The sequence below is a fragment of the Electrophorus electricus genome, chromosome 7, assembly GCF_041902795.1.
Source record: "Electrophorus electricus isolate QZ-2024a chromosome 7, ASM4190279v1, whole genome shotgun sequence".
NCBI lineage: Eukaryota > Metazoa > Chordata > Actinopteri > Gymnotiformes > Gymnotidae > Electrophorus > Electrophorus electricus.
Genome location: NC_137503.1, coordinates 21,180,764 through 21,241,711, shown reverse-complemented (window position 1 = coordinate 21,241,711; position 60,948 = coordinate 21,180,764). Strand labels below are relative to the sequence as shown.

Here is a 60,948-nt window from a genome sequence, read left to right as displayed (position 1 = left end):
AATGCCTCTAACCCAGTCCCAAATTAAACAGCCTATTATGCAAAATTCTGTGAGATACAAGTGAGGACCAATCATGGTGAATGATTTTGTGTCAAGCAGTCTGACTATCATGGCAGAGAAGAAAAAAAAAAACAATTTAAAAAATAAATATATAAAAAAAAAAAAAAAATATATATATATATATATATATATATATATATATATATATATATATATATATATATATATATATATATATATATGAATTGCACTTCTTAACTAATCTGTTATTAGTTGTTAATGATTATTGCTCAAGTATTGAAGTAGGAAAGTACTGCAATGAAAACAACAGGTCACAATATTCGAGTCTGTCCCAAATGCACATTTTGGAACTGAGCACTCATGCGGACTTGCACACCATAGGTCTGCACGTGATTGACATCACCATCTATGGACTTTGAGGAAGATGGCAGGACTTAGGGGATTAACTGGAACCAGGTTTCTCTCTGCTACTGAGTGTCACTGTGCTCCTGAATAGCCCACTCCCAAATGCAGGCCAGTGCTACTGTAGTATAGAATTCGGTTTGTGAGGTTGAGTAAAAATACATAAAGGAGTGACTGTTGGGCATAAACAAACAAACAAACAAACAAACAAACAAGCAAAAAGGCTGGTTAGCTGGCTAGTGTAACTATGAGAGCAATCCTTGGCAAATATTAAGATTAGAGTTATCAAATAAGGTAAATATTTAGTAGCTGATTTGCATTATAGGCACAGCAAAATAATGGGGGGTTGCAATTCATTCAGAAGAGAAATTCAGTGTGAAAACAGGGAGCATCCTGCTCAATAGTAAAATACTCTCTGAGAATATTAACAGGCAGCCAGTAATGAAACTGGATTTACTGGATTTGACTGGAAACCAGTTTACACTACTGTAAATCAGAAATTAATCCAAACAGACCATGTAAGAGCAGCAGTGGGAAGATTCACTAAAAAAAGGAGAGCAAAAAAAGGAGTTTCTACCTCTGTTAGAAGATTATGCCAGTGCTAGCTATATGGTTAGTCGAACTATGATATAGCTGGGAAATATTCTGGACCTTTCAAATGGATGAATGAGGAATAACAATTCCTTTATAGGCATGGCAGCAGTCCAGTGATAGAGTGGGAATATTGAAAATGGAAATACCAGTGCTGTATGACCAATCCACAACATGGAGTTTAATATTTACCCTCCAATCCATCTGGCAATAATCAAACACAATGTTTAACTTATCTGATATCAGCTATATTAAGCAGCTTACTTTCAGTGATTCTGCCTAATATATTATTCATGGATCAGCTGGCATTTCTGGTATGGTGTTCATTTAAAAAGGCACAAAGCCCCCAGTACACAAGTGAAACATTTAGCAGATAAACCACACTACTAGTTTGTTTTCAGTACACTAAGTCTCTTGGCTACATTATAGTCCACTATAGACTTCATGTAGAGCATTTTGCTAAATCAGCTAACATTTCAGTTTCACTCTCCACCATATGCATGTTAAAATGAATATTGATTTACTAAAAATAAATCTATAGTCTCATGAAGAGGAAAATACTGTAAAGTGAAAAGACTTCCAATAGAATTCCTTTTTCATGGAGGAATGAGCAGTAATTAAATGGGTACAGGTGAGAAAGAGAACAAGTGTGATTCCAGCAGGCATAAAGAATGAAGCCTTGCAGTGTTACTGGCAGCTCTTCAGTGGTCCTGAATAGCAAAGCAACCCTCGCTCTGCCACCTGCCCCAAAAGACGCCACAGAAGCCAACTGTTACTCTACACAGCTGGAAGTCTGGGTGATGATTTTCTCATTGAATTATTACTGCATATTCATCTTGAAAAATGCCTTTACTTTCATGTGAAAATGTCTCTGTATCGTACACTGTCTGGGAGGTTTAAAGCTGCAGTGTAAATGATAGATTAGATAGATAGATAGATAGATAGATAGATAGATAGATAGATAGATAGATAGATAGATAGATAGATAGATAGATAGATAGATAGATAGATAGATAGATAGATAGATAGATAGATAGATAGATAGATAGATAGATAGATAGATAGATAGATAGATAGATAGATAACATTTTCTTGCAATTACATATAAACTGTGGCAAAACTGCAGTACTTCATCCCAGCCTGGAGAGATATGAGTTTTGGAGAGTGAATCAATAGGACAGGAAGCACCCAAGTGAGGCATCAATAGAAACATTTCTTTTTCCAGTGTTGCTCTCTAATTTGTTAATGCCCTAGCAGCTCTTCTCATGTGTGTTTGTGTTTGCTGTGTACAGCTGGATGCTGTGAGGTTATAAATATATGGCTATAGCTCTGACCACAAGCAAGAGCGGAGATTTAGAATCTCATTTGAGGGAAGAGAAGCAGCAGTGGCCTTAGTGCTGTAACTAGTGTATGATTACAGCAGCTAGGCTGTGCCCCTGTTATTCCTTTGTTATACTGCCAGAGAGAAACTTGATTTCATACAATGACTGTAGATTTGATACATCTGGTTTCTACACTATGTGCTGTTTTGGGATGTATAAATTAGCATGGATTATACATAATCTGTATCACTGTGTCACAGTGTCACTTCTTTTTAGTGCTTGTTCAACAGTAGCAGTCAGATGAGAAATCAGGGACCCATTTCCCAAAATCATTGTAATCATCTTAATATAGATCATCTTAAATGAAAGAGTATTCAGTGTATAATACTTATATATATATATATATACACACACACACACACACACCATTACTATTCCATTACATGTTCTGTTTGAGATCACCATGCCATAAGAAATGGTAATCAGAAAAAAAGTATGATGAAATGAAATGAAAATTGACCTGACAAATTGAACATAAAGTAAAACTGAAATTGAAATTTAAATAGAAATAAGTATATATAAAACATAAGTCAGTTCCTACTGTTTAATGGCACAGTAAATGCTAAAAATGAAACCAAAACTTTCAACAATTTCTCAGAATTCCTGTCTATTCATGCCCACTGTATCTTCTGTTTCCTGCCCATGAACTTTACATGCACACAAACTGGTGTCAAAAAGCAACAAGTCTGGGATTAGAAAAATGAAAGGAGTTTAAGACAGGCTGTTATTGGTTAAGGTGAGTCTCTCTCTCAAACACATGCACACACAAACCAAAGTGCTTACACAAGTGGACAGAATATACTCCTGGTACTTTAGAATCAGATTAGACAGTGTCACAAAGTGATAAGGTATTGTCTGTTATGTGACTGTAAAGGCGAGAGAAATACGTTTTTATTCCGATATTATCTGAACTATAGGGAGAGAGAAAGAAAGAGTAGGAGAGGGAGAGAGAAAAGATAGTCACCAAGTTCAGGAGGTTCAAAGTAAGAACCTTTGAGCAAAATTAATTAGTTAAATCATTTAGTCATTGCACATACATAATTTGAATTCTGTAGACATGCCAAGTGAGGCTTCCAATAAATATTTTAGATTTATTAATGTACAGGCTTTATTCTAAAAACCTGAAATGCCTGTATGGGTAATAATTTCTAGTGCAGTCTTTCCTAGTCTCCTTGTCCTGAGGAGACAGGGATTAAACCATTCCTGAGGGGACCCATCACCCAGCTACAGAAACAACTACACACACACACACACACACACACACACACACACACACACACACACACACACACACACACACACACAGTCAGATATATGCAAAGCAGTAGAAAACACATTCATGTCCCACTTTTCCTGTTTACCTGAATCTGGCCTTAATCCCCTACCCTCTAGCCCTGCTGTATTCACAATACAAATAAGATTATTTTTTTTCAGTTCACATTGGCACAGGAACACAATGTTTGTTTAGTACATGTAATGAATGTATCAGTGTAAGTTTGTAGTTTTTCTAGGTCTTCATTTCCTCCAGGCACAAAATTATATTGATTCTGAGATAAGATCTTCTGAGTGATTGTGTTGAGGTTTCTGTAACTACTGTGGTGTAATCAGCAGAAATAAAGAAATTTGGGCACTTGTGCTAAACCCAAAGTGAAAGTAGGGAATAGAGCTACATTAAAATTTTTTCACTTACAGATTTTTCAGTGTAAACTCTGTGTAAACACTGTCTAAACGTGATTTCTTTGACTCTCAAAATTAAATTAAAATGAAATGCTATGTAGGTGCATTTCTGCAATGTGCCCTCAAAAGAGTTTAAAAAATCTAAAAACAGTGAAGCAAAGTGACATGTTTAATACTATTTTGGACTACATGGATGTTAGTTATTGTCTTTGAAAACCATCTGAAATCACCTGGATATGACTTCTAAATAGGAATTTGTGTGGCCAAGCTGTAAAAAATCTTTGTACATTGAGGTACTCATCTGTTGTGCAAAAAGACCCCACTCAGAGGTTATGCTGGAGTCAGAATATAGTCTAATGTTAAACTTCAATGACAAGCAGATTCTGAGAATGATATGGGATTGTTGTACTTGTTTTCTAAATGACACCTCACCATCCTTGCTCAGGGTTGGACACATTCATTTATCGTGCCAATAATAGGCTTTGAAGGCATTTCATGCCTGGACTGAATTCTAATTTCTAATTTCTAATTTGATTTGTACTGAATTCTAACTTGTACTGCAAAATACATAACATTAAATTATGAAATGAGGATGGATTAACCCCTTCATGTCATGAGGATGCACTGTTCAAGTTGGGGTTACATATTAAGCAACAGCACCACCGTCTATGACTCCCAGCAACAAGCACAGGAAGTCTATAACGCTCAAATCAGGACTCACCTTTTGAAGCCTCAGTCAGAGCATCAATGGCTATTATAAAGGTTGCTTCATAAATGTTTTTTTCTGGTGTTTCTCAAAATAAATACAGTAAAATGCAAAATTTTCACTGAACTGTTTCATCTCAAGAGACTTTAGGAAGGCCAGTATTAATCCAGTATTGATCTTGTTGCACAAGGCTTCTCCTATTTAGCGCTTAAAAATAACTTAAACGGGAAACCATTACAGTGCTACTGGCATGAGGAGAGTTTCCTGCTCACTGATGGAATTCTCACTCCACACAAGTCATAAAAATAAAGCTTGAACTGGGGAACCCAGTCACAAATGATGTTGGGAAAGTCACCAATTGTTTTATATGTGAATGCCCTCCAATGGTGCAAAAGTGTAAAATTATTTTTGGAGTTTAGTGATAAAATCTATTTGAGCAGCACTTATTAGACCCTGCTAAAGAAAAGGCTACTGCACACCTGAGGTAAACCAGTTCTTTTACTGTATCAAAAGAAGAGTGTTAACATTCACCCAGGTTAATTTCCATGGACCTGATCTGACAAGGACACCGACAAAGACGATGGGAATTACAACTAGGTTATTAGGACTTAGAGAACACAACCACCACACAAAATGCACAATGCCCATATTTGCATGCCTACCTCATAAAACATTCTCTGGCTCTTTGGCCTTGTATAAATGGGTGCTTTCTCCCTGAACTATTAACCTGCACTGTGAATGACATTAAAATGAATGAATATAGTTAACTAAGACCCAGGACCAGTTTTAGAACATAAATCCAACATTAATATTTAAGGCACATGAAATAGCATAAACAGTGTGGAAATTGACGGTAAAACATAAGAAAGTATGGTGATAATATAGAACATATCTTGCTGCATGATCACATATTTCCACCAACCTGAAGAAGCAGATAAGTGCGCACAATCCGCAGTGCAGTGAGCACAATCACTGACCCACCCACAAAAGGCAAAACAGTCAGCAATTGGCATGCTTTAATACTACACTAAATCTCATGTCAATTCATTTGCACACTCACTTCATACTTGAAAGCTATGGTCTACATGTAGTCTACATTCTCATCTAAAATCTGTTAGTGTTTTTGTATCAACATGGGCTAACAATATCCCGGCTCTATTTTCACAAATACTATTCTACCTATTTACTCATCCCTGCGACCATCAGCCCATCAGAATGGACAAATTTAATTATTTTAAGTCATAGTATACTTCATCACAATAAAGGTTTAAACATTAAAAACAAATGTCTTTACCAATGTAGTTTAGAAGATAATTACGTAAAAAAAAAAAAGAGGAGCTGATTTTTATCTTATTAATGCCCCAGAAATGCAAATGTCACATTAAACAAGTCACACTGTCTCTACATTTAGAAGGGAGCAAAGATTCCCTCTAGAAAAAGCCCCTACCATCACTCAATGTTAAGTGTTCATATTCTAGCAGTTAACATCCTTAGAGTGGATGTACAGTACCACTATAGCATTTACTACACATATGATATGCATGTACAATCTGACAACGTGAGTGTGCCCAAATGACATCAATCTGATTAATTATTTTCAGCATTATTAAGTGTCCAGTTTCAATCGACACAAAATATTAAAATACACAAAAAGCTTTCTGGAGTTTCACACGAGCAAAAAAGGTTTTCTTGGCAAAGCACATTTTTTCAAGGCAAGGCAGCCCTCTTTTGGCAGAAAGGCTGATATACATCATTAGCAACACAGCATTCAAAGAGCATTCAGTGTCAGCAACACTCTGAGACTGCCAGTGAGGTACAGCATGAGAGAGAATCCTGTTAGACAGCAGCCTCTCACACAAACAGCAAAAGCCCACACATACCTAGAAGAGACAGTAGAGTCTCAAACACAATACTGCTATCTCTGAGGGAAAGGAGATTTTTTTAAAAAGTGTGCAAAGCAGTCAGCTGCGCAGTGGGAAAAGCAAATGGTCTTCTAATTCAGCTGCTTCAAGGCCATCTGAGAACAGAGAAAAACATAAAAGAAGACTTCTAGTTCAACATATATAGTATATCTACTACAACATTATAGTATAGTACATAATATATCTAGCACAACAATAATAGTATAGTATATCTATAGAACAACTAGTACAAGAATAATAAATAGTAATATACATAAATCAGGAACTGAGATTCAGGCACTTTTAAGAAACTGTTAAAAGTGAAATTTGGTATTCAATTAATCACTTTATTTCTACAAGCTCCAGAGAAAAAATACAATAAAGGCTAATCTATTATCTGAAATAAATGACCACACATGCATTGATGATGAATTGGCATGTGAATGGGTGTGGGATGATATTTCCTTACTTTGTGGGCAGCGTCACTAAGTTGTTTGGTTCTAGGAAGTATGCGGGCAGGCCTGTCTTCAGTGCGCTCACTCAGCACCTGGCTTGCCCTCCGAACAACATGGCCCACGTGCCTTGGTGCTGGAGGAGAGGGACTAGGCTTGGACACTTTAGCAGTTGAGTCTGCAATCATAACAAGAAGCAGAACAACAAAAAACAGCTATGATTGTTATGACTGTTAATACTAGACACGTGCAAATAATAAAGCTAAATAATGAAATAAATTTGACCACAGAGGCAGAAAAAAGCAGATTGGTCCAGTACACTGACATTTAGCTCTAGTTGTTTTTGTTCACTCTTTAGTCCATAACTACTCTCAGATAAGTGGAAGCACTTGAAAGGCCAAACTCGGTTCAATTTCTTTTTCATATTTTTGGTCATACAGTTTAGATTTGTTCAGATTAAACTATAACTTGAAACAGAACACTGATATAAGGCTTGTCCATGTGCACCCTGGCACTTCTCCTATTCATTACATTTCACAGCCCAGCAGCATGTCGTGAAGCTTGGTGCCAGTTCACCCCTTTAACCCCGCCTCACATGCCAGCCTTTGTGTCTCCACTCGCCCTGCTAAACAAAGTGGCTTCTGAAGCCCCGTAATGGAGCCATTCTCCAACCCTGCCAGGAGATCCAACAGCTGTCAGAGAGTTCCACATAGCCACCCACGGCAGAGGAGCCTCCCTGCATCTCAGCTGACAAAGGCCCACACACGCGCACACACACGCGCGCACACATGCACGCACACGCACACACACACGCACACACACACGCACACACACACGCACACACACACACACACACACACACACACACACCACACTTAGCTGTCACATACCACTGTGCCCTCAAACAGACAACCCCTTTTCTGTTAAGGACAGTACACAGAAAATTAAAATGGAGATAGACAATTAGTGCTCCAAACAGATGCACACAGAGCTTGAACAAACAATTCAAGAGTTTAGCAAGCTCTCTTGTCTACCTTTTTGGCTGCTGTTTTGGGGCTGGCCATGGGTCAAAATCAATGTGTTTTTCATTCGATTCAGGAAGATCTTACAGCGGTAGATAACCATGTTAAAAGAGCAGGCATCTACAACAGTAAACAAACAAATAAATGATAAGTACATTGTATTCTACATTAAATATTCAACACCTGTAGATCCCCTGTAATGCTAATTTGCTCTTAGTCATAACAGAATTTTGTCATGAAGGATCTCTTTAGGAAGGGTGCTCTGCACCAACTCTCACCTCCCAACAGTTTGGACTGACAGTTGATGAACTCAGTTGGTCGTGAAGCAACAAGGCTCTTCTTGCTCTCTGCTGCTAGAATCATGGGTTGGTCTCCAGAGGTCCCAGAGGCCTTCTGATCTCCAGGGGCAGTCACACTGCCCTGGCACAGCTTGGCCTCCCAGTAGTTCTGACAGGCATGGTAGAGGATTTGCACAAACATGCACTTCTCTGCGACAGAGCTTGCGACCCACTGGTCAGAGTTGTGATCAAAAATCAGGTTAAACTCTGGACTGTCCTGAAAATGATTGGTCAGAGCCAACTGGTTAGCGCTAATTGGTCAGAGGAAAAGGGTAAAAGGGATCAAATCAAAGGCTGACATGGAAACGCAATGTGAATGTTGTGAGTGTGAAATGAGGAAACCTTGTTGGGGTTGATGCCATCAACCTGACGAAGCTTCTCTACTGACCACTGGGATCGCCTGGCAAAACGAGGGGAACCCCTGTACTGCTTCACCTTGGTGATGAACACCTGAGTGGGCCTCTTATTTGTAACTGAGGAAGTTGAAAGGATGATGTTGATGATATTCAGTCTGATGTTAATTATATTAGACAAAACATGGCTATGAACCCACATAAAACAGATAGGCGACTCAAATATACTATATATGATTAAACACAACCAAATCTTTGCAAATAAACAAGCAGCAGTTTACCTGACAAGCAGAGGAAGGTCACATAGTCACGCTTGCGGCCAGCTGTAAGGAAGGGCAGTCTCCTTTTCCTCCTCTTCCTCACCTCGATCACCACCAGTAACTTCTCATTTCGTGGGGTAAAGATCTCCCTGCTGATGGCTGACTGGATATTCATGATCTGAGTGCAGAAGACTTCTGCAACTACATGGTTCAATATTTCATGCCAGTTTCTAAAAACATGATCTTCTGCAGACTCCTGACTAACCCAAAACAGCAGTTAGAATATTAAGGTAAAAAAGATTCTTATTTGTGTTCTGAAAAAATAAATTATACCATGACAAAATTAATTCTACTTCTCTAGCTTTTTGTTTTGCATGTATCCATCAAACACTACAATTACTAATCTTGTTATTTCTATCAAACTGTGAAGCTCAGTGAGTTTGTTGCCCCAGAAACAATTATTCAAACCCTGAAACAAATGTTGTAGTTTGTAAGTATCAGATAATACACAAGATTACTATAGCATAAGCAAAAAACTGGGAGAGTACCAACACAATATATGAAGAAAAAGGAAGAAATACAAACAAGAATAAAAAGGAAACCTGAAATCTGGCAAACATAAATATAAGAAATACACTGTATGGTACAAAACACACATACTTGTGTAAGAAATATACAGTATTGTACAAAACACCAAACAGGATACTGCATGCATGCTTGGCTGTAAAACTGGTTAAGGTTAAGACAACATGGAAGATAGCATGTTTATATTATTAAGTCGACAGACAACATCAGGCAACACTTTAACGGTCAAAATATTGGGAAGCATATTTTTTTCTCCAGTGTATACCACGAAACGCTTCCTAAAGGTTAACAAATGTGCCTTTTAATTTTAGCAATTTTTGTTCTCATTTAATCTAAATACAAATTATATATATTAATTTAATAAGGAATATTAGCTACCCACACTGCAACAACAGCACCTACTTTTAACAAAATGCTTGCGGGCGAAAATTTGGGCATCACATCAAAACCGTTCAGATTTTCCCATCTATACAGCAAAATACACGTTACCTGTTGGTTGTTCTTGTCTTCAAACTGTTTGATATAAAGATCGTTTGTTAATAAGCAGTCAAGTCATTTTCCCGTGAAATCGACTACTGTACAGAGCTGATTCTGAAGTTATATTCCGCCAAGTCACGCGCAGTTGGGACCCCCACTCCGGTTCGCAGATCACGTGAAGTAAAATGTATGCTGCATCCAGTCTTATATATTTAAAAGCAATATTCACAATATGATAGCAAAATTATTCCAGTATAACACGTCTGTATGTTTGTGGACTGCTTTTATTGTCCGTGAGGACAAATTACACTGCCTAAATCACTTGACAGATATTTGTAACCCACTGACGGTTAGATGACAGACTAATTTTATTGTAATGCAGGGTTCCGAAATTGGAAAGTGGAATTAAAATAGGTTAATTCATACACAACACTAGAAATAATAGATATTTTAGTCTATGTATGACAACACAAAGATAGTTCAGGTTACGTGCCTTTTTTTCTGAAATACAATTAATCTCTTTAAAGGACGTCATTTCCGTGACGGTATAGTGCATTTATCACAGAAGTGTCCATGATCGAAGGAGATCCATGTATAAGGATTTAATTAAGCACGACATTAAGTAAATTATTTGCAGATCCAAATGTATCTTTCAGGCCACATAACGGCTATAGTATGTGTGCAAATTACAGTAGCAATAAAATCAAATTTTCAACAATTCTATATTTATCATATTAATACCAACAGAAAATAAAGTGGCTACATAATTAAACAATTTTAAACTAGTTTATCGTGAATCTATATCTCTCCATAAAATAACATTATGTTCAATTGCTCAGTCTCTCTCTCTGTGATCACTCATACGCGTATGTTCACATAACCAACCTGCAGCGCCTAAATTTATTTATTTATTTTGCCTTAAAGTGACAAATATTTCTTTCATGGCTTTGTGGACACACAAATCAGAACTTTTCAAATCTGATGAGTGATGAGTGATGAGTCACTTTCGTATGTGATCCTAAATGCAACTTGAATAATAACTGTCAGATCCAAAATTCAGGTGGCTTCTTGCGCTTAGCGATGTGTTCCTCAAAACAACAATAGAGGAAAACCACAGCAAGGCTTTTCCCCGACATTTTGACCTGACCGTGCAGAGTTTGCCGTCTTCCAGAGGAAAATGTGAAGCATACAGGAGCAACACACATAAGCTACCATTTCACCGGTTACATTTCACAAATATGACGTTTGTTGGTGTTGGTAACGTGTAAAATGAATCAATAAGCGAATTTATATATGCCTGTGCTTGTTCTGCTGTAAACCATTCAATAAATGGATCAAGCATAAACTGAGAAAACACGCACACACACACTTTTGTTAGAGATTCATTTTCCAAATAGTTTACATGATTACTCTGTGTCAGCGTCCAAATACAACGGAGCTTTAGCACATGAGATACAGGAACTCAAAGCTCATTATTTAGCAATTTTTGGACCCTTGCATTCCAGTTAGTTAAAAATGAAAGCGGTCAGGTTTTAACTTTGTTTGTTTGTTTGTTTGTTTTGCTGAGACACGTGTAAACATGGAAGGACCTATGAAAAAGCTTTAAAAGTATTTTATGTAAATATGGCCAAAATGTAGAGCTATTGGTTGGGGTCAGAGTGAAGATCCAATCTAGTTTTGGCAGGATGCAAACGTTACGCAGCCGCAATGATAAACGGAAATGTTAGGAAACACAGTACAAATGACCATCATAAATTGGCTGCAATTAGTGTGTTCTTCACTGTAATTTGTTCATTGCTTTTTGGAAGAACACTCACTATTAGAATTACTGGCCAGATAATGAAATTCAGTGGCCAGGGACAGAGACTGTTCAAAGTGTTTGCCAAATGTCAAGGCAAAGGAAAGGTTCTCTGTGGCACAGTGACTTGGGTCTATTAAGACAATTATATAGCCACTTCAGGTGCATGTTGGGTGTGTGTATATATTCACGTGTAGCACCCATTGGTGTGTGTGTGTGTGTGTGTGTGTGTGTGTGTGTGTTGTGTTATGTTTCTGGGTTGTCCTCTGTGCTCTCTTTTGTGCTGCTAGGCCCGTACATAAATGTCAGCAGGAAGAGAGCAACATCGGGGGAGCACCAGTAGGCAGTGTGCGAAGTCACAGCCGACCAATAACGGCTCTCCACGAGGCCCTCCCTCAGCTCAAAGTCAATTCGCTGATGCAGCCCTGCTGATAGAGGAACCACTTGTTACTTTAGAAACAAAATGGAAAAAAAAATAAAAATAGAAAATGTAACTTACAGGTGGAGCTGTCCATAATGGCAGAGGTTGATTGCGACATGCTGGCTTCTCCCTCCCTCCTTTCCTCTTGTTTCTCCTCTGTCTTTTCCTCTGCTTCAGCAGCTCCTCCATCCTCTCCTATAGCCCCGCTTTCTGTTTCACATGCCCCACCCTCAGAGTCTGAGGGCTCCTCCTCTAATCCAGCAACCTGCCCACTTGAACGAGCAAAGCGGGAAAAGAGTATTCCACCAATGCCTTTACCGATGCTTGCTGCTCCTAAGGAAAAAAAAAACACATACACAGTCACACATACACGTATGCTCATATGCTGATTTCGTTTCCCCTATAGTTCCTGCTCTAAAGAGCTAGAGTTAATTGAACATAACTAATTAGGGCTCTCAACTGGTGCAACAAAAAAGTGTTCACCCCATCACTGTGAGACTGAATTCATTCCATGTGTGGTTGGGAGCCCAACAGAGCCAACTGTCCATGCTCTTGGGGAGGCAGGCGTATACTTGTGCTCCCATGTCAGTTAAAGTGACACTTTCTCATGCATCAGAAAGGGGAGGATAGTGCTATCCTCTGAGCAGATTACTCTGGCCCCTTACTTGCAGGTTGCATGACCTGCAGCTCGAAAATTAGTGGTTGGCTGCATGTGTGTTCGAGGAAGCATGTGACAGCCTTTGCCCTCCCTGGTTGGCAGCTGTCATGTGACAGAGGAGATTTAGCTGATGGATGCGAATTGGATATAACTAAATTAAGGAGAAAAAAGGGAACAAAACAGAATATTAAAAAATGATTTATGAACCACCATTTTTAAATGGTGTCATTTAACAAGTGAGCGAGCATTGCAAGTATCCTTCCTATCCTCACCTTACAGGAATCAGAGAATTTAGGATTACAAAAATGAGCATAATAACCAAACAGACAATCTGTTTGGAACTGTTCCTTTTATGGATAATTCTGGAAAAAGTAATTTAACCTTTGTGAAAGAGAGCCTAAAGAGACTTCAAACTAGAGCTAGCAAGTGTAACTTGCATGACTATCTTACATAAGTAACTAGATTGTGCTACAAGTCAACCATCTTATCATAGAAGAGAGTCTCTATTTTGTGAATTCCAGTGGAAAAACAGTAGATAAACAAGAACAGACATTTATTTACTTTTCACATTCAAATAGCACTCAGAGTGCCACTCTGTCCACAGAGGAGCTGGGTGATTTGTATGGGCTCCAGTGAAACAAGGTGGATGCATTTGTTGTTGTGCTCACCCATTATGCTTGCCTTGCCAAGGCTGGTGATGGATTCGCCATAGTGCCGGCGGGGTTGAGGGGGGGAGGTGCAGGGACTTGGGAGGCTCTCGCTGTCCGACACCGATGCACTTTCCTTTAGCGGGTTGAGCAGTGTGGGTGGAATTTGATCATATGGAGTTGGATTGCTGGTGTTGTACCTTGAGCCCACCCCACCACATAGACACATACATATTAATACCCACTCATACACACAAATTTGCAGTATTGAGCTTAAGAGTTTAGCTTCTTATGACATGATATATGAGCAGCACCAGTAGTAAAGACGTGCTTGACTTTATGCCATTTATCTTACCAGTGTATCTGAACAGGTGCAATGTTACTATAATGCTTTAGGATAAGAGGTTCAAGCCTGTAGGCCTGCAAGAAAAAGAGAACATCCTACAGGTTTTCATATTCTGTTCAAGTCCAATATAAGATGAAATTGTCCTTTGAACAGTTTTCCTAGAAAACCATTTATGATCCATTATTAGTACTCCTGTCATATCTTTCCATGCTAAAACTGTGGATCAACTGACCACAGGATCTGTAGGGTGGAAGATATTGAAAAGTTGCTGGCAGATGGAACGGGGAAGGATGTGGTCTTGGGTCCCCATGGTACCAGGCCGTACACCACGCAGAGCCAAGAACACAGCCAGAGGAGAGCCCATACAGAAGAAGTTCTCCACCTAGAACCACGATTCACATAATGACATAGAAAGACAGTAACAGACATAAACAATGAAGAAATGTATATTCAGGGTTGAGTTAAATTTCAGTGGAGACAACTGAAAGAAAGAATTAAATCTGGGGTAATAATTTTAAATGTTCCTGATGACTTCTAGTAGAGAGCACTGAGGTCATACAGCCCCTCCACTCAATCATGTCCTCCATCCAAAACTTTCTTCCTAAGTGCCCTCCCTCCAACTGCTTCTATGTAAAGTCTACAATTCTATATGATGCATGCAGGCCTTTAAAAATTGACAGCTAGGAAGACCTGCCTCCTTGTAGAACAGTCTCCTGATTGGTTAATAGAGATGGACCATGTTAAAATGATTACAGCAAGGCTTCTTTCTCACAACAATAATTTTAGGAATAGCAGAGGTATTTTTTAAATATAAATTACAGCGAGAGTAAATTCAGATTGTTTTTTTGCATGGAGAAAACTCAGGAACTTTAGTATAATATAAACAGTGTCAATCAAATTCAGCCCTATGAAGAACAGAATTTGCATTATTTGCCATCTTACCTTGAATTTCAAAGCTGGAAACGAACTAGAGGTTGAAGACTTCAGGCCTTGAAGCTGATCCTCCAAACTGCTCAACCTGTCATTGAAAAACAGACAGATTACATAAAATAGACTGCAGTACATGAGTCCATTTTCTTACCAAAACTCCACTGTATGTGTGTCACATGGAAACCAAGGCAAAGACAACATAAACATAAAATCCTGCTTTTTCAGTCATGTGTCCCACCAAACAAAACAAACAAACATACAACAAAAGGTTTTAAAACCTAGTACATTTTAGGAATGGCTCTGGTCCCTAATCATGTGGATTTCAAGTCTAATTGTGGGGCTGTATCTCTGTGCACAGGCTCAAGGAGTACTGAGAATTATGCTCCTCCATGTGGGATGGAGGCTGTGGTGGCAGGCACTCAAGCGGATAAAGTGGAGATACCTGTGGTGGTGGTGGGTACCTCATGCAAGTTAGGTAGAGGAGATTAGAATAGTATTGAGCAGTGATGGGTACCTCATGCGGGTATGATGGAGTTCCTCCAGCAGTCGCGGTTCCTCATATCCCCACCGGTGCAAGTCTGTTTCCATGGCATCAGGCGCTTCATGATAATGAAAGTGCACAGGGTCCCAACCAGTCATGATGTCAAAGGTGATAACACAGCCCAGTGAGTGGGCAACAATGGACACTTTACCATTCTCTTCAAATGCGGGATTTCTTGAACAGAATAGCGTATAGAGCCGATTAAGCTCCTTGGTCAGACCTTTGGTAATCTGCAGAAATACAACATGCAGAAACAGAATGTGTATTAGCATGTCTGTATGATAATGGGAAACATGAAAAGAAAACATTTAATTATATAAATCATAATTTATCTTTGCTTACTGAGGTTAGGTTGAAATAGGTTTAAATTGGGTGTAAAGGAAATAAGACTACACATGCACAGAGTAAATATGATTTAAAAGGTTGTCAGTCTACTGGATGTCAAACATTAAATGCACTTTCATCCGAACATCAGAATAATTTTCTTAAAATGTTTTTTTTTTTTAATACTTTGGTTGCAGCTTGTAATACTTTGTACATCTTTGACCAAATATCATTTCCTTTATAGGCTTTGGATAATAAAACATTATTTGGCAACCAAGAGATTTTGTTTATTTATTTTTTACTTATTATATTAAAATCTCCACTATATCCTTTTGCGGGCTCAGTAATCATTAGCCAACACCTGACCAAGAGAGATTTTGGCACTACGTATTGGCATTCAGTATGGGGGATATTATGTGCTACATCTGAAAACAATAATTACAGTGTGAAATCATGAAAAGCAATATAGATAGTTTCAGGAGCAACATCACCAGAGAGATGGCATGCACCTTGGCAACAGAAATGGAGATTTGTATCATTGATCAACAGTGTTAATCCAATTTCTTTAATAGTTAAATTAAGTAATAAGATATGTCAAGCTTATACAATGATGTTTATATGCAGGCATTTAGTTTTAATAAGGTTCTTCAAAAATAAAGATCTTGCAATAATGGAAAAATGTACTACAATTATGTGTTAAATCAACATAGTTACTATAAATCACCACCAAATAACTTCTATAAAACCCATTATTTTAAAAGTGCATTTCCTGAATAAAATGCAGAGCTTAAAGTGATTCCCCGGTAGTTGCTAGGTGGTTGCTATGGTCTTCCTATGTGGTTAGTATTCCAGGTGGTTGCCAAGTGGTTCCTATGGAGTCCCAGGTGTTGCTAGAGCATTATCATGTGGTTGCTTTAACGTTGCAATGTGGTTGCCATGGAGTCCCAAGTGGTTGCTAGTTGCATGAAGTCCCAATTGATTGATAACTAGTAGCGTGTAACCAGTTAGCGTGTAACCGTTTAGAGTGGGCATGGCTGTGTGTGTGAAGGTTTTGAACATTCTGGCATGCATTTACTATGGGAAAAGATTTTAAAAAATAAGGTTGCTACATGGCAACCTTGTTGTCCAGTCAAAAACCAGTATACAGCTTGCATTTTGGTCATTTTGGTGGATTCAAAGATTCAAAGTGAGAGTCAGTGAAGACATACCATCCATTCACATACAGTATAAGTTCCAACTAGCCCTCTACCAAGCTTCGGGGGCGTGTTTATAAACTGTGTTGGAAGATCTTGCATGAATTTTCCCATGAATGCTAGCTAACAAAATCTGTTTTGTGAAAGATAAATGAGCATGTGAAAAACAAACTGGAGTTGCAGAGTGAAGGGAAGCGAGTCATTATCATATAATAGGTACCATTTTAGGTTGTCTGAAAAGTATTAGCTAACTAATATATGAACTGCATTTCTAGCTTGCTAAGTACATGGATCAATGTCGCTTCTGCCCTGAGGTACTATAAGCCAACAAGGTGATGACAGTTGGCTAAAGTCCACTTTGAGGACTGAATCTTTTCAGAGTTTATAGTACTTCTCTGGTTTGTTAAGAAAATTAAGTAGGAGCAAATTGTGATAGATGAACCCAAAATGGACCAAAACGAATTAAATCCTGGCTGGTCTCAGTCAAGATACCCTCCCCGCAGCCTCTTAACCCATCTACTTATCTTTTTTCCAGCCTGGACACAAGTATAGCCATGGTGTTCTGCATCTAAGGTACAGGGAATCTCTTCAAACAGTACATGTGCAAGGCATCGAACATGGAAAGATTGGCTGATTTTAGACCCTGAGCATTTAGATTTGAACTCGAATAGGCCTCATTCTCCAACAATGATAAACACGCAAGCAAATAATATATGGAAATCTTACATTATTCATCATAGTTACTGGACATTTTTGTAGAGGGCTGGGATTGGACAGTAAAGGTATTTCAGTGTCCTACATACCTCTTATTGGAAACAGAATAAAAACCATTGGCTCATATGAAGAAAAGCAATGAAAAGCAAACATTGAAATCCTATGTAAAGCAAAGATGGATTACATTCACTTCTGATACAAAATGTAATGAAGGTTTTGCTTTTCAGCAAAAATATGGCATATTTTCTATGCATCATAATGAAAGCAATATTATTTAGGTATTTCACATTTTATCATCGTCACAAGTCATGGCATGTAATCTGCCACAAAATGCGTAGCATTATCACAATCCCGTTAGATGCAAAATAAACAATTATTCAATCTAAACAAAAAGGTGGATATAATTGTCTTTAACCATTATGAACCAGATTACCTATTGTGAATTTATTATAGTGAGTAATGAATATTGCCCCATACAGGACCTTTTTGGTATTCACTCTTAAACCCTGCTATAGTACTAATAGTATGGTGTTTGTAACAAAATATTGTGTTGTAACAGAGGTATCCTTGTATGTTTGCCTCAGTTCTAAGTTGAACAAGCTATAAAAATCAATATTAGTTGCAAATTAGTTTCTGCTGTCTGAGTAACTGCTTCCAGTACTTGAATAATAACAAAAACTTTTTTTTTTTTTGCTCTGACATAGGATAGTACAAAGAAGCCATGGGGTATACTTCCATGTCACTGTACCTCGTCCCGGTACAGTGGGCTGGTGTAGTACATGATGTCCATGGCACTGCTGTTTAGCATGTCCCTGAGGCCCCGCACCTTATCCGGTGTAATAGAGTCCACAGTATCTGGAACAGCAGCCACACTATTCAATGTACAGCTAATACTGCAATGCCATAACTTTTAGGTACCCTATGTCAGCCATGCTGAGTGCTTATACCTCCATCCAGACTGAGTTTAGATCTCCACTCCACTGGAAGAAACTCCACATGTTCCAAAGATCTGTCACAGAAATGTTTTTCCTCCATCTTTCTGGCAGCATCACGCATCCTATATATAGACAGAATCACAGTGGCTCATAAAGATGCAGATTTATATGCGCACAGTGTGCAGTGTGTATTGTACTTTGTGCAAGAGAGCACCTTGGCAGAGGCCCACTTACATGCTTGTATTTCTGATAATACGCCCCTGGTCCATCTTCTGTCCAATGCCATGCACTACAAATACAATGTGGGTAGCCGCAGGGGGCGTGTCTTCTGGCGCTGCCTCCTCTACATAGCCCCGATGAAGGCGGGTTCCACTGCTGGATGCTAGTTACACATGTATGCACATACAAACATTCATAGAAAAACTTAATTTAGGACAGGTATCTGTTGTTACAATGGAAATTTAAAGCCAGCATTCGATACTTTATGTGGTTCTTATGATGTTTGTCATCTTTCACCATAAACAATAATGTCACCATTATAAGCCAGGAATACGGCTCAGGAACACTGTACCTGTGGATGTGCATAATGTCATAAGATTAAAAAAGGACATGAGAGCCTCATACTGATAGCTAACCTTTGGAAAACCCAAGTTTCTGTGTGACAGTGCGGGCAATCTTGGAGGTGGTGGCATCACTGTACAGGTAGACCTCATCTACGCTGTGCCAATCAACGTGACTGCGACTTAGCTTCAGGCTGTGAATGACTGAGGAGAAAGAGAAAGAACAGCAAGACGCAGCCCAGGTGTCAGAGCTGTTCTTTACTTAAAAAGTTTTCATTGAAAAAAGTTATCATTTATTATAAGTCTAAAGCAGAACAAACTATGTAAAATATATGCATGTGTGAGAGAGAGTTTGAGTGAAAAGGGAGAGAGAGAGAAAAAGAGTGGGAGGGAGGATGTCTGCATTGTGGCACAGCATTTGCATTCAGTCATAATCACTGTGTGCCCTGTATGATTCAGCTGTAGTTAGCTCACACTGTCCCCTGCCCTCACCCCCACTGTCCACCACAAAACCCCCTAGTTACAGTCACAGCTCCTTTCAGCTGTTTTCTTACCATCCTTACTTTCTACTGCAGGTATTGCTGCTTCAGTTTCAAAAGAATCTTCAATCTGGTGGCCCCGGAAACAAGCCAAGTGCTCTAGTTCAATGAGGTCACTGTCCTCCTCTTCCAGAGGCAACCAAGTACCATCAGTAAACCACTGCCCTCTCATCACTGGTATCCCATCCTGCTCTGTGTGATGGAAAACCCAAAAAAAACTCATTGTAGACATATCTGGGTGTCTATATAGTACACCACTTTTCAACAGTCCCTATATAAAAATAATAAGAGAGCAAGCCTACTTACGGTTCCAGTACACTGGATAACACTCCTTTTCTTTGACATCCACCTCATACAATCCACCTCGGACACACACCGCCTCCACGCTGATGCTTATTGAATCCAGGTCCCTCTCGCATGCTCGGCATGCTGCCTCCTCGCTTGCTGTAACTGCTGGCACCTTCTGAATGCTTAGCGCCTCTGATTCTCTCTGTCCTGATGCCTTACACTCCGATGCCAAATCACATACCACCTCTGACTTGCTGGGATCCTGGCAGTTGACCTTATTTAGATTAAGGTCGCAAAATTTTCGGTAAGACAGCTCAATGTTCAGAGAATCGTGTCCAACAAAGGGTTTCCAGGTTCTTTTGTCCTCTTTATAGAACCATCGCACCTCCTCTGGTCCAAGCTCTGTCACAGCTTCACCGCGGTGCCTGGAGCTGCTGGAGCGGTTGCGCTTCTTTGTTGTGACATTATGGTCACTTTCACTGTAGTTTGGCTCGGTAGTGATGTCAAGATAGTCTGATCCTGGGTCAGATCCGAGACACCCATGGTAGTCTGAGTAAGCATCTTCCACAAGGCCTAACAGCATGCTGTCCTGGGATAGCCCAGTTCGGCCATGAAGCAGTGGCAAATGTCTATCCAAGCCTGACTGCACCGAATCCATCCCCCCCTGTATGTCCTCGCGCCTAGGTTCATTGTAACAGGACGCAAATGCATCATTTGTTATACTCCAGTCGCAGTGACTGACATTACTCTCCTTACTCTGTGATGGAGAGTTCCGAGATGAGTCTTCTTTAAAACTGCTCATTACTGGTGCGTAAAAAATTGCAAATTTTAACGCCTGTCAGCTTACTGTGGTAACGAGTCTAATGGCTTCAAAAGCACACTCCAATGTGTCAACTGTAATTACCACCATCTGTACAAAGCGCATTTAAATAGCAGCACTACAATTATATAGTACATTAGCTAAATAACTATTTTAGAATCGCACTCTGCAAATTGTTTGTAAGCTGTTCATATGCTGTCGCTTACGTCTTGAGTATGTCCTTTCTGTCGCATTGATTGAAGCAGCAGTCTTCTTTAGCAGAGGAATTGTGCTCCTCCCTTGAGTGCGTAGCATTAATGAACACAATTTGAACAACCAAGCCACCGTAGAATGTGTAAAAGCGGAAGTTTACGTTATGTTTCTTTGGCGCTTCCAGTATTGACAAATCGGCTGTTCGTTTTAATAGCTAGCAATTACTTACTGTTGCTCACTTTAGTTTTTATTCTTAGTTTCATTTACTGCCACTCAAATTCTTTATGTAAAAATATATTTTAGATATTAATTAGGGTATGGCTGCTGAGCTTTTAGTAAAGTTATATGAGTACTCGCCTCTTTTTTACATTAGTGTGATATCGATATGTTTCATCATTACTGTGGCCGTGGTTCTGGGCTGGTAAGATTAATGTCGAGACAAGATGTGTGCATATATGCTTATTCTAACGCTTATATTAATTATGTCAAGGTGATGTGTTAGCTACGTAGATAATGCAAGCCTCAGTTTGTTAATCTCTAAAGATTGGGGGTGATTAATCTGATAGTTATCGCTAGCTGTCTTTATGGATTCTGGTTAGTGCTTCCCTTTTCAGAAGCAGAATTAGCGAAGATATCAGGCACTGGCACAGCTAATGTGGGACGTGCTGCTTCCGTAGGTTTGGATTTGATGTACCAGTCATCCTGCGCAGCTCGGATGAAGCCGTATCTTTCTTACCTGTCCCAGATAAGAAGATGGTCCAGGTAACCAATCCCTTCGCACTGGAGCTGGGGACAATGGCGAGCACAGTAGCCGGTAAGTTTGTTTGTTTGTGTGTCTGTTTTATATATATATATATATATATATATATATATATATATATATATATATATATATATAAAATATAATTTAATACGTATTTAATACGTATATATAATGTTATATATATTTTATTTATATATAAAATATAAAATATATATAACATATATATACGTATTAATATATATATATATATATATATATATATATATATATATATATATATATATATATATATAATTAATACGTTCTAAATCCATGTTCTTTTAGAGGGTGTGATCTTGCGGGCGTGTTGCCTGGAGAACACCGTATTGAGCTGTTTCTGGGGATGTGGTGTCCAGGCCCTTCAGACTGCTCTCCAGAGGCACCATCATGGGCCCAGACTCACTACCCCACACTTATTTCAGGAGGCTCTGCAGTTTCAGTACAACCACTGCGAAACATTTAAGTATCCTTTAAATCTTAATTCCATACCATGGTGGTCTCTACTGCTTGCTTTTTTGCTCAGATGTGTTCAGGTTGTGTAATCCCTGGATAGTCATTAATTACTTGACCTATGACTTGAAATGTTCATAACTAATCGATACCATTAGACTATTTGCTCATGTGTGAGATGGGTTTGCCTACTGGGGATATTTGCTTTATACTGCACCGTTCCTATGCACTATTGATGTAAAAGTATTGTAATCTGATTTAAAATTGTGATTTTGTTGCAATTGTGCAATCTCACCTTCACCATCATCTCAGCATACAGAAAGAGAAGAAAGAGGAATACTTGACCCAGCTGCCAGCAGCTCTTGGGGTTATAGATTTTGGGCTGCTACCCCGGGAACGCTATCCCTTAGTTGCTGTCCTCACTTTGGCTAATTCTAATGACAGAGACATTTACAATATAGTGAGAAACACAGATTTTATGTACTGTAGCACATTCAGAATGCTATTATGAATAACTAATAGGACATATAAACCTATATTCTCTCTATCCCCTGATTCCCAAGGTTGCCAGTGTCACGGTGGTCCACGTTCCTGATGAAAAATATGGACTGTCTACGAGGATCCTATTTCAGTACCTCCTCACAGTTCATGGGAACATGTATGACTTAAAGGTAGAGCAGTACTAGAGTGTGATCTTCAGAAGCTCTGCAGTCAGCTCACAGCTGCTTCAGCCAAATCATTTTAAACACTTTTAACCTCAAACTTGTTGTGTTCCCTCAGTAATCCTATGTCTAATTAATGATGTGCCATCATTTCACTGAGTATTAAAATATGACTGAAGTTACTACCTGTCTTTTCCACAGCCTCTCTTCGTTTCCACAGATGATAATAGGCTGCCTAGCCATACTGTGTCCACCCCAACCACAGAGGGGGTGAAGTTACACACTAAATCACCAGATAAGGAAGTGGAGGAGTCAGAAGAGGAAGAAGAATGGCCAGAAGCACCAGGAAAGGACTGTGTTGTGTGCCAAAATGCCCCAGTAAACAGGGTTTTGTTGCCATGCCGACATACTTGCGTGTGTAACAGTTGTGTAACTCACTTTCAGCATTGCCCAATGTGCAGGGCTTTTGTTGTGGAGTCTTTCACTTTATCCAGTCAAGCACCTACTGAGAACATAGTGGAAGAGTAAAAAGACCATGTGAAGAGGGTAGATCAATGTAAAAGAGAAATGTTTGAACCTTTGGAATTGTTAAAGGATTTTTGCAGCATCAAAAAACACAAGAGGAAGAAAAAACAGGAAAAAGACAAAAAAAAGAGAATTTGTTTTTGATACATGTATCAGTACACACAACAAAATCAGTTATTAATATAGATGTGGTAGTGCTGAGTGAATAGGTGTCTCTTAAGTTTGGTCTTAAAATTTTACTTGTGCTTTCAATAACGTGGAAGGGTGTTCCAAAATTTGGAAGCAGGAGCATTACATGATCTTACTCCCATAATGGACAGTGTTAGCATATGGAGTGGAAAGTAGGCCAATGTCAGGATCTGAGTGAACAGGAGGTTGTGTAGAGATGAAGTTCACAGAGATAATAAGGAGCAGGACCATTCAGTGCACTGTTACATGAAGCCAGTGTAAACTGAAAGAGAAGAGCAGTACTGAGTCTTGTAGAAATTAGCCAAGCTGCTGAATTCTTGTTGTATTTCTGGCTTATTGAGCACTTTAGCAGGAACACCAGAAAATAAGTACAGTAACCTAAATGAGATGGATTGGCATTTCTGAATCATGAAAACAGAGGGGCGGAGTTGAGCAGTACTCAGTGCCGATTCTAGTCTGTTGGGGCCCTCTTAGGGATTTCAGGTCTCCTATTGTCATTGCAAACTTTGCACATTGCTACTCACTGCTGTAGTTTAAAGTTTGTCAGCCCTCGTGGGCCCCCAACTGACCTGGGGGCCTCAAGCAGTTGCCTGCCTTGCCTAGTGGCAAGTGGCACCTCTGGCAATACTGCACATATAGAACACTACTAGTTAATAAATGTTTCGAAGGGGAGTGTAGTCAAAGGTAATTACCTTGTTATGAACTACATTTGAAGTGACAATGGTTAATATCAAAGATGAGAGAAATCACTAAAACTTATAAGTTGCTTTGGACCTTACCAACACAAACTCAATTTTAGCAGGGTTTAACTTGAGAATTTGCCAGTCCAGTGTTTGATATTTGAAAAGTCTAATAGGGAAACAGGTGAAATTGAAGAAGTAGGTTCAGAGGTACGTCCAACACAGATTTTTTATATGAGAGTAAGATACTGTGATGAACTATCAAAAGCAGTACTAAGATCAAGGGCTAAAAAAATAATAGAACCACAATTGGAGACCATGCACCTTCATTTAACTAACAATTACTTTTTTTCACCAACTGTTGCAATTAAGAATTGCTGGATGTTTCCTGCTTCCTCAGTAGTGGTGTTATTCCGGTAGGAGATCAGCAAGCTGTATCTAAAGTCACCCTTGTTTATGTTGAATCCAGAGGCAAACTAGTAGATTAACTAAATCCGGTACTAAAGTAAAATAGTAGTATTTTAATCTTTCATTGCTCTACTATATAGATCCAAGTACTCATTGTATTAAATATTGACTACAATATTTACTATAACAACCAAATGTCCTAAATTATAATCTCTTTAAGAGTACTGCAGAAATATTTCATTGCATAATAAAATCATCCTATTATTCAGTATCAAACTTTAATTATGTGATGAACAAGGCAGAAACCATGTTTATTTATAATGGTACAAATGGTTCTAAATAATTGTATGCATTTTATACATACTCAGCCAAGAGTCACTGCATTAGACTGCACAATATGCATTAGCCCAGAGCTGAGCAGGCTGGACGATGCCATTCTGATAAGAATAGATAATATCAATGTCAATATCAACAGTTCACAAAAACAAAAGTTTCTGCAATTAAAAAACAAAAAGGCAAAGTGTATTATCCCCAAAGGCAAAACATTGCACATCTGGCAGCTGGCGGTGACATTAATAGTTTATACAGGTTTATAATCCAGTTTAGATTCCAGCTTCTTTGAATCTGCCACTTTTCGTACTGCCTTCATGAAATCTTCCTGAGTTACATAGTCACGGTCTGCGCGAATGGCAAACATACCTGAGAGGTAAAACAGAGGAAACTCAGACATCAAACACCAAAACTCATCCGACTTTCATGTACATGACTGCTCTGTTACTGGATTCTTCCTTACCAGCCTCAGTGCAGACATTTCGCAAATCTGCTCCATTGAAACCATCCGAGAGTTTGACAATCGCTTCATAATCTAAGAAGAAGAAAAAAAACCCACACATTAGGAGAGAACAAAGCTAAACGAGAAGGTGCTCTGAGAGTGGAGTCACACCTATGTCACCATGCTTGGTAATGGGTCCTGAGTGGATCTTCAGGATATCCAGACGAGCCTGTTCATTGGGTAGTTCAATATCTAGAGCAAAGAAAACACTTGGGGAGGCAGTATTTATGGCAGAAGCTACTCCAGCAAGTACCAGTGCTGTTCAGCTCCAATTCAAACACCTTTGGGGTCACCAGGACCCTGGCCACTTCCTCAGCACAAACCATGCAAGGCTGGGATACTTTTTTTACTCAAGAGAAGAAATTATTTGTGTGACATACGGATCTTCCTGTCCAGTCGTCCGGGCCGCAGCAGGGCAGGGTCCAATGTATCAGGACGGTTTGTAGCCATGATCATTTTCACTCTGTGTAGAGTGTCGAATCCATCCATCTGGTTCAGCAACTACCAAGACAGGTCTCATGGGGTAATTGGCCACATACCAAACACATTCATTCCAATCTTTCGGGTTAATAAGGATTTTATGTCTTATAAGAAGTGCGGCCAATATGGCGTACCCTAAATCCAATGTAATACCCAAACTTTGAGGATCATAAATTGTTAAGGACTTATACGCAGAACTGTATAATTTTATTTACTTTCAAATAATATTGATCAGTGAAGATACAGACATGGCTTATTACATCACCCTTCAGTTACAATGATTTTTTTTTTTTAAATACAGAAATGATAGGTGTGATGTTTCCATTTATGAATCAATTGCTGGCTGGGCTGAGAGGTGAGTAGCTGTCTATCGATACAATGGCTGCGTAGTCAGCTAACTAGCTGATCAAATTATAATACATTCAGCAAAATCTAAATGTGCAACCACATGTGTATTTGCAAGTGAACTACAAAGTCTGTAGGTAGCTGATTGTCTAGTTTGTAGCAACTTTTTTTTGAGAAAGATGCATGGTTAACTGGTAAAATTGCATAAACAGACACACAAAACAAACTGTCTTTTTTATTGTTAAAAGGTTAGCTAACCAAGTCAGTTTCATACACTTTACCATTCAATACTGTGAATTTGCATTTGCAGTGGCTACCTTTTACCATGAACGGTACAGCTAAATGTGCTAACACCATGTAAACTAAAATGTGCAAACATTTATTTACTGAATATTTTTGCCAAGAATTACGTTTTCAGATTTCTCATTCTGAAAGTGTGGTTTGTGAGTTCAGTTGATTACAAGTATTTGCTCCTAGTACTAGCTAGTTCATGCATGTATTGGTAGAAAGTGCACTGTGCCTGAAAAACAAAACATCTATTTTTTTAGGAGGCCTAGTCCTAATAAATGGGTAGCTGTAAATATGGCCTATATACAGTTTAGCAGTGTTATGTAAAGTGTAGGGTTACTTTAACTGATGAATTTCCAGATCTTGGCATTATGGTATGGAATGGCCTGTACTGAGATGCAATTTAATAACAGCAATAATATAGGTCATAAGACACATCTCTGTTAAAATTGGTATCAGCAGCCTTTAAATCATGCATATCAATTGACAAAGAGGAATTCTAATTTTAAATTTTATGTTAATGCAATACAACATGATACACAACTTTATTTACTATTTAACAAAAAGTACAATCAACTAAAATAAAACCCTTTGACAAGTGAATACCTCCATGAGTGTCCTCTGGATCTCTCTATCTGCAGATGTTCCCTCGGAGAAACGGCGGCCACCTTTAAAGCACATTAAAAACGCAAAGCTTGAGCCTCATTCAAATCCAGTCAATGTCCCTTCTGCCATCACTAATGACATTACTTTGGTCTTTCCTGCCCCTCCTTTATGAACAAATATTATCATTCACACTTTACAGGCCAGACAGTGTTTGGGACTCCATGGATACAGAAAGCATTATTACCAATGGCATCAATCTCATCCATGAAGATGATGCATGGCTGGTGATCTCGAGCATAGTTGAACATCTCTCTTATCAGCCTGGCACTCTCACCAATGTACTTATCCACAATGGAGCTGGAAACAACCTGGAGAAATGGCATGAGATACTTATTTTTCTACTAAACAACACTTTTCCAAAAAGAGCACTACAACAACCATACATGAATAATGCAGATACACAGTTACCTTTAGGAAATTGCAGTCAAGTTGACTGGCCACAGCTCTGGCTAGAAGGGTTTTACCAGTGCCTGATTGAATACAAGGACTAGTTACATACGTCACTGTTTTAACTGAACACAGCTATGCTTGAAAAGAAGCAAGCTAAGGCTCATTAAAGTACTGAGGCTGGCACCTGGAGGCCCATAGAGCAGACAGCCTTTTGGGGGAATGATGCCCACACGTTGGAACAGTTCTGGATTGGTCAGCGGAAGCTCTATCACCTGAGGGAGGAAAAAAAAAAAAGAAATCTATAGGCCAGATTTGCATCACTTTTTTGCTGATCAAGGCACCCTTTCCTAATTAGAGAAAATTATGTGTTTCTCTCACTGCTTTTGTACACAACACCCATTACTTTTCTGTTCCCCAGGAGCATAGCAGCAATCCATGTGACCCAAGTTCTGAATGGATAAACAAACAAATAAATAGCAATTCCAATATTTTTGGTGAACTAATCAGATAAATGGAAAGGCAGGCCTGCTATAACATCTGTACACATGCAGCAGTGGCCAATAATCTTTAACCTAAAAAAGAAGGGAACGTTTGGTGTCTTATTTGTGTGGCACATGATATGTTGGACCAGTATTTTATTGTTCTAATACATTCTGTAGAAGGCAAGTAACATTAGCTAGATAAAAAGCCAATTGACAGTAATTACACTATTGCTGCTTGGTAACAAGAGTGACAACCAGACCCAGCTTTAAAAAAAAAAAAAAAAAAAGGAAAGAAAAAAAGGCACAGTGCATTGTAACCCACTTTTTACCCTTAAATAAATGGTGCACTTTCCCATCATTCCTGTAGGATCCAGGTCAACCTTGCACTGGTGTATTAACAGTAAACTCACCTCTCTGAGTTCACGGATCTGCTCAGACAATCCACCAATCTCCGAATAAGAGACGCTGCCCGGGTCTTCATGGGACATGTTGTACACCAGTGGGTCGACTTCACGTGGCAGATACCTGCAAATATATTCACAACAGAGAGATCCTGGAGACTTCATTTGTAAAAGACAACAATTTTCTGACTCACTCAAAAAAAAAAAAAAAAAAGGGTTTTCTTTAAGAATGTCATCTCCTCACCTCATGATGGTGAGGGTAGTCATATCCAGTGCCACTCTGGTTCCTGGCTTTAGCTTGGTTTTGTCCAGCTGTAACAAATGTAGTAGGTTAGCTGTGTGAGGGAAGCATGCAGCCATACAGGCCCTGAAGGATACTGGAAAGAGGCCTTACCTGTCTACGACAACCAACGACATAGCGAGGGCCATTGGTAGCTTTGACAATAACTGAAAAAACAAAACCAATGTGTTAAGCTTTTTAAAATGACAACACACAGAAATCTATGAAGTCTAAAAGGACTTACACTTTTCCTCTGTCAGTTGTTTTAACACCTCACCAACAATCTACAAAATATAAACACTTATTAGCTACAAGTACCTGGGAAATCCTCCTACTACATCCTAGGTCAATTTCCTGCATTATAGGTAATTTCAACAGACTAGTCAAATCCAGCAATTTAACAATGTTTTCCCAATGAGCTCAAAATTATTTGATATTTTTAGAGATAAATGGAAATGTATTTACATTTCAAGGCTCTACACATTGCTTTAACAGTAACATTACGTGAACAGTGACATTATGTGAATTTTGTTTATCTACAGATCAAAATTACAAGAACAAGCTAACTAAATTGTCACCAAGACTATTGTAATTTTAGGAGCACTTCACAGGTTACATTTACTTTTAGCATAGAATGTCTCTTTTTCATGTGTCTCTTTGCCCTTTAAATATATCTTTAATTTCCTGAAAGGAAAATCACAGTAAATTTTTAAAAGGAGGCCATAACACACCACACTACATCTGTTATATTCCAGTACATTTGTACTAGCTTGAAATGTATTTACTACGACTACTTTACTTTCAAAAACCTTACATGACTTAAAAGCTAAACTCCATGCAACACTAGATAAGATGTAGAAACTCCGTTTATTAGAACATTAGTTAAATCATTCCACCTGTTTAAAAACACTCTGGATTGCAGTTGTAAATTTGCTAGCTATATTTATTATAGTTGCTACTCACCTGGCCAACACTCTGCAAAGCCTTCAGATCATTCTCAGATTTCTCATACTGTTTAGTAAGTTCCTTCAGTTGTTCTCTCACTAAAAACAATAGCATGAATAAATTAGATATACACTGGAAAAATGTTAGCTGCATAGAATGAATTTCTAATTAATTCTCAATACTAGTCGTTGTAGATGTTAGGCAAGTTTGAACCGCTAACTAGCTAGTTAGCATAACAAGCTTCTACCTTGTCATGCAATAAACGAATCAATGAATCAGTCCAAGTTTATAGCTAGCTAGCTAGTTTCTCTAAACAGAAGCAATACCAGCTTTGCGAGTTACTTTACCATCCAGTTGTTAACCAGAACGATTAGGATTCCCAGCTACTTAGAAAATCTATGAGGTAGCTAACGTTAGCTACAACTACTAGCTACTGCTAATTATAAAACCTACGAGTTCGTTCGCTAGCTAGGTTACAGTCGATGAGACTGCATGACAAAGCGACTTGCAGTTTGGCCGGCGATCTAAATGAATGGCAATTGAGACATGTCAGGTGAGTATTTCATTGTCTGACCGATAAAGAAATCGTGAGTTTGTCACTTACATTCCTTCAAACGCCCATCAATCTCTTTATGCTCAAGCAATTTCTTTCTGTAATCTTGTAGTCCCTTCTCCCTATTGTCAGCCATGTTCTCCGCGTTCTTTTCTTCTTTTAGGACTTTAACCAGACTGAACGCCACATGTCGTAATGCTGCCACCTACCCGTATTTTCTAAAATTGGCACTAAAAAGGCAAAAACAAGGTTTGTACTAATTACGCCAGTGTGGCAATTTCATTGTATTAAAAAATAAATAAATATAGTTTTACTATAAACTGATGAGGAAAAACCCAAACATATTTGCTTCTGATAAACAGCTAGACTTAAAGGTACCATATGCATTTATTCAGTATTTTCAATTGTTTGCCAATGTCTGCTTAGAAAGTACATGACTTTGGTCAGAAACATGTCCAAATACAGTTTTATGTGCCCATTTATAACCCTTAATATGGGCATAGAACAGGGGTGTCCAAATTCTTTGTTGTTGTTGTTGTTTTGGGGGTCAGGAGAAAAATAAGTGCAGCCACAGGCCCTATGTAATAAAACACATAAGTAATAGGCCTACTTAATTATCATCAATTACACTTCCTTTTTACATGAGTGACTAATTATCTACCTTTGGGCTACGTTGTAGCTAGCCCATGTAGCATTTTCTTGCACTTGTTGAGCTGACAGGCTAGCTGCAAGTTGTTTCACCTTCTGTTCTCGTTCAGTACCAGTGCATGATTTCAAAGAGTGATGTTTCATGTCTCAACAAATATACTCCCTCATTACAGCCACTGTTTCCTGACAAATTAAACATACACACTTATTAGCGGGCCAACATTCATTTTATTTCTAAAATATCTTGCAGGTTGTTTAAAAAATGGGCCGCAGATAATGTGGACGTGACAAAATGTAGGATGTGTAAAAAGGTGACGTGAAAAGTTACATAACATGTATAAGCAATGTTATACATTATATATATATATATATATATATATATATATATTTTTTTTTAATTAGAGCATGAAATGGGTATATCATCTTCAATCTAACAGAATCATTTTCTCAGTTTAAAAATGTTTAGTGTTTGGCGTTATCAGTGTTAAAAACTTCTGGTTTGTGTTAAAATCTGCAGCTCAATTCATAATTAGTCACAAGCAGGAATGGAAGAAAAATATTATTTTAATTTGTTTGTTCATATTAGTTTTTTGTATTTTGTTTTCATTTCATTATGTTGTAGCAAATGACTCTATCTTTAAAAATAATGAAACTGATCATTCTGCCAGAATAGAAATGGAAAAACAATGAAAGGTCCATCCATGTACCTTCTGTTTAACTGATTTTCTGTTTTGAAAAGAGAATGGAAAAATGAAATGTAAAGAACTTTTGTCAAAATTGTTTGCAGAGCGAAGCGCCTTTCTTAAGGCAAATTGTGTTTATTTTAAAAGCTCTGCATTAATGTATTTTTATTTGTAATTTTTATTTCTTGCAAGTCTGAGTTTGTAACATGGAAGTAAAAGAACATGATTACACCAAGACCAACAACAAATTCTATTTTATTTATTTTAATTGAGATTGTTTTATCACACTAATTTCACCTGATACCTTAGTCCACATATTTCTACCTGGAAAACAGACACACTTACAAGCAAGATAAACACACAATTACATAAAGAAAGCAGTTACATTTCCCATTAGGAGACACACCACACACTCAGAAAGTGTGGCTTGTATAGAAAGATAGATGAGTATAGAAAAGAGAGATAGAAAAAGATAGAAAGCATGATTATTACTTAAGTATTATAACTGTCCTAATATAAATAGTTCAAATAATCTTCCTCTGTCTATTATACTTGAGATTTACATGTAATCATTTAGTATTAACAAGTGTAAAGGTGAATATACAAGTACTACATTAATAGGGTTAGGACAAAGGTATAATCATTTTATGAATAGCTGAAATAAGTTAACAAAATTAGAGTGAGGGAGTCTCATTTCAGTGGTGATGGCTAGTTAGATTTTACTTAGAATCAAGTGTACTTGGGTTGTTATGTGTATGTAGCGCCCCCTAGCCTCCGTAGCTATGTTTGGAAAGTGCTCCCGAATTCTTTCCCTTAATAAGTATAAATAATAACTAATAAATAAAGGATTTTGGTAGGTAGCTAAGTGTTCTCTGGTAATACTTACCATAATCACCAAAACATAAGTTTAAACACAATAACGATTTACTTATTGTTGTAGGCCTGAATCGACGCTTGGGTGCGTTGACCTATTAAACACATCGGCTGCTTCTCACCTTAGGGTAAAACCAACTCACGTGAACAACTGCCGTAGTCATCACGGCTCACGTGCGGGTCTGCACTGTGCTCGGAGCAGACGAGGCCCCTCTGCGTTGTCCATAACAGCTTCGGGCAAAGAGATATCTGGTCTTACTAATACTTTAGTTCTCTGAAATGGACACAGCTAGCTGTAGCAGCTGACTGCATTGCGAGTCCGTGGCGATTCACAATGTCAGTAGTCAACTTGCGCTCTCTAGCCTGCTAGTTCGCTCACCGCGAAAAGCCCAATCCAGGGTTCTCGACGATATTCACAGAAAACACCGCTAGTCTGCTGCAAAAGTTTAACCATTTGCACAACCAAGTGATTTACCCACTTAATTGCAACTAGCTCTTGTCACCCTCCCCCTCACAATTTTTTCCACTTTCCGCTCGCCCTCCGACCCTGACTGCTGATTGGCTCATGCATACCAGGTAAGAAATATTTAACATGCTAGCTATTCTTCCTTCTTAACCGAAACATATTCACATATAAAACAGGATGAAGTTATTTACAGGTCATTATTTAAAATACAGTAGTCCTTCAAGAATATGGACTTTTAATAAATCTTTCCAATCTAGGTATTCTGGGCTGTGAAGTCATGCTTAAATTCCTAGTGGGGTATTTTTTATAGTCTTTGAGTTCCCCAGGCCAGGTCTGGGGTCATAAGGTTTGGGCCATGTGTAGTTCACAAACGGAATCCAATATACTCGCAAAAGTCAAAATCCAGAAAGCAGTGCAAGAGGCAAACCAAAATAGAACAGGGAACAGGCAAAGGGCAATCCAAAGACACATGCAGAAATCCGAATAACCAGGTGAACCATATACAATAACTAACAGCTCAGAAACCTAACACAAGTTGATGAGACAGAACAAACAAGGCTTATATAATGACTAATGACTAACAAGACACAGGTGATTGCAATAACAAGGAAGCATGAGGAGACAAAACCAGGAAGTAAACAAAATAGCTAGAGTTGCCATGAGATCCGCAATGCCAGGGAGGGACGAATGTGACAGAACCGTCCCCCAACACATGGCTCCCGACGCACAAAAAAACCCTCAGCAAACCAAGAACCAGGGAACAGAAACAAGACTAGACATGTACAGGCACAGGAACCATGTTAAGAACAGGAACTGACTTTTGGCAAAACACTGAGGTTCAGGAACAGGAGTATCAGGCATGACGAGATGTGGCATGGAAGCAGGAACAAAGAGTGGAGGTGAGACAGTGAATAGGTAGATGATCAGGGATCACGCCAAGGACCAGGACTGGAGATGCCACGGGAGCAAATTCAGAACCTAATTTGGGAACTAGGCAGATGACAGGACAGGATGCAGGACAATGGGGGACTGAATAGGACACTGTAAAATAGACCGGATTAGGGACTGAACATACAACACGGGGATTGGAACATAGACAGACATTGGCACTGGAACTGACACATTCAGCGTGAGGTCACAACCATGACCTCATGCCAGGAACAGAGACTGACTGAACAGCATCTCTCACACCAGAGACCTGGCTGAGAACTGGCTGATGGGCATTTCTCACACAGGAGACAGGGACTTGCTGAGGGTCAGGGTGTGCAGCAGCTAATGATGGCTGATCCATAGATACTGCTGCTGCCATGAGCCTGAAAGCACAGATGCTGCAGATTATGGGTCCAGGGGAGCTGCATTAATCAGCACTGGGTCCAGAGGTGTGGCTGCTGCTGACAGCGCATCCTGAGGCGCTGCAGACATGGCTTGATGGTCACTGAGTGGTGAGCGCATTCCTCACCGGTGTCCGGAGGCTGGCCATTGCGTTTCTTGCTGGTGTCTAGAGCCCGATGCAGGTGCACAGAACTCCCTTATGTATGTAATTATACATATTAATAGACATTGAGTCATCATAGAGAATACAAAGAAAAAATGAAACACTATACAGACAAAAGAAACAGTGCAAAAGAACATAATTTTAAAACTGGAGACATTGTATACATTGCAAACATGGTCAATGGAAAGTTGGAACCTATCTGCAAAGATAGACGTTATGTAGTGCTCAGACCAACCTCAGAGACCTTTGAACTTGTGAACACAGAAGATGGAACACTGGCTGTTTGTAATGTTAAAAACCTTAGACACACTCCACTAAAACAGAATTGCAGGTTCCAAAATCTGATGATGTAGTGGAACCAGAACCAGTGACAAAGAAAGAAGCTAATTTCAAAGACATGATTATGTAACTGAAATAATAACTTGTGGAGTAAGGACTAATGGAGGAGATGAAAGGCTGTTTCAGATTAGTTAATAAATGGAGATATAGGTTCAGAGACAGGAAACAAGTTCCCAGAATTAAGTTTATGTGGAAGGGGGTTTTATTTAATCAAAATTACCCAGCTCATATTTTATATTGTTTGGGCTGTATTGCTAAATCAATGAAGGGATGTAGTATAGTTATGTTAACGTGTGACGGGAATGAGAAGAGAAGAGCAGGATTAGACAGAGCTGGCTACAAGGTCTTAGAAGTTGTTAATAAATCAACTAAAAGAATCTGGATGTACTGCTTGTTTATTAAACAACACTACAATGATGTTTACTGTCCGTATTAGCGGGAAATTAACACAGCCAATCAGTCAATTACCTCATCACCAGACCCCTTTAAGTATCATCAAATAACTCATACAACTCCTTCATCATAAAGAAAAATATTGGGAGAGATATTAATGCAAGGGGACCTTATAAAATTGTCAAAACGTAACTGCCAATGTATATTATTAAGTGAATAATTTGAAATGAACATGATAAATGAATTAAACTTGATGTTAAATGACATTTTCATCATGATGCATTTTGTAGCACTGTCCAAAATGGTGCATGTGAGGACTGTGAATGGGCTATCTATGGGCTGTGAATGATCTGACAGTACTCCCAACATTTCTACTTTCAGTTAAATAATAAATTCCTCTTTAGGTAATGTGAGTTGCTTAGGTGGGTCCTCCTCTCCTAGTGACTGATACTGCCTGAATTTCCTTTCTCTCATTAATTATCCTCCTATTGGAGGTCATGAACAGGGACTCAGTGTTGACAGGGAGAGGAAACAGCTGAACATCATTTACACAGGCCCTCAGAAGCTATTCCCCTAAGACTCACAGCATACACACAGGTTACTAGTGGCCATACAGGCAGGGCTCAATCATTCTTACCGCTAGTGTACATTCTTGCTATAGTTCATGCTAATTTATCTTATACAAAGAGTGAATAAGCCTGAAGTATACGTTACATCAACTAGATTTATATGTATGAAAATGTTCACTAATGACTACTCTGGGGCAGTCTGATTACATTCAGTTTACATTTTACATTACAGTTTACATTGGACTCTAACCTACTCTACTGGCTAGGATGTATTCTATGAGCAAATGACAAAGCACTTTTGTAAGTTACTCTGGATAAGAGCATCTGCTAAATGCCATAAATGTAAATGTACCTTTTCAGCATTTCACAGATGTTTTTATCTAGTTAGACTTTTATCAGAAAACATCATGTGTACTCCCTGGGTATTGAGCCCGTGAATTTGGTATTGCTGGCAGATGTAAGAGCAACAGGTTTCTGAGGAGATGGCCAGTGTTAAAGCAGGAGCTAAAACATTTTTAAGACATAGGGAGGTTCTGAGATTATTGTAAGAGGGGAAAACCTTGTTTAGAGCTTCTTCAGGTTGGGATTGAATAAAGCAGGAAACAACAAAGGGGTCAAGTAATTTTTAAACAGGTTTATTGACAGAACCATCAGATAAGTTTAGGTTCTTGGCCAAGCTATCTCTCTCCTCTCTTGTGCCTGCACGCTAACTGGAGTTCCCACCAATCACACCCTGTCAAAGCAGTAAAACCAAATCTCACAATATTATTCCATAAACACTGCAAAGAGAGAGCACAATAGTATTTTAATTAATAAGACTGGGGTCAGACACACTTTCGCCAGATGTTTGACTTTTAATAATGAGAGATTAATTACTCTTTATTGTAATTATTATCACTGTTAAGTAATTATTTATATTTATGTACAAATAGTTCAAATGATTCAAATACAAATTGTTCAATAGAGCCACTAGATTATGTAATAAACTTACTCACAAAAGCAAAGGCTATTAACCAGCATTCAAATATTCTGTCAGAAAATGAGAGGGTTTTAAATGGTGTTCTGTTTATGAACCATTACTTCAGTCAACATACTTTTTATTTAAGGATCATTATTTTTATTCACGGAAAATTATTCAAGTAACAGTGAGTATCCAACTGTTTAGCTTCGATAAACAATTTATTAAGTAGCTTAAAAATATTGTGATAGTAAGAGTGCTTTTCAAGTGGACAAATATTTAATTCTCCATTATTAAAGTATGCGTATCACAATCTTGCCACAATGTATCTAAAACCAAGTAAGGCTGGTACAGCTATAAGCACACCACAGAGCCATAATATGTAAACACTGGTAGTCAACATTCAGCACACTGTCACTGTGTTGTGATCTTTACCACATGTTCCATTTGAACCTTTCTTGTTGTCTGTGGCTTAAAGTTCTGCATAAACGTTTTTCAAGGTTTGTGCTACATTACTACGGAGACCTGGAAGGTACATAGAGGGGCAAAATTGATGTAAAAAGATATACTTTTGCAACATCTTGCAAACATTTGCACAACTATATCAATCATATGCCTTTTGTATTGTGTTAAGCAAATAATTGTTGTTGTTGTGGAACTACTATTTGGTGCCAATATTAAAACATATTTAACACTACGTTCTGTGCTTCTTTTTTTCCATTTTGTTTCAGCTGTGATGTTTTTTTTTTATGATAACACATTCCTTCTCGTATTCTGTTAAACAGTGCAGCTGTGGCATACACATTATACAGCACCCCTCTGGTACAACTGACAAGTTTGTGAGATCTCACCAAAGGTTTTGCCAGGCTCACAAAATCTTTTTCACCCATTGATCCCCCTACCCTCCATGTGCACTCTGAGGCTCAGTATTGGTTTCAATTTCCCTAATTTAAATCGTGTGAACAAGGTATTCTATCCTAGAAAACAAAACAGATAAACCCCACCAATGAGTCAGAAGGCAAATGTTCCACCAGAATAAAGCAGTATTTTACTATAAGTACAATGTTTCCACATTGTACTTATAGTAAAAGACTGCTTTATTACATATATGACTATATCATCCCTAAATGGATAAAATCACCAAATTTAATATACATTAATTTAGGATTAAAAAAAATATTAATTTATGATTTCATGAGAAAATACCTTGGATTAAAAGAAAATAGTTCTTTAAATGTGGCAGGACAAAAAGTAAAAATGCAATAAAATATCCATTTTATTTCCTCTTTACCTTTTATCCTACCACATTTTGAAGGAACAAGTTTATTAAATGAATCTAATCAAGCAATGTTCAGAATCAGGTTTATTGGTCAATTAAGATATACTTTCAAATTCAGCTCGCAGAACCTGACATTATTCAGTTATGAAACAGAACATTTAAAGTTGCCTAATGAATCTTGGTAGAGTTTGTGTTCCTCTCCACTACTAGCAGAGTTAACCAGGTGTTTACAGGATAATTGTAAATACACTGTTATTGTTCCTTGTTTCTACTGCCAGTTAAGCACTTGTCTCTTATGGTATGCAGAGCTGTTTAAAAATTCAAGGCCGCAGTGCATTAGCCGAGAGGTGCGACTCAATGGAAAGTGCATTGGACAGTACTTTGTGGGAGTGCTCTCACAGCACATTTCTAATGTGCTTATACTATCCCCTGACACACTCCAGGTCTGAGCCTCTGAAGGACTCTGGCATTGACAAGAGGAGCTTAGATGTTACTGACATACTGAAAATGATGTAAGAAGAGGAGCAGTCACATGGTACAGGCTGTCAGACAAGTGACTGATTTTATAGTCACAAAGCCTTCAACTGCCTGAATGTTTAAATCAGCCATATAATCATCATCATTCATATGATTTAGAAAAACATTTTCATTACTGTCCAGCAGTAATCAGTAAATGAATGAACAAGTAAGCTATATAATGTAATATTTGTCATACAGAAAAGCCTGAAATCTTACTATCTAATTAATAACTTACTATATAAGTATACATGTAAGAGTGTTATATTAAATACCACCTCTTGCTCAGACTCAGAAAATTCCACCTTCACTGTCTCTGCTCCTGTTTTCAATCCTGAAGAGGGCATGGACCCCACATTGAGATTCACCCCATAGGTACAAATCACATTATGTTCTCTCAAATTGGCCTCATCTAGTGTATCTCTGTACATTTAGCAAGTAAATCTAAAACGTCAACCCAACCAAAGCTATTATTTTCCTGTTTGACTATAACAGATGCTTTGTTTTCTTTTTTACATAATGCAGAAGATGTATAGAGAGTCTTAATAAATATAATAATAAATAATCTAATAAATAAATATAAATACAAAACCAGACAGGGGAGGTTGGGGTAAGACAGATGATTCAGTAGCCTCATGAATAAACACAGCTGGTCCTTTTTAGAAACACCAGCACTTCATTTCTGTGGGAACCCAGGAGCAGACAGGACATTCTGGAAGCAACAGAACAGTTTCTTAAGACGTTTTAGAGATCCACAGACACAAATAGGACATGCTGGAACAAGTCATACTATGATGTCAGGCACTTGTCCTTAAGGATCAGAGGAAGTTAGAATGAGGGTAGATTCATATTTCTTAACCAGCACTGGTTATCACTGTGCAGTCGAGACACAAGGTGCTTATAGCATGATATGTCTTGACTGTATACTTCACATATATGTCACAGCAGTATGAAATATTACTAATATCTAATATATATCTAATATCTAAGTAATCCTGGGGGGGGGGGAATTAAGTAGTTCTTGGTATCTGACAATCTTATTATATATAATATTAATCAAATATTGTTTTCCTAAAATACATTAAAGTAATACTTTAAGTAAAGAAGTTATTCAAATTATCATAATGAGTGTTAAATAAAACATGACACGATATTCCAGAGTTTTGATTGTTAGTCTATATACTTCACAGGCCAAAACAACACAAACCATAAAAATAAACATTTTTAAGACATATCAGACAGAATTGAATTAAGTCAAAACATGAATTTTCTTTATTTGATATTTCTATTGGTTTTTCAAAGACATGGTAAAGGCACTTAAAAATATGTGCCTGAGATCTAAATGCTAATTTTGTATGTAATTGTGAAACCGATTTGATACAGTTTTGTATGAAATTAGCAAGGCCAGGAAATTAATCTGCCCCTTTAAATAGGAAATTAATATTAAGGGGCCTTTAAGGAGATGCTATCAGGATTTGAAAAAGTTGAGGAAGTTCAAATTCCAAAAACAGAAACATTTTGGCAAAACATCCAAATCACAGACTTTCACAGCCTAATGCATTATTCCAGTTTTCCCAGGCAGTTGTTGGGAAACGCATACAACTCTCTTATACATCCACTCAAAACTGTTTATTGTCTTTGTATTTTTGTGCAATCAGATTACTTTTTATAGCAACAAACACATGTAGATAGCTGAGAGGGGCACAGTGTGAGGCCACTCTTGAGTGTGGAGTCACATTAACTTTGTACATGTACATTTTGGGAAAGTTTATAGTAAATATCATAATCCTATTCCTTACATATAATTTATAACTATAGCATCATACATCACTTTTCATTTTCATGTTGGTTTGTAAAGCTTTTCCACTAATTTTACAGTAAACAAAAAGTCATTTACAAGGATTTGTAAATATCAACCACATTAATCAATAACATCTATGAGTGTTTTTTGTTACATTTTACATTTATGGAGTTCTAAGATAAAACTAAAGTCCAATCTGGGATGAATTTTGTTAGTGCAGTAGGTTCAGAAGGTCTGTCTGGGTCCGCAAGCAGCTCATGAGTCTCACAGTGTTTTCAAACTGAGAATGACCTACATTAGCAGAAGTATTTTTTACACTGATTCTGGTGAAATGAACCACTGCCACTATTGAAAGTTCTAGGGACTTGGAGCAATTTTTGTCCTGTGTTGCTATGGTGAAGTGAGAGGTCCCCTCTCCCAAATGCACTGGGTCTCGTTAGTGAGTTGTGAGGGTCATGGTAAGTTGACTGGTCAGTGCTTTCTGACTCCAGGCTGACTCTGCCTGACAGCATTTCTCTGGCTGCAGACATCTTGACAGGGTACAGCTGCTTGTTAGATTAAAAATGAGCTGCTCTGATCCCTTATACAGCGCTTCTGTCTTTCCCTAAATGCCCAATTAAAGGAATGAAAATTAAATAAACAGAAAGAATGGAGCCGTCCTGCCCCAGGCTGCCTTGGTATGATACCTCTCCAGACCCTTAGCCACTGCCAGTCAGGCATGACTGGAACACAGGACTGCACAAATAAAGACAAAACACATGACAACAGTTTGAACAAATGGATATAATACATGTCTCAATGGGTGAATTCAAAAGTTAAACAACTTTTTATAGGCATGTTAGTGTTTGTTGGTTATGGGATGTAGAAAATGTTCATGTGGAAAAAGTTAGCCGAACATTTTTCCACAAAAAGTATTAAAAAACGACACAATTTACAGTCCAAAATGCTTGCCTGTGGTACAATGAAGAAATGTATTCATATACACATTGACCCTCAAGTGCAGAATATACCAGATCAGTAGGCCTTTGTAAGCTGTTTGAGTATTTTTCTGGATGCCAAGTTAAATGGCTAAAGGATCTCATTTAAGCCAGATGTTATAAACCTGTTACATCAGCACTGGAAATTGAAGCCATTTATCATTTATTTAAAAACACAGGTACCATTCACTAAAACCCAAATGTCAAAGAAAAATGTATACATAATCTATATTATCAAATCGTATATTGATTGCAGTGAAAGATAAGTGCATACTTAATAGACAGTGCTATAATGGTCAAAAGTTGATTCATTTATCTGATGTTCATCTCCTGTGTTAGGATGAATGCACAAAATAATGGTCTTGTTTCTCCAGTACATTTATCACAACACAGTAAAGCCAAAAGACAGTTCACTTTAAAATAAATGTAGGGATGTATAAAACAGGCTGAAATGGCTTTCTAGACATAAGAGATTGTTGTTATCAGGACAAGACTTTACACCAGGCACAGAAAAAAGTGATAGATATAGACAAATTTCTGATTTCACTGTTGGTAAATAAAATGATTAAAATCTTGATAACAGTAAAACATAGATGAGAGTAGTGCTGTATTAGTGTGGTGCAAGTAGTTTCCATTTTACATCTAGTCTTATCTAATCTTGTAGTCTTAAAAGGAATGATGTACATAAATGTGAAACTAATTTAATTCATTTCATCACTGTCATTATACAATTCATTACTGTCATTATACATATGCACAAGTACAGAGTACAATGAAATGAACAATCTCAAAATCGGATAGACTTTCTTTAAGAATCTGCTGAAAGGTTGATTAACAAGGCATGGAGATTTTGTGGAGCTGGCTGGTTTAGCAGTGCATGAGTAAAATCAGTGTATGGGTGACTGCTCAATATTATAAACAGAAATATATAATTAATTTAATAAAGGATTGGTAAACATGAATAAGTTTATAAATGCATATTTTACAGTGCTTTAAAACTCAGCTAATCATATACTGACAAGTATTTAAAAATATAACTATTAAGACATGGCATTTCCAAACAAGTTATTTCTTACTGTAAATGCTCATATTGACTGAGTTCAGTCTTTCTGAGGTTGATGAGTTCAGTGTTGTAATGACAATCATCTGGACAGCACTGTACTGGTTGATAAGGACTTAGGAGTCGAAAACAAAAACAGATGATATTATAAATATATAGAGCCTCTGAAGTTCAGAGCTATTTTAAAATGATCTACAAATCCTCGTTTCACAGTATAAGTGTGTCAACGAATCAAAGACTATTCAGTATAATCTTAGAAATTTTGGATTACATTTTTATTTGTTGATCTGATTATGATGAACCAATAGTACACTTATGTTGTGTGTAATAAATAAAGACAAAATAAATAAATATGGTTTAAACAGATGATGGTCTCTCAAATCCATGGAAGAAGGCTTTAAGCAACTCCCATCCCTCATGCAGAAGCTATCATTGAGATGTTTTATGTCTGTAACTCTATGGGCGGACTTGTCTGAAAGGACTCAGAAAGGATGCAGTGGTCCTTGTTGTTGGTGGGCTGGGGTCTTGTCATGCCTAGCTTGTCATGGCTATGCTGTGACCGTGGAGCATGGCATATCACTCCCCAGAGCAGACGTGGCACAGGGGGGCTTAGTATGATGAAGACCCAGGGGTCTATGATAGGGTTCATGGATAATAACAGCAAAGCTGTGAGGTCCATTGCAGGATATTTTGTGTCCCTAGAGGAGCTGATATAAACGTGAATCTGTGGAGAGAGCAGCACTATATCAGCACTCAACATTTAGCTGTGGACTGATTCCAGCTAATGATTCAATACAGTCAAACAATGCGCTCTTAAGTAAAACTCAATTCCTTTTCATTCACAACAAAACCAGTGATAAGCAATGCAGTAGAGAAAAGTCATAGAAAATGTCTTACCACAAGCGGAAGTGAACAAATGAGAAACGCAATCGTCATAAACCCGAGAAGCACCAAATGTTCTACTTCTTTTGTGAGGGACAGCGAGCGCTTTGACCCCTTTGGACGTCTGAAAGAGCTCCTATTCGCCTTGCGTCTCCGGTACATGAGCAGAAGATGATAGATGACCGATGCGTTGCAAAGCACCGTACATACTATCATCGCGAGCAAACAAGAGGCATATATGTTTTTGTACACTTTATGTCCGAGTTCGTCTGAGTTCATGTCGATAAAGCACCATGTTCCGGGGCAATACTGAACGTACCTCCCAAATCCGAAGAAAGGCGTGACACAGAATAAAGTACAGACCAGGTAAATTAGTATGATTGCGACGTATCCACAGCGCGTGTTTATGTGTCTCTCATAAAAGTAAGGCAGTCCAATAGAAAACCAACGCTCCAAAGCCATGGATAACAGTAATGCCAAAGTTACAAGGCTAAAAAATGTCATGGCGAAACCAAAATGTGAGCAAATAGTGTTGTTACTATCATTACCGCTCAACCCAATCATTGACTGATTCCTTGAGTAGGCAGTAATCACAAGAGGGCTGACGGAAAAAGTACCAACAAGATCCGTAATGATCAGCGCAGTCACTAGTACCTGAAAAAGGGAAGCGCTTTGATTTTTACGTCTTATTTTCAGGAGAACGAGCGCGACTACGTTACCGAGGACACCAGCAGAGAACATGATTGCAGAAGTGGTGGGTGTTCCGCTCAGAACTGTACTGACATTACGGCATTTTTCCATTGACAGATTTGGCATTTTTTGCCCAAATTGATGATCTTTCAGGGAATCTTCCATTTTTCAGAAACGCTCTCTTTTTGTGTTAGTTTACCTAACAGCACGACATATATCATCATTTAAGTAATTTAGGATCCATACGTACAGACAGGACGGTAAACTTTACGCACAGCACAATAATGGCCAAGTGGCGCGGAGAGCAGGCTACACGGTGAAGAGGTGGAGTTTCAGCAAAACGTTTATCAACACACGAACACTGACTCACTCTAGGGACTTACTTTTTTTTTTTTTCACTCGCAGTAGCCTAAGTTTTACATTTTCGGTATTTTAATATACCGGGGAAATACAGTGCAATCATCTTCTCTGCAAATGTAATATTATCGCTTATAAGACAAATGAAGCGAAATATAACTTTTACCCGAGTTCCTTTTCGTACTTTTCTTATTAGGGCTTTTTTTTGAGTGTCAAGGGACTGCCATGGGTGCAGTCTTACGGAGGACTTGTTCTTTTCTTATGGGAATTTAACTCAAGTTGACATACATATACGCATATAAGTACACACGTAACAATTCTAAAAAATGTATTATATGTTATTTTGAAATGGAACACTACCGGAGGTAGACCATTTTATTATTTACATCAGTTAATTCATCTTGGGATCGAGGCGGGCGGAGTCTGACTCTTGCAAAATATGACACAGTAGGATACGTACGACGTCTATTTGAAATTCGAGCAGTAATCTTGCCTAACTTTAAAAAATAAAGTTCTTACCCAATATGATTATTGTTACTGAACATTATTCCCAAGATTATACATTTAAATCATAATTTTAAACCAGAAGATCCAATGTTTGAAACTTTAATCCCTGACCATCTAAATGTATCAAAAACTGGTGTTAAATCAGAATAAAGTGACAAAAACACAAATGATATATGCTACGATACCTTGTTATTTACACAATCCACGAAGATAGCTGGTACCTATGCCCATGTTTTCATTTTGAGATGAGGCTCGTCTCAGCAAGCTGTCAATCAAGCATTCTCACTGGAAAATTAGGATCACGCCCACACCGTTCTCAGCTAAGGATGAGCCTGTTATAAACAGTGTTGTATAATATGTTATCTTATTTATTTTTATTTACAAACATGCTGCTTATTTATAATAATGCAGATATGCAATACATTTGAAGAGCACAAATAGGTTAGGACAGTGGTAGCTCGGCGGTTAAGGTACTTACTATGCAATTGGAAGGTTGCTGGATCAACCCCCCACCCCACTGCTAAGTTGTCACAGTTGGGCCCCTGAGCAAGGCCCTTAACCCTCAATTGTTTAAGTTGTATTCAGTCATAACTGTGAGCTGCTTTGGATAAAAAGCAGCAGGTAAATGTAGGTCTTTCATTTGTCTGTTTTTGAATAATCAATTAAATGTATTTAAAGTTAACAGATAGTATCTTCAGTCCTTGACTAGTCAGTGATCAGACAGCTATGCAGCTGCTAGGCATGATCCAAACACGCCCTCAGAAATTTTGGTATTTTTATGACTTGTGGTCAAGCCATGCTCTCAGCCTAAATTAGCACTTTGTTTCAGCTCCTGAACTTCAGGGTGATAGTGTTTCACTGATGTACAACAGCTACACCAGAACTACACATTGAAGGCATACAAAGTTTTCATATTCCATAATATTTATTTCTGTGTGATAACTGCCAATCAAAGTGACTTTTTACCCTTTGGAACATCTGAAGGTGATTTAGTCTTGCAGCAGGGTAATGATGAGCGTTCCAGCGGTCTGAAGCTCAAAAAGCCTTTGCATTTCTACAACACTCAGTTCAGTGTTGTTTTCGTAAGTAACAATGCATTTCATTACAAAGCTTGTCTTTACAAATTTGAAAAGCCTGAAAATGTCACTGCAAAACCATGTTTGTTAAATTAATAAACTATGAAATTTGCTTTGACTTCATTCTACTATGTGTGGTCCCACATATGGGTTCTAATGTAAGTAAATAAATAAATTCTTTCTACTGTACCTTAAATTTATCATTAGTCATAGTAGTGTTAATAGCTCAAGCACACTGGTCAGTTTACATTTTGTACATGCTAGAAGACTGAAACTTTACTTGACTTAGCAATGTGCATTATGTGTCAAGGGAATATCACCGATCAAAAGAACAATATATCTGAGCTTGAAGGGACTAAAATATGTGATATTTTGTGCTTATTTTAGTGAGATGTTGAACCATCTCATCCATTTCCCAGGTGGCCACCAATGGCATTCTGTCTCCTCAGCTTCCACCCAGTGAATCTCAATATTTGGGCAGTAGCTTTCCCCTGAGCTTTCCAGCCATTGTACCTTTTCTGGCTGATATTGACACGAGAGTGGGAAAGGGGGCCATCTACTACCGCACAGATGATTCTGTAAGCATGCTCAATCATGTGGATGAGATGATTCACCAAGGTTTCCCTGAGTCCCACTTTAAGCCCACCCACATGTTTATAACTACATGGGATCATGTTGCATGTTTTAACAAAGATTCTCTGACAGGACACTGGGTGAGAGCATCTAGGATTTCATATTTTAGGTTTTTATTTCCTGTGATTTTGCTGGATTAGTGATACATGCTCGTTCATCTTTGACTTTTCCAGGCATGTTCATTACTTAATTTTTGTTTATAGCTCACTTTAAACTACTTACAGTTAACTGGCATGGTTTTGACATTCTACCTTTTAAGGCTATGAATTTCCTATATGTTGCCAAATATTTATCTTTAATTTTTTACATACTTCCTAAATGTCCTCTACTGCTTATAGGTAAGCAGCTTTCAAGTAGTCTTGGCAGGAAATTTGACAGACAGCTTTGCCATTTTCCTGTATCCGGTGGATGGGCTGGAGTTCTCTGGGACTCTACAGAATACTAGTACACACAATAACACACACAATAGCAGTACTGGCTCAACAGAGCTCAGTATTCTGGCTGGTTTTAACAGGGGAGACGGATCCAACACAGAGGAGATGTTCCACGCCGTCTCCATTTCAAAGGAAACCCCCAGGACACTCTTATCAGTGAGTGCCTTGCTTGCTCTAATTAGAAATTTTTCTTATCTCTAAGTAGCATCATCTTTTTCAGTGTTCATGGCTTTGTATCTCCCAGGGAAGGCAGCATAGGTGTTCGGGGATTGTGGATCTTCCACATTGGAAGCAGCCGTGTCCCGTTCCCGAGGGTGGTACGTGCTGTAGGGCCCAGCCACTCTCTTGCACATGCCTTGCTGGGTGATGGCACTGTGAACGCTTGCTCTACAACAACTGATGAGGACTTTTACATCCATGAAGATCACACCAGTATTATAGCAATGCCTTCTTCTGTGGTCCATCAAGATGCCCAAGGGTATCCCTCTGTATTAACTTCAAGCGTCACGCCACCTACCATGAGTGCCAGCAGGGCATCCAGTCTGTGTGGTTCACTTCTACCACTATGCTCCCAGGATGGCTACTGTACTGACTATGCCACAGCTCTTGCTGCCACATTACACTGTGTGTAATGTTTGTAATGTAGTATCTTTATGTCTCAAGGATAACATCATCTGCACTACATGAGTACATGCTGGTTTCAGAGAATGCTGGATCTGAGATGTTCTCCTACTTGCTGCATCAGAACATAGGTTTTCAGAGATGTATGCATGGGCCATGGACTGTACCAGACTTTCAGCAGCTGAATGTGGAGCATGCAATGGTTATGTACACAAACAAAGAATCATTTTGAGAATCACACTGGTGATTTCATAGCATGACTAAGGTTCTGAAGCAATTTTAAATGAAGCTGTTTGTCAGGTGAGCTTCCAGGGCTGGTAGAGGTGAACCCATGCAGGTCCAGGAAACACTACTGTGACCCCATGGCGCTGTGCTTGCCAGCAGAGGGGCTCCAATACCACTGCCAGTGTGCTATGGGCTTCAGAGGGGATGGGAAGAACTGCTACGGTACAGACTACTCACATTTTACACAGTGCTGCCATCAGTTTGAAACATTGGGATTTTGAAATAAATCATTCTTTTAATTCAAGTAATGGAAAAATTCAGGTATTTGGTTGTGCACAGATGTGGATGAGTGTACAGAAGGCATTAACTTTTGTGGTGCCCATACAGAGTGTGTGAACATGCCAGGAAGCCACCATTGTCGTTGTGAAACAGGCTACGAGTTTGACTTTGACTGGCAGATGTGCGTGGGTGTCCTCTGGGCATGTTACCTAATGTAGTTTTTGGTTGGAGTTATCATAATGAATGCATGTGCGTGTGTGTGTGTGTGTGTGTGTGAAGCTCTCAGGGTGGCATTCAGATATCTGTGAAATACTCTGGTAGAATTCTGTATTCACACCCTTTCCTACAGATGCCTAATGTCAAAACAAAATCAAAAGAGCACAGCCTTGTATGACAGTGCATTTCCTGAGGCTGTCAGGACAATGGTATATTTATCCTACATACACCACCACAAAACCCATAAATAAAATATTTATTACTATTACCAACTAGTTAATTTTTATCAAATTTAAATTTTAATTACAATCTATAATGTTCTATAATTTTCTATATAACAAAAATTCTCATACATGTGAACATGTGAGTATAAGGTGTGTGAACAGAAGCGGCATCAAAGGAAGGTTCAGCATTAGCGACAGGCTAACAAACCAGAGACAGACAATACCAGGTATGGACTAGGCACACAGAGAGACCCACGGGGGGACAACAACTACGCACAGTTTAGGACATGTATACGAATGCTCTGCAAGACTTCACGAAAACTGGGTGGAATACGGGGATTAAATACACTGACAGAATAGGTATAATGAAAGGAAGGTGCAATCAGCAATCAGGGGAGCTAGATCTAATGTGCCTGGTGGGAAATTTATGGAAGTTTTCTGGAGGTAGTGACAGGAGAGACCGGAGGATCGGATGTGACAATGAGGACTACTGCAACAAATTCCAGCATTACTTGAACCAACATACAGAAATAAAATAAATGGAAAATGTATTTCATGAAAAAGACATGTAAATGAATGGAATAAAATGTGCTTTTCTGTTTGCAGATATTGATGAGTGTCTCCTACAACTGTGCCACCCATTGGCCTCCTGTTCCAACACTCTGGGCTCCTTCCACTGTCAGTGCTGGCCAGGCTATGATGGGGACGGCTTCCTATGCCAACCACAAAATAAATTCACCATTTATCAGCAAATGGGCAGCTTTTCCTTCTAATCTGCTTGGTTGTTGACAAAGGCCTTGTTCTCAACTGAAACTTCCTTGAGTATATATCATTATTATTAAATTATATCATGGTTGTATGTGTTGTATGTATAGTTCTTCAGAAAAGTGCGCTCTAGTATTACCCACTAATTTAGTTTACTTTCTGTTACATCAGCATTTCATATTGCCTGACAGTACATTTGAAAAGTTGCCACACTGTTTTCTATCCAGAGAGGGCAGAACCTGCTGTGGCTACTTGTGTTCAGCACAGACAGAAGCTGCAGGAGGCACTACACTACTGGGGAGAAGAGACCCTATTGGAAGCGTACATCCCCCAGTGTGACGGTCAGGGTCATTACAAGCCCTTGCAATGTCTGAGCTCTACTGGTCACTGCTGGTGTGTGAACAGCAGGGGGCAGGAGAGAGTGGGGACTAGGACGCTGCCTGGCATGGAACCCACAAACTGTGATCTTCCAGGTATTCAAAAACACTACCTGTCTATCAGTGTGAGCTTTATTCCAAAAGCTGAGACAACTTTGTATCAACCTTCCACATTCACACAGTCCCCTTGTGTTTCTTCAACTTTTTATATTCCTTCTTTTGTGTGTTTCCATCTTTTGTGACTACCACATTTATTATCTTTTACCTATTCTTATGATGTCTGGTTAGTTCACCACTATTTCCTTGTCTGGATATGTCTGGATCAGGAGATCCCTCTTAGCCTTGTTGTTCCCCAACACCCTCTTTGGCTCCTCCCATTTGAACTTAATTTGGACTTGGGGTATCCAGCTCGTATGCCTTGCATAAATTTCTATATATGATGCCTGCCACCATTGTTTCTCTCAGTCCTATTATGTGTTGAATTGTCTCAGGCTCCTTTGCACTTTCTGTGTGAGGCATTTTCTCATAGCTCTTCTTTGGGGGTCATTGCTTGGATGTATTTATGAATGTTTTGTGTCTCACTCTGGACAATGGATATTACACTTGTTAGGCTCCTACAGCCTTTGAAGGCTGGCTCTTGAGTGGAAATCTCCATGTTTTTGGTCTAGCATATACAAGCTTCCCTTTGGCCAGCTATGGAGGGCACTGAGCCCACTTCCTGTGCCATGAAGGGCACCAATCTTGCATCTTGTGTTGTCCTCACATCCTGTGCCAAAGATGCAGGGCCAATCCCAAGTCCTGTGGCAGAAGATACTGCTCCTGTTTTATGTGCCATTCCTTTTCCTGTCTCCAGTTCAGTCCTAGTTATTTCTTTAGTACAAGCAACTGTTTGAGCTCTTTTTCCTGTTCCAGCTCCTGGTTCAGCACTGACTCCTATTCCTGCTCTTATTCTTGTTCCTGTTCTGGCTCCTGTTCCAGCTCTGCTTTCTGTTCCTTTCTGGATGCTGGCCCCTGCCCTGGCTCTCAATCTGAACTGATCTGCAGTCCATACCTGGATTTGGACCTATATCCTGTCCCTAGTCCCTAGCTCTGCTGATGTCACAGGCCTGGCTTCAGTAACTGTTCCTGCTCCTGTCCCTGCTCCTCTAGTGCAATGCCACATGGTCTCCATCCTGTCCTGTCTGACACGTTGTGCTCTGGGAACTCCTGGTGTTCTACGGTACTAGTACCATGTGGCTTTGTTTATTTCTGTTTCTAGTCTATGCTTAACCTCACTGGTGTTTTATGTTATGAATTCAACTCAGCCCACTAGTTTTACCACACCCAGACCTAGATCACTTCCTCCTGAGTACTAATGGGCGACACCTGTTTATCTCCATCTTTTGCCTTTTATAGACTCCCATTCTCTCAGACCTTTTTGCGAAGTATTGCCATCTTAGTATGCATACCAAACATTCTCTTCTATTGCTGATTTTTCTTGCAACCAACCTCTGTTTCCTCCCCAGACTATGTCTCGCTTCTAGCCCTTCAGTTCACTCTGGAATCTGCCTACCAGTTCTGACCCTGGATTTGATTGACTACTCTCTACATCATGCTCATCTGGTTACTAACTCTGATCCTACAAACTCCTCGTACAGTTCTTATCTGTATTGTGATCCCATCAAAGTCTTCTACATTTGGATCCAAGCCTACCTGTGTCCTAGCGTTCTTGTCATTTTATTATTCCTGCCCTTCATTGTTTTCATTTGTGCTTTATTTCCTCCTAATTATTGTGTTATATATATATATATATATATATATGTGTGTGGGTGTGTGTGTTGGGGGGGGGGGGTGCGTGTTCTGTAATGTTTTAACAGTGTTGGTTTCACACAAATCAAAGCATTAACTTTTCCTTTTCCTGCATTACACAGGAAACTGTTACAACATGATCCTTCTTACTCCTGAGGGTGCTGAGACATCTGGGACATATTTATGGCCATATGTAGAGAAAGCATAGAACCACTGCTATATTTGAGATAATTATGATCCTGAGGGTATCATTGCAATTAAACATTTCAGGAACATTCAGCAGAATTTAAGATCTGTAACACGGACAGTGGAAATGTGTGCAGCTTCCCATGTAAAATAATTTGGCATTAAGTGTATGGGGATGATGAACCCAATCCAGCATCTGTATTGGGAACTTCACAGAAAGTGTGAAACATTTCTGTTAATTTTGGCAATACAAAATCCCTCCTGTGGTTTCTGGTTACTAAAATAAAATGTTAAAACATCTCAAAATCTTAATGGCGGTGTTTTTATTCACAGCCCCTCTGGTACCATGTGCTGAGAACCTGTGTGAGCGCTGGAGGACAGTGCTGTTAAGTCATTATGGTGGCAGGCCATCCCCTCAGGACTATATGCCTCAGTGTGACACTCATGGCCACTTCCTGTCCATTCAGTGCTATGGCAATAGCAGTTATTCCTGGTGTGTGGACCTGCAGGGAAGGGAGCTGATGGGAACACGCTCACATGATGCTGTTAAACCAGCTTGTAAATTCAGTGATCATCTGGAAATGCTCATGTTTTAATTATACAATTATACTTTTATCTTTTTCTTAATCTAACTAAACACAAACTCATTGTATCTGATGTTAAACTGTATGCACACCAAGTGACTTTCAACTGTAGGTGTCTGTTAATTTCAACTCTAAAAAAGCTATAGTGTTTAAAATGGCACCTTTTTTGGGGGATTTGCAGGCATATCTACTAAAGTCCTACCACTGGCAGAGTCATTGGTGTATCCAGTAATAAAGTCCTCCCCTTCAGGACCAGCACTTCTGTAGGCCCAAGGTTCACAAATTGGAGTTATTCCTCTGGATGACACTCACCCAGTCCAGGAAAAGTCATCTGTGTTGCTGTCTCTACAGGTGGGCTGAGGATCTCAGTGGATGACTAAAAGGCCCCAGCAGCCAAACAACCCAGAACCAAATAAGTTTAATATTTATTTAGATTCCTGAGGTCAGATTTTCAGAAGTTATATGAAGCTTGGTTTATTGCATTGTACAAAATGCCTACAATGGTCAGATCTAAATACCGTCCAAAAAATGCACTTTTAAGAAACTTCCTTGCTAATGTACCAATAGACACTAACCTGGGCAGTGATCTTCCTTAGGACTCTGCTGTTATTGGGATTAGCTATGACTACCATGAAAATACTCTGTACTGGAGTGATGTGGCAAGACGTGCTATTAGCAGAGTCAGCTTAGTGTTTGGAGCAGAGCCAGACACCATTATCCACACAGGTAATACAACTGCCGTGTACCAAAAACATACCTTCACCTTCCTCAATTTCTGCCCATCCAGCCATACCACAAATCTATTTACCCATTCATCCCATTCATCTTTTAGATATGGTCCAGCCAGAGGGTCTGGCAGTGGATGTAGTCAACAAGCGAATGTTTTGGGTGGACAGTGGGATCGAGATGGCTGATCTGGAGGGCCGAAATAGGAGAATACTTTTTGATTCTAATATTGCCAACCCCAGGGCCATTATAGTGGATGCTACCAGTAGGTTAGTGACATAAAACCAAGCCTGCAAAGATACAGGTTGTAGTAGTGCATTTTAGTAAGTAAAACAAATGTCACCCAGTGAACAATACAGCTCTTTACAGGAATAAGCACTAGAGATTCTTTTATTTCAGAGTTACAGTTTGTGCTGTTTGTGTTATTCAGAACCCTGTTCTGGACTGACTGGGACCATGATTCCCCCAGAATTGAGAGCTGCACACTAGAGGGACACCACAGGAGAGTCCTGGTGAATGAGGGGCTTGGGCTGCCCAATGCCCTGACCATTGACCCTCTAACAAACCACCTGTGCTGGGCAGATGCAGGTGAGAATCTAATGCACAGTAATACCATACAAATACCAGACAAATGCCATAATAACATATGAATAACATACAAATGCCATAGTTTCACACAAGTTGTTATACTTTCACATACTTTGATTTCCCCAACTTTCCCCAGTCCATTTAAAACCTAAACTTAAGTCTCAAACATGGTTGTGAAAGGAGGCTGAATCCAGATATATTCATGCATATTGCAGTGAGGTGAATAGCTTCCTTTTATTTGATAAGCAGCTTTGTATACTTTCTAAATTTTATAAAATGGCCCTTAGTAAAATGGCACCTTTGTAAACTTGAAATGGCTCTGGGGCTGACTTAGGAAAGAATAACCTTTGCATAAAATGTGCAGTATAAATTAACTTGCTTTGCCTTGTCTTGCCTCAAACACAGGAACAAAAAAACTGGAATGCCTAGCTATAGATGGGACAAAGAGACAGTGATTAACAACAGGCTTGATTATCCATTCAGTCTGGCCATTTATAATGGCCTCATGTACTACACTGACTGGGAGAGGTGAGTATCCCATTGCAGTATCACTGAAAGTAACTCTTTACCAGTCTTTAACCTGCCACTGACTGGACTTTTCCTACAGGGATGGAATATTGGTAATAAACAAAGCCACTAACAAACAGACTGATTATATTCCAGTCCAGAAATCCCATTTATATGGAATTGGATTCATCCTGCCGCAGTGTTTGTAGATGAGTGTTAATGCAAATAAAGAAGAAAACAGAAATGACTAATCTATTTAAAACAAGTGTGTTCATGTGGATTTATCATGCTACTTTGATTCTGAAGGAATCTTGGAACAAGATTGTACAAGATGGTTGATGAAGTAATAAAATTTGATCAGATGGCCAGAAATCAAATAAAATCTGAAATTACATGCTGCAGTTGTTAAATATGTTTACTTTTGGAAATTAATAAAATGAAGTATTTCTGCCAAAATCTCTAAGCAGCAGTACACTCTTCTCTCCAGTAGGTGGTTCTATTAACCTAGAGACAAATTACACATGCGCCAAAACGGTGATGTAGAATTCCTACAGTGCAATGACCAATAGATTACATGACTGGGTGACTGCGAAGAGAAAAAGCATAATTGATTAAATGGGTAGAGTGGACTGATACAATACAGATGCACTTCAGCATAGGCCATGTATAACTATTGGAAATTATGCCAGAACTTTTCCACATGTTCAGATGATGACAGACATGTCATGTGGTATTTCTAAGATGCTATTTAAAGCTTTCTGATCATAAACCTGTCTAGAAAATTCTCAAAATAATATAATGGTTGCTTTTGCTCTACTATCCCTACTGCCAAAACATTGGATCCATAAATTAGAACAGACAGAAAGAGCTTGTGAGTAATTGGATTGTTCCTGTATTTCTTTCCAACTTCCACATATTGCTGTGGGCTTCTCACCAATCTCCTCACTCATCTGAGCAGTTACCTTTAGGACGCAGTAATTGCTTGGTAACAGCCACATTTCACCAGTGAAGAAGAATTAGGCTCTACCTTTGAGCCTGCAGAGGACGCTAACCAGCCACAGATCCACAGAACCCACACTGGTCAGCAGGTTCAGTCAGGCTTGCTGAACGGTGTGGCTCAGTAGTGTAGTCTGGGGTGTGAACATTGGCCTGGCAACTGAACCCCCAGAGTTTCAAAAAGAAATTATCAAGGCCCAAGGCTTAGATGGTTAATGTATTGTTTTAGATGCTGTATACATATTTGATTGTATTAGGATTTGTGGTTTAAATCTACGATGTGATGAGCACACCATCTGTATATTTGATCTTTTCTTGGAAATCTAATAAGTGAAAAAAAGAATAATTATGGACTACAATCTTTTCATTTCCAAGCTAGATTAGTTATGTATTGACACACATTTCATTATATGCTGGTATCTTGTCGAAAATACACAGATCTGATGTCAAAAGGAAAATAAGATAAAGTGAGCATTATAACCTGCTGTTTAAATAACTCTGTCAAGCTGAGTTGGTTTGACAGACTGCCTCTCTAGTTTTAGAGGTCTGTGTGTAGCAGTTCAGAACTCAGTGTAACCCTAATTGTCACCAGAAACCCACCCACCTAACTTTACCCCAAACATTCTCTACCAAAATAATTCCAACTGCTACCTCAGATCACCACACAGAAATGATGTCAACAGGCTCTGCTGTCATGGCAACCAGGTCAGGCTGCTCACTGCATAAATACACACTGCATGCACATTGCTCTCTCAGCATGGAGCGACTGGGGCACATCTCCTATCATCACACTGTTCTCTCAGTATGCTGAACTCCAAAAGAACTCCCACTCACTCCAGAATAGAACCTGCACATGATTATATATTTGATTTTATACTAATATAACTGGTCTCAGAGCAAAGCATTCCATGAAATGAAAGCATGAGCCATCTTGCAAATAGAGGAGTGAAAAGAGTTACAGAGAGATGGAGAGATGGAGAGAGAGAGAGAGAGAGAGAGAGAGAGAGAGAGAGAGAGAGAGACTGAGAGAGAGAAGCACTGAAAAACTGAGAAGATTGCAGACCAGACCTTGACTGGGGTAATACAGTGAGCACAGGGGTAATGTATGCTGGAGACACTGTATCTACATCACTTTCTGAAATGACTGATTTTGTACCAACCACTTTTTGAAAGTGTACTCTGAAGATATGTTATAAAAGAGCTTGATACCTGTCCCACAGTCTATGAAAATGAGACTAAGATCTTGGGGAAAAGCGTTTTGTGTCGGCCCACGCCACTAATATGACATGTGACCAATGCCTGTCATTGCACATGAGCTCTATGTAGAGTGTTTCCTCTATAAGCTGTCTTTGCTTAATAATACATAATATGCTTATGTAATCAATAAAAAATGTACTATGTTCCTAATGACAGAATCAGACATTTGTATTTGTATTTTGTCAGATGATGCCAAGATAATAAATTGACATTTAGAGAAATGAAAATTAAAATGTAAAAAAAAAAAGAAAGAAAATAATTATACTACAAATAATATGTTAAACCACAGTGCTGATACTTCTTACATTGCTCAACGTGGACAAGCTTGACAAATGTGACCATAAAATCTTTTGTGATCCTTTTCCTTTCATTCCCACTGCTCATTTCTTTTTCATGAAAGAACATGCTAGAGGGCTTGATTTCTTGAAAGGAATGCGAGTTTGAGGGCCAGATGAACTCAACGCAACTCCTGGTATGCATTCTTGTTCTCAGCACTTTTCAATGCAAAGTTTCGCCCAGGTTAGTGAGTCTTAGTAATGTTTGTCAGTTTGTCAGAGAAAAGCACTATGAAAAAAAGCACTGCTACACCCTCAAATCACATGAAGGGTGGTCTTTACACAACCTGACCCCCTTAACACAGACTGATGAGCTCATTTTTTGTAGCTTTACATCACACATTAACATTGGCACTATGTCCTGGCATGTACAGAAGCTTTATGTGCTCTATAATACTAAACAGTCAGGGAGGTGCAGTCATAGTCATATTATCTAGTTAATTATTCCTCTGCAATTAGGAAAATTTAGTACAATTATGGATCCTTCACAAAGTTAAATTTAGTGATTATGATGGCCTTTCAGTGATTATAGAGTACTTGTGGTCATTTTGTGGATTTCTAGGCACTTTTGTCTTCTTGTTTCATTGTCTGATGAGTTGATTTTGTGAAAAACATGTTTTAGGTTTATTCAGCTAGCTCATGTTGTTGTCACAACAGGAAGAGGGGGAATCTGGAGGGGTGAAGTGAATGACGCAAAGCAGTACTTATGCAGTCAGAAACTGTACCATCTTTTCCCCAGTTGACTTGAACAGACATGTGCTGTCTTATCTTCCCTCATATATAATATTTGGTATAAATAATGCTCTGCCATTTCAACTATGCTGGCCTCTGAGTGTGTGTGTGTGTGTGTGTGTGTGTCTAGTGAAGCCCTTCTTTGTTTTCTATTCCATTCATGTCTCTTGTCTCTAATACCTGGATACAACCTATAGTATGCTATTTTTGCAGTAGCCTTCATACTAACTCTTACTGTGAGTACTACTGTAATATCAGTCCTACTGTAATATCAGTCCAGCCTGCATTATTTTCCTTGGACTGGAATGTCCAGAGAGGAGTCCAGCATTAGCAGGTGCATCTGATAATGCTGCCTTCACCAGACACATTAGGTCAATAATTCCACCTTTTATATCAATCTCTTGTACACTGACTTAAACCTGTAAGCATGATATATATGTTTAGTGGTAAAATTACTAAAAAAACATCAAGTACAGCAAATTATGCTCTGAGATCAGTATGTCTCTATAAGTCTCTATTTGTGTGTGTGTGTGTGTGTGTGTGTGTGTATGTGTGTGTGTGTGTGTGTGTGTGTGTGTGTGTGTGTGTGTGTGTGTGTGTGTGTGTGTGTGCGCGTGTGTGTTTGCCCTTTTGGTATTAAACCTGATATGAGTCAGAATTATACATACATACATACAGTTATACATACTACCAATTGGAGTCTTGTCTATTGAGAGCCTACACTAAATAAACCAATGACTTGTGATGGGATAAAAACACTTGGAACAGTACTAAGGAGTTCAGTTCACAGTGTAACTGATGTGAAGAATAAAACCAGAATGGTTTAGCGAACCAGTATATTCTCACATTAATCTTATAGTTGATGATGATACACATGATTGATAATTCAGCCCTGATGCCCACATTCTAACAGACATCACAAAACGTTTATGTATTGGCTGCTTTTCCAGTCATGATTTGCTTTGTTACACTATTAATATGTAACTATAATTACACAGTGCAGACATTTGTTTTAAAAAGTGCAGATTGAGACCATTCTATGCTGCAGTTCATCCTGAGAGTCAGCACTGGAACATGATAACTAATGATAACTGTAAGCTCTAGCAGTGAAGTGGAGCTTGACTTTGCCCTGCATATAAGAGTGAGCCATGTGGAATCCATGGCAGAACCAGAGAACCAGACTCAGATGTCTGTTGGAGCACAGTGAGTTGGACTGAAGAGAGCTAATACAAAATAATATTTTCCAGCATAGTCTGAGCCCATGTGAACCTGTTTATTTGTATATGTGTTATCCTGCTAGATTTGGCGGGGGAAAGACGAGAGTTATTGGAAACTCGCCGACACTCATGTACCCTCCCATTGTGTGTGAGGAGTGCTAGAGATTATAGGAAGCAGCATATTCAAATTAACACTTATTTGAACTTTCCACAAATCTTCCGTTCAGAAAATGCCTGCCACCACACACAGGATTTTAATGCTTAAGAACAATTATGACTTTAATTACAATGAACGTCGGTGATTATGCATAACTGTGGAGATAGCACACTGATCCACTTAGCAGAAAATTAATACCACACCCCTTTAAATCCGCAGTGCACCACACCTCAAGCTAATGGTTTATATTGAAATCTATAGTGAAAACGAAACTGCAGATTTGTGTCTTAGCAAAATTTTGTGTAGTGTGTGCTTTGGGAAGAATGCAGTTCTAAATGCTGCATTACCCTGCAGTGACTACATCACATTGCGGATACTCTCATGTAGATACCCAGAAATCATCTGTTCTCTCTTATTACTTGAGGGAAAAACAGCTGGTTGACTACAGACATGCTCTATTTCTGTAGTCATGTAGAACTGTACATTAGAAGTCACACTAGGTTTGATAGCAGATATACTGCCCTTGGCTGACTGAACTTAGATCTGCTGGTGTCAATATGATCACATTTTAATCAAATGATATGCTAAAACACTGTAAAGCCTACTTTAAAATCAACATGTAAAAACTATTATAAAACAGGGTGAGGTTGTGTGATGCAGAATTATTAATATCTCTTGGAAAGTGCTCTGACACAAACTACAAAAAGTTATTTTCTTTTTCTATTTTATTTTGTTGACTAGTTATTTTTCTGTATGGGATCCTACATATGATATCCTTAGACACATTTTGCGGTGCCACTTGCAATAAAAAACAGCCATAAAGCCACAGAAATATGCAGTGCTGTGGTTATGGTTGATTTTTAGCCCAAGACAGTGTAAAATGCCAGCTGAAGCTAAGCCCTGTTCTGACCAAACCTATGGCAACACTGACAGTAACAGAAAATCACCAATATTAGAAAACAATTCAAATAAAGGAAAAGTGTGCAGAAGAGACAGGAGCATAGGGCTGGATGATCAAAAAACACATGGTACACAGATACATTTTAGGATTGTCTGTGGGAGCATTAATTGTTTATGGCAGTTGTTCCCAAAGTGGGAGTAGCACAGAGCTATTGCTGGGGGGCAAAAGATGTACATATGTGTCTATCTATGCACCCCACATTGTTTAGTAAACACCACTTGGACATCCAGCAGATCAACAGCTCTGCATTATATTGCCATACCACATTAGGATGGGATCAGAGCATACTACATTTAGCTGATACTTTAATCCAAAGCAACTTACATTTAAGAGTGAGTCCAACTTGAGCATTAAGTGTCTTGCTCAAGGGCCCAACAGTGGTAATGATGGGGCTTGAACCAGCAACTTTCCAACTACACCACAAGTACCACTGAACTACCACTGGTCCAACTTCATAGGATTCATAGGACACTACAGCATTGGCCATCGCCTTTACTAATGGACACACCTCTGCAACATTATTTTTAGTAAACTCTGACTTTTGAAGGCATATATTGTTAGTACCTACATGAGTGATTAATTTAGAGAACATATGTTTACCTCAGACCTACAGATTACTTGCAATGTCTGGCACCCTGGCCCCTGTTATACAGCTAACTATTGCTGCTGGTGTCCCTAAAGGCCTAGCTAATTTCACATGTCGCAAAGTGGAGATCCCTATAACCAGAGCTCTTTCAAAAGGCTTCTCAGTGGGTGCCTCGCTGAGTGGGGCAAACCTGTTGGACACGTGAATGGGAGAGGTGTGGTGCTCCTGTGGGAAGTTCGGCTATTTCACCATAATGTCACCCAATCGCCCTGCTGCGACGGCTGTATTGCTAGTGCTGAGGGCTTGTGAACTTCGCCTAAGGCATCCAGAGCTTGTACTTCTAATTCCTTGATAAGTCTAACACTTTCTAATGTCTGGATGCACACCTCTAGCGTCAGAATCTTCTCCATCAGACAAGAAATGAATCTACACTTCTCACAGATAAAACTATCAGTAAGGACAAACAAAGAATATCTAAACATGTTAGCTCTGCAAACTGAACAACGGAAGCATGTTAACGTTACTTCAATTTTT

The 60,948-nt window shown here is 38.8% G+C and overlaps 6 protein-coding genes across 15 annotated transcripts; 2 read left to right on the top strand and 4 right to left on the bottom strand.

The window, feature by feature from the left end:
* Positions 1-5,259: 5,259 nt before the first annotated feature.
* On the bottom strand, positions 5,260-10,504 carry stxbp6l (syntaxin binding protein 6 (amisyn), like). Of its 3 annotated transcripts, none has more exons than XM_027000836.3 (7): positions 10,180-10,504; positions 9,127-9,283; positions 8,835-8,965; positions 8,433-8,709; positions 8,167-8,274; positions 7,150-7,310; positions 5,260-6,796 (listed from the first exon to the last, which is right to left on the bottom strand). In XM_027000836.3, the coding sequence occupies exons 2-7, from the start codon at positions 9,278-9,280 to the stop codon at positions 6,773-6,775; spliced, it is 855 nt and encodes a 284-aa protein (XP_026856637.2). In that variant the 5' UTR covers positions 9,281-9,283; positions 10,180-10,504; the 3' UTR covers positions 5,260-6,772. The 3 variants fall into 3 exon arrangements, with proteins under 3 accessions (XP_026856637.2, XP_026856638.2, XP_026856636.2); XM_027000837.3 differs by having other exon boundaries at positions 8,433-8,601; positions 9,127-9,306; positions 10,180-10,499; XM_027000835.3 differs by having other exon boundaries at positions 9,127-9,306; positions 10,180-10,496.
* Positions 10,505-11,536: 1,032 nt separating this feature from the next.
* Positions 11,537-21,200, bottom strand: ddhd1b (DDHD domain containing 1b). Of its 6 annotated transcripts, none has more exons than XM_027000834.3 (14): positions 21,088-21,200; positions 20,080-20,741; positions 19,789-19,965; positions 19,310-19,438; positions 18,909-19,056; positions 18,687-18,796; positions 18,488-18,594; positions 15,482-15,738; positions 14,980-15,055; positions 14,270-14,419; positions 14,047-14,111; positions 13,713-13,891; positions 12,465-12,719; positions 11,537-12,393 (listed from the first exon to the last, which is right to left on the bottom strand). In XM_027000834.3, the coding sequence occupies exons 2-14, from the start codon at positions 20,717-20,719 to the stop codon at positions 12,212-12,214; spliced, it is 2,475 nt and encodes an 824-aa protein (XP_026856635.2). In that variant the 5' UTR covers positions 20,720-20,741; positions 21,088-21,200; the 3' UTR covers positions 11,537-12,211. The 6 variants fall into 6 exon arrangements, with proteins under 6 accessions (XP_026856635.2, XP_026856634.2, XP_026856631.2 ...); XM_027000833.3 differs by having other exon boundaries at positions 15,482-15,566; positions 15,660-15,738; positions 20,080-21,178; XM_027000830.3 differs by having other exon boundaries at positions 20,080-21,177.
* A 52-nt stretch (positions 21,201-21,252) lies between these two features.
* On the top strand, positions 21,253-25,060 carry cgrrf1 (cell growth regulator with ring finger domain 1). Of its 2 annotated transcripts, none has more exons than XM_035524330.2 (6): positions 21,253-21,494; positions 21,751-21,887; positions 22,161-22,338; positions 22,638-22,785; positions 22,889-22,996; positions 23,189-25,060. In XM_035524330.2, exons 1-6 carry the CDS (start codon positions 21,391-21,393, stop codon positions 23,513-23,515), a joined length of 1,002 nt encoding a protein of 333 aa, XP_035380223.1. In that variant the 5' UTR covers positions 21,253-21,390; the 3' UTR covers positions 23,516-25,060. The 2 variants fall into 2 exon arrangements, with proteins under 2 accessions (XP_035380223.1, XP_035380224.1); XM_035524331.2 differs by having other exon boundaries at positions 23,208-23,392.
* On the bottom strand, positions 25,051-30,655 carry psmc6 (proteasome 26S subunit, ATPase 6). The gene is made up of 14 exons (XM_027000792.3): positions 30,503-30,655; positions 29,917-29,996; positions 29,198-29,237; positions 29,068-29,120; positions 28,918-28,985; positions 28,683-28,797; positions 27,975-28,062; positions 27,809-27,870; positions 27,585-27,708; positions 27,341-27,402; positions 26,002-26,122; positions 25,733-25,813; positions 25,583-25,654; positions 25,051-25,488 (listed from the first exon to the last, which is right to left on the bottom strand). The coding sequence occupies exons 1-14, from the start codon at positions 30,585-30,587 to the stop codon at positions 25,370-25,372; spliced, it is 1,170 nt and encodes a 389-aa protein (XP_026856593.1). The 5' UTR covers positions 30,588-30,655; the 3' UTR covers positions 25,051-25,369.
* Positions 30,656-39,963: 9,308 nt separating this feature from the next.
* On the bottom strand, positions 39,964-45,168 carry ptger2b (prostaglandin E receptor 2b (subtype EP2)). 2 transcript variants are annotated; one of them, XM_081718535.1, is made up of 2 exons: positions 43,406-45,168; positions 39,964-41,206 (listed from the first exon to the last, which is right to left on the bottom strand). In XM_081718535.1, exons 1-2 carry the CDS (start codon positions 44,243-44,245, stop codon positions 41,024-41,026), a joined length of 1,023 nt encoding a protein of 340 aa, XP_081574661.1. In that variant the 5' UTR covers positions 44,246-45,168; the 3' UTR covers positions 39,964-41,023. The 2 variants fall into 2 exon arrangements, with proteins under 2 accessions (XP_081574661.1, XP_035380468.1); XM_035524575.2 differs by lacking the exon at positions 39,964-41,206 and adding an exon at positions 41,245-43,232.
* Positions 44,365-54,382, top strand: nid2b (nidogen 2b (osteonidogen)). Its single transcript, XM_081717116.1, is given in 18 exon segments — positions 44,365-44,396; positions 45,900-46,026; positions 46,440-46,733; positions 46,992-47,247; positions 47,337-47,565; positions 47,751-47,951; positions 47,998-48,155; positions 48,273-48,401; positions 49,259-49,424; positions 49,670-49,890; positions 52,102-52,326; positions 52,534-52,703; positions 52,949-53,078; positions 53,185-53,347; positions 53,509-53,666; positions 54,072-54,116; positions 54,119-54,194; positions 54,274-54,382. Coding segments are annotated over 18 exon segments (2,889 nt in total).
* Positions 54,383-60,948: the final 6,566 nt, after the last annotated feature.

Excerpts from the sequence above, each read along its gene's own strand:
- ddhd1b (XM_027000830.3), bottom strand. The coding sequence starts at position 20,863 with ATGAGCAGTTTTAAAGAAGACTCATCTCGGAACTCTCCATCACAGAGT. Across the intron at positions 19,057-19,309 it reads GAAACTTGGGTTTTCCAAAG|CATCCAGCAGTGGAACCCGC; the intron begins GTTAGCTATCAG and ends ATGTGTAACTAG. Across the intron at positions 13,892-14,046 it reads GCACCTGTTCAGATACACTG|GTACAACACCAGCAATCCAA; the intron begins GTAAGATAAATG and ends GGTGGGCTCAAG.
- stxbp6l (XM_027000836.3), bottom strand. The coding sequence starts at position 9,280 with ATGAATATCCAGTCAGCCATCAGCAGGGAGATCTTTACCCCACGAAAT. Across the intron at positions 8,966-9,126 it reads GACCTTCCTCTGCTTGTCAG|TTACAAATAAGAGGCCCACT; the intron begins GTAAACTGCTGC and ends CAACTTCCTCAG. Across the intron at positions 8,710-8,834 it reads ATGGCATCAACCCCAACAAG|GACAGTCCAGAGTTTAACCT; the intron begins GTTTCCTCATTT and ends AATCATTTTCAG.
- psmc6 (XM_027000792.3), bottom strand. The coding sequence starts at position 30,587 with ATGGCTGACAATAGGGAGAAGGGACTACAAGATTACAGAAAGAAATTG. Across the intron at positions 26,123-27,340 it reads TCCAGAGGACACTCATGGAG|TTGCTGAACCAGATGGATGG; the intron begins GTATTCACTTGT and ends CTGTCTTGGTAG. Across the intron at positions 25,814-26,001 it reads ACGACTGGACAGGAAGATCC|ATATTGAACTACCCAATGAA; the intron begins GTATGTCACACA and ends TCTTTGCTCTAG.
- ptger2b (XM_035524575.2), bottom strand. The coding sequence starts at position 44,245 with ATGGAAGATTCCCTGAAAGATCATCAATTTGGGCAAAAAATGCCAAAT. Across the intron at positions 43,233-43,405 it reads TTTGTTCACTTCCGCTTGTG|ATTCACGTTTATATCAGCTC; the intron begins GTAAGACATTTT and ends CTCTCTCCACAG.
- cgrrf1 (XM_035524330.2), top strand. The coding sequence starts at position 21,391 with ATGGCTGCTGAGCTTTTAGTAAAGTTATATGAGTACTCGCCTCTTTTT. Across the intron at positions 22,339-22,637 it reads AACCACTGCGAAACATTTAA|CATACAGAAAGAGAAGAAAG; the intron begins GTATCCTTTAAA and ends CCATCATCTCAG. Across the intron at positions 22,786-22,888 it reads ACAGAGACATTTACAATATA|GTTGCCAGTGTCACGGTGGT; the intron begins GTGAGAAACACA and ends CTGATTCCCAAG.